Here is a 72089-nt window from a genome sequence, read left to right on the forward strand (position 1 = left end):
ATATTTATAAAAAGCTTTATATTTTACAAAGTATGCTCTCCTGTAGTATTTCATTTCACTTCCATAAGTCCACCAGAATAAAAACAGAACAGGGATCCCATCTCATGGATGAGCTTCAGAGAGGTTAAATTATTAGCTTAAGGTCCCACATCTTGTAAGTGGCAGAACTGAGACTTGAAGACAGAGGTTGTGATTCTATATATAATCCTTTCTTACTAAATCATGCCTTTTCATAGTAGTACTGTAATATTTATTTTGAGTGACTGTATAGCATACACAAATTTCATAACCAATAACACTTAGTTGTGCAAATTAGTTCACTGTTTCTACAAGTGAACTTAGTATTTTTCCTAAGTCTCAATCCTGCTGCATGACACAAAGTGTATTATTGTGTAAGTGTATTATTTCAGGTGACCTAAGTAATTTCTGATCTTGCCTCCGTGTTCTGTTTCCTGGATTACCACCTAGGTTAAAGGAGGTTTATACAACTTTATGGCCTGGAGCAAGGTAAGATTATTTCAGCATTTTCTTTGATGTACATAGACTCATTTTCTTTGATGTACATAGACTTCTGTGGTTCTTGTTACTCTCACCTCCATGGGTCATCCTCTGAGATAATTGTGTCCCCACATGGTCTCACCCACATGTGGCCCATCACACTTTATCTAGTATTTCCACTTTTTCATAACCAAATGACTCTTTGGGGCCCGCTCACTCATGACTTTTTAAAACAAATTATTTAAGGTATACAAGTTTCATGTATTTGCTATGTACAGAATCATGATCATAGTGATACTTCCCACCCTACTCTTCCTCCCACCCACACTCCCATCATTCTTCCTCCCCATTTTCCTATTCCAATTCTTAATTTTTACCAAGATCATCTATTTTCAGTTAACTTTATACTCATAAGATGAACCCTACACTAAGTAAAGAGTTCAACAAATAGTGTGAAAAAAAAAACACTGCTCCTCAACAGTTGAGACAACAGCTGTAAACAATCATCAAATTTCAAAATGTTAATTTCACTTCTATAGATTATCTTTTAAGTACTCTATTAGTTACTACAGATCTTGTTCATACTTTTGTGGGGCTGAATGCTCAGATCCAAACTGTATGCCTTTTGTGGACCCTTCTATAAGAAAATAAGTTAAAAACTTACAAAAATGAACTATATGTGAGAGGGAATATTTGCTTCATTAGTTTCCAGTTGAACCAACTCTGAGGCAATAACAGGCTCTGGCTATCCACCTCAGGGTTGGTGAGGAGCCTAGAGGTAATAGGTTTGAGAATTTTTTTGTAACCTGTACATTGTGGATGGCTAAAAAATTGGAACCTCTTTTATAATGGTCAACAAAGTTTGAACCAATTTAAGAATGGTCAATTTGACATGCTACATAAGTGTTCTTGGTCTAACTAATTGCATGTAGGAAATTTCAACATCTCTTTTCTGAGATACATTCTGCTACTCTTAGGAATGATACTTTTAATGCAAAAAGGGAATAATTTAAAGGAGAATCTTTGTGCTGAAGTCTTAAAAGAAATTGATCTACAATTAAGGTAAATCAGACTATTATGAAATCTTGATGTGAATGGAAGGGGAGAGGGAGTGGGAAAGGGGAGGGTTGTGGGTGGGAGGGACGTTATGGGAGGAAGCCATTGTAATCCATAAGCTGTACTTTGGAAATTTATATTCATTAAATAAAAGTTTGAAAGCAAGAAAAAAAAAGAAAAAAAGAAAAGAAAAGTATACTTTGGGGCTGGAGCTGTGGCCTAGTGGATTAAACAGCTGCCTAAGGCACTGGCATAACCATATGGGCACCGGTTCGAGTCCCAGGTGCTCCACTTCTGGTCCGGCTCTCTGCTGATGCTCCTGGGAAAGCAATGGAAAGTGGTCCAAGTGCTCGGGCCCCTGCCACTTACATGGGAAACCTAGATGAAGCTCCTGTCTCTTGGGTTCGGCCCGGCCCAGCCCCCGCCATTGAGGCCATTTGGAGAGTAAACCACCAAATGCAGGATCCTCTCTCTCTGTATTTCTCCCTTTCTCTGTAACTCTTTCAAATAAATAAAATAATTTTTTTAAAAAATGTATATATATATACACACACACACCCACACACAGAAAAGTATACTGCCTGTTATTATCTTATAGTCACCCTACTGTGCAACAGAATACCAGAACTTTTTTTCACCTAACTATACCTTAATACCTGCTAATCAACATTTCCTTATCCCTCTCTTCCCCCAGCCCTCCTCAGCCTCTGGTAACCCATATCCCACTCTTAATTCCCTTTTTTAAAAGATGGATTTATTTACTTGAAAGGCAGAGTTACCAAAGGGGGGGGGTGCAGCAAAGAGAGACACATCAGATCTTCCATCCCTCAGTTCACTCCTTAGATGGTCACGGTGGCGGGGGCTGGACCGGGCCAAAGATAAGAGCCAGGAGTGTCTTCCACAGGTGCAGGGGCCCAAGCGCTTGAGCCGTCTTCCATTGTTTTCCCAGGTGCATTGGCAGGGAACTGGATCGGAGGTGGATCAGCTGGGACTCGAACCAGCACCCATGTGAGATGCTGGCACCCTGGGTGGTGATTTAATCTGCTACAACATAGTGACAGTCCCTCTACTCTTAACTTCTATGAAGTCAACTCTTACATTCTACATGCCAGTGATAATGTAGGACACTTGGCTTTCTGTGCTTGACTCATTTTACTTATTATAATGATCTCCAGTTCCATTTTATGAATAGTATTCCATTGTGTGTGTGTGTGTGTGTCATATTTTCTCCATTTGTTAGTTGATGGATACTTAAGTTGCTCATTTCTTGGCCATTGTAAACAAATATTTTAAGGCTCAGAGATTTAGAAAGAAATACACTCCAAAAATAACAGGAAAATTTAAAATTTGAAAGTAAGCTCCTGAGTTAAAATTTACCTCTTTTTATTTGTTGGTCAAATGGAAGGGCCTGATCTGCTTTCTTTTCCTATAGTTGACTTACTGTACAACAGTGGTCTGCATCCTTTTGATCATGCCAAGAGTGTCAATACAGCAGAGAAGGAAAACCACCAGTATTAGAATTAAGCTCCTGCCTTAAGTTGCAACACAGCTTAGGCCTTTGGGAAATAGCACGTAGGTACAGAAAGGTGTTGATTTTAAACCAGACTGGATGCCAGATCTGCCACTTGCTGACACTTTTAAGCTGGCAGGCTATTTAACATCTATGATTTTCTTTTTCTCATCTGTAAAATGAGGGTGAAAGTGCTCAGTTTATCAGTTTGTTATTACTACAAAATGAAATAATATATAGAAATGACCTGAAATAAAGAAAATGCTCAATGAAAAAAAATACACATATCGAAAAGAAAATGAGCAGTTTGAGAAGTGGCTGTTATAGTTTGTGTATTAGTTCAAGAGTTTTCCAGACTCATGTGTTAAATATTTGGTTTCCGAAGTCTTATATCAATGACTAATAGATTAAGAGTGGAGACTTAATCCAATTATGATGTCTAAAAAGTGTGACCTTTGGGAAGTGATTCAATTGGATTGGGTTGTTGAGGTAGATACACCATAATGGAATAATGGTTATTTTATTAGGAAAAACATATAGACATGGGAAAGGGTGCTTTCTCTCTTTCTGCTTCCTGGCTCACACATGCTGCTCTTTCCACAAATGTCTTAACATCCATTTCTCTGACTGGGTGTCAAACAAATGGTGTCATTCAATCTTGGACTGTGAACCTCCAAAACTGTGAGCCTCAATAAATCTCTCTTCTTCAGTAGCTTCTTTTGGGTATTTTTGTTAAAGGGTTGAAAAGTTGACTAAAACAGTGGCAGTGCCTGTTCTATGTGTAATGAACCTGAGCATTGTCACAGAATTGGATTGTGGTGAGGTGAATCTGGAACTAGGGATAATTGAGTTCAAATATGGCTGTGCTCTAACTCATGATGTCTCATCTGATTTGGATCTCATTTTTCTTACATGTAAAATGAAATGTTCATACTTGATAGTACACAAGGTTATTTCTTGGTTATTTTTAAAGAAGAGTTATTTACTTATTTGAAAGTCAGAGTTACAGAGAGGGAGAGACACACATAGAGAGAAATGTTCCATTCACTGGTTAATTCTCCAGATGGCAGCAGCAGCTAGGGCTTGGCCAGGGAGAAGCCAGGAACGAGGAGCTTCATCAGGGTCTCATACATAGGTGGCTGGGGCTCAGACACTTGGGCTATCTTTTGCTGCTTTCCAAGGTCATTAGCAGGGAGTTGGATTGGAAGTGGAGCAGCTGGGTCTTGAACTGGTGCCCATATGGGATGCTGGCACTGCAAGCGGTGGCTTAACCTGCTATGCCACAATGCCAGCCCCAAGAAAATGACATTTCTACAGTAACAATTAAAATGAGGACAGTGGAACAATATTTTTAGTAGTCTGAGAGGTAAAAGTTGTCAATCTAGATTATACATTAAAAATATTTTTCAAAAATGACGTGATTAAATATACCTACAGATAAATGAAAATTGGATACCCATTATCAAAAACCCTCACTAATGGGAAATTGCAAGAGCTATACTTGAGAAAGATAGAAAATGACCTCAGCTAGGAAGTCTGAATGATAATAGGGAATATTGGTACAGATATTAGTTAATGTGTGTATTAAATCTAAAGAAACACTGATGATATGAAATAATAAAAACAATAATTTGTAAAATAAAGATAACTCAGAAGTAAAATATTGGACATAATTTTATATATCATTTTAAACTAGTTTTAGCCACTGACTCCTATGCTTTCTGGAGTTAATTGTCCAGAGAGAGTTATTTCTGAAATTCATATTTGACAAATATTTTTTATTTGTTAAGACCAAAGGGAAACTGGCTGATGTTTGAACACTGGACATGGCTCCAAGCTTGGCAGCTGTGATTATATTAGAACTAGTCTAGTGCTCCATCCTTGGTGTTCTGTAACTAAGGCTAAACAAAAGAGTGGATATTGATTTAGACACTTAGAAATTTGTAACACAGCTCTATGTCAATATTTATATCTTATATTTGATTTCTTTAATGAGGGCTAGTTAGATACTTTGTGATCACATGACTAGTGGCTGACAGTAAAAGAACAAGAGTTAATTTCTTTTTCTTACCCAGAAATCTATTATTTAAGTTATAAAAGCTTCATGTATTTCATAAATACAAATTTATTAGCATAATGATTCTTCCCACCCTACCCGCCCTCCCACCAGCACTCTCACTCTTCTTCCCCCTCCTTCTCCTATTCCCATTCTTATTTTTTACTAAGATAGATTTTCAATTAACTTTATACACATGACATTAACCCAATACTAGGTAAAAAGTCAACAAACAGTATGAAAAGAACTATTTATCAACAGTTGAGACAAGGACTCTTCAAAGTTATCACATCTCAAAGTGTCAATTTCACTTCTATAGATTACCTTTTAGGTGCTATATTAGTTACCATACAGTTCTCACTGTGAGCATGGATCCCATAGTAATGATCCTCACTGGTCAATCAGGGAGCTCTGAGCATGTGGATCCACCCACAGTGACTACCCAGAGACCTGTCCATACCCTGTGCCTCCCACACAGCCACAATGTTTTACAGTCCTAGCACACAGGGCTCACATCACGAGCGCCCAGTCCCCTGTCAATTCTTTCAGCCAAGAGTCTAGTTTCTCTGACTCTTAGTTCAGTGTTCTTTCTCCAGCACCATATAATCTCCTCACTCTTAAAGTGAAGTTATCTTCCCTCTGTAACTCTTTGACACAGAGTGTTTAGAGGCTAGCATTTCATCTGATGTCAGACACTTGTCTGCATATGACCATGCCAGTTGCTTCTAGTCTTAAGCCACCTCAAGGACGATTAACTCATGATCTCTGAACCAATTAGTAGTTTGAGATCCCGAGTGCATGACTTTCGATCTACTCTAAGGGTAGCTTCTAGTGAACTGGGAAATAGTTTCTTTCCTCCTAGGAATCATTGCAAGTACCAGCTTTCAGAAATCTTTTACCCTTGAATGCCTACTGCTCATTTGACCTTTGAGTAATCCAAGAATTTGGTTTTCTAATTTACAAGAAGAAATCCTTTTTAAGTTTATGGGTCTGTGGATATTGATAGTCTGGTGTAACATTAGAGCAGGGGTAAATTTCTTGGTAGTCTTGTAGTTTTTAGAAATGACATTTGATAGTGTAGTGAGAACATAGTTGGGCTCTTAGGTGGCCTAAATTGCAATGAGAATAGGCTGGTTATAGCAATAGTTTAGGCTTCCTTGAGGTGGAAACCTGATTGGAGAACTTAGAAATAGACCATATGCAGATTTATCTTAAAGTAATTCAGGAAGGATGCTCTCCAATACATCAATAATAGCTGGTGGAAAAGAAAAAAAGAGTCCCCAAGAGACCTTGACATTGTGATAAGGGTATGGCTTACACCACTCAACTCTACATTTTCATGTCATGTGTGAGTTTTTACTTTATAAGCGTTTTGATTGCATGTTATTTCTTCTTTTAGAAAATTCTCCTTGCTTGTTATCTCTATTCCTCTTTCTCATACTCTACTTAGATGACATTTTCCATAGGAAGTGTTATCAAACCTTCATGTTCTTGTGAGAGGTATCTCTTTTATGTGCTTTCAATATTGCCTGTATGGAATATTGTTGTGTAATTTCTTGCTCATTTGTCCATCTTTATCCCCGGTGCCTGTGTCTGGAATGCAGCTGACTCCACTGATTATCAGCTGAATGGAAGAACAAATGAATTATTTGCAAGTTAAATTTTGCTAGGGTTTGTAGAAGAGGTAATTTGTACCTGATTGGATGGAATACAGGATATTGCCTGGAAGGTATTTCATTAGATTAGTTTGAAAAATATAGGATTTCATTTTCAATTATCTTTGTATACAGAAGATAAACTTAGTGTATACTAAGTAAAGATTTCAATTGAAAATGAATCTTGATGAAGAATGGGATGGGAGAGGGGGTGGGAGATGGGATGGTTGCTGGTGGGAGGGAGGTTATGGGGGAAAAGCTGCTATAATCCAAAAGTTGTACTTTGGAAATTTATATTTATTAAATAAAAGTTGAAAAAAAATCTTTTTAAAAAAATTATAGGATTTCACATAGGGGAAAGGTAAGAGGAATTCAAACAACTGAAGCATTATAGACAACAGATACAGGAGAGTAAACTATAATCATATAATGGTAAGTTCAGATTGGCTAGTTGGGTGGTTCTCAGCTTTGAGCATGCATTAGAATTACCTGGAAGGCTAAAGAAAACTCAGATGACCGGTGGATCCCTAATATCATAGTTTTTGATTAAGCAATCTCTGGTGGGCCCTGATAATGTGCATTTATAACAAGTTCCCAAGTGATGCTGGCTCAGAGACTTTTAGATCTTCTAAGCTGGAGAATAGTATATTTAGAAGGAATGGTAGTAAATAAAGGTAGAAAGATAGATTGGACAATACTGTGGATGGTCTTTAAATGATAAATAGAATATTTTGTTATATTTTGTTTTATTGGTAGGTTAAGGGTAGACATTGGAAATTCCTGGATGTGGAATTAATTTGATCAGAGCTACTGCTTTAGAACAGTTAATCTTACAGTAACCAAAAGGATGGCTTAATGGAAGAAGGCAGTTGGAGGTTGGGTGGTGAGATTGGAGGAAGAAGACTGGTTAGAAAGTGACTATAATAATCCAGATTTCAATAAACCATTCTATATTGTCAAGCCTTACCTTTTAAAATGTTAATCATTCTGGATAGAAATCTTCCTAAAATATATTACACACTCCCTGCTTTCCTACAGAGAGAACCCTGAACATAATGCATTCTCTCAATGACTTCAAGTTATCACTCTGAACATCGATGATTGCACTGGGTTGTAACACTGTGTGCTCTCATGGGAATGAAAGTGTAAAGAGCCTTCGCCCAATTCAAAATGCCCTAAAACTGCTGTGAATTTTAGTTTTGTGTTTTCTATTGATAACATTTCCAACTCTCCCCTGGCAGCTCCTCTTTCCATTCTAATTGGCTGATTCTAATCTGCAATGGGCTGGAAAACCAGATATAATTGTGTGTAATGTGAGAGCAAATAGAGTGTGGAAGAAGTAGTCTTCTATGAATAAAAGTCTATAAGTGTTGGGATTCAAACTCTGCCACATTTATTTGGGCTGCTTACAGGTCTTCCAATGTTCTTCCTATTTTATGGCTCCATTCCAGGTAAGTGAAACTGCCAGAAAGATAAGTATTGTATTGTCAGTGGAAGTTGCATGTCTTTTATTTGCAAATAAGAATACTTGGATAACTATAAAAACACTAATTCTGTGTAAATTTACTTAAGCAAAAAGAAAATAATAATAATTATTTTTTGACAAGCAGAGTGGACAGTGAGAGAGAGAGACAGAGAGAAAGGTCTTCCTTTGCCGTTGGTTCACCCTCCAATGGCTGCCGCGGCCTGCGCACTGCGGCTGGCACACCGCGCTGATCCGATGGCAGGAGCCAGGTACTTCTCCTGGTCTCCCCTGTGGGTGCAGGGCCCAAAGACTTGGGCCATCCTCCACTGCACTCCCGGGCCACAGCAGAGAGCTGGCCTGGAAGAGGGGCAACTGGGACAGAATCCGGCGCCCCGACCGGGACTAGAACCCGGTGTACCGGTGCCGCAAGGCGGAGGATTAGCCTAGTGAACCGCGGTGCCAGCCTAGGAAAATAATTATTTAAAAGATAAATTCATTGTTTGTTCAAATCATCCCTTAGCCCCCTGCTCTTCCCTGGATGTCATTGAAATTACTTTCTTGAACATAAGTCATTTGTAATATTTCTCTGGAGAAGCCACCATAACAGATACAAAAAAGTTTCTAATGTTAAAGATGATAGTTTTATTAAAATTATGAGATAAATTGTTTTCTTAGCACCTGTTAAGAGGGAGCAAGGTAGGCAAGAATCCCATTTTGTGGCATATCAAGTCTCCAAACAGCCTACCTCTTTTCAAAGGAAGTAGAGTCCTGCAAAATCTTCAGGCAACTGCATCTGGGCCCTGTGAAGTTTATTAACTTGTTTTTCAGCAAAGTGTAAATGTTGCAGATCTAAATGCAGTTGGGGGAGGGGAAGAGAAGAGAAAATGCTAGATGAAAATATTTATCACTACAGTGACATTGTAAATCATTTAGAGAACATTTATTCATAATTAAGTATATATACTGTTGACAAAAAATTGCTTATGAAGTTTTCCAATTTTATCCTTAGAAGAAAAAGCTAAAACACAAGACCACAAATGACAAACATCCTAGTTAGAGCCCAGATGGCTGCATAAAATAAATAGCCATTTCCTTGATGGAAGCACAGGCAATTTGGCTGTGTGAAGCTGCAATTCCAGCAGAGATCCTTGAAACAGATGTTGATATTGCTTGTGCATCAAAACTTTCTCAAAGAGCAAGATGTTCAGGTAGCAAGAGTAACAAATAACTGGTACCTTCAAATCCTTATGTCAGTGTCATATGGAGACAGTTCTGTCCCAAAGGGAGATTGCCTCGAGACATGCAGAATGGAACACATAGGCCCAAAAACCTGGGAAGTTGGAATATTTCTATAGTTATGTTACAGGCTGAAACATCTCCCAAATCTCTTTGTTACTTGTATTCATTCTTGTTCTCCCATTCTTCCTCCCCATGTAGCTCTGCCTCCCAGAAGTCATGTCAGAAAGAATACTTCATTAGTTGTTCATTGCAGGGAGGTTGAAGGGAGTGTATCTTCAAGAGAGGATATTGCCTATGTGTGGATGACTTTGTCTCTGGCCAATGGAGATAAGAACAGAAATGCTTTCCAGGTAGAGCCAATGGCAGAAGCAAAGAACAGAGTTAGAAAACGGTGTTAGGTGTTTGTGTGCTGATGACTAGAGAAACATAGATAGCATTCAGGAATTTTAAAGGGGAAGGGAAAGTGATAAAGAAGACTGGGGAGACTGAGTAAAAAATAATTACTAAGTAAACGTGACTTTGAAAATATTTTTAAGGAATTTTATACTACTTATAATTTTCTTAGAATTTTCCGTATGATTTCATATTTGAGAAGAAAAACCATATCTCAGCAATATTAAAAAAATCACCTCTATGATTAAATCAAGTGTTAGAAAGTTGGGAGCACTGGGCACTGTGATACAACAGGTTAAAACCACAGTCTGTGGTGCCAGCATCACATATAGGCACCAGTTCAGGTCCCAGCTGCTTCACTTCAGATTCAGCTCCTTGTTAATGCACCTAGGAAAGCAGTGGAGGATGGCCCAGGTACTTGGGCCCCTGCACCCATGTGGGAGACCCAGAAGAAACTCCTGACTCCTGGCTTCAGCCTAGACCAGCCTTCATCATTGTGGCCATTTGAGGAGTGGACCAGAGGATAGTAGATCTCTCTCTTTCTGTCACTCCTTCTCTCTCTGTAACTCTGCCTTTCAAATAACTAGATACATCTTTTTTTTAACTTTTATTTGATGAATATAAATTTCCAAAGTACAGCTTATGGATTACAATGGCTTCCCCCCTATAACGTCCCTCCCACCCGCAACCCTCCCCTTTCCCACTCCCTCTCCCCTTCCATTCACATCAAGATTCATTTTCAATTCTCTTTATATACAGAAGATCAGTTTAGCATACATTGAGTAAAGATTTCAACAGTTTGCACCCACACAGAAACATAAAGTGAAAAATACTGTTTGAGTACTCGTTATAGCATTAAATCTCAATGTACAGCACACTAAGGACAGAGATCCTACATGAGGAGTAAGTGCACAGTGACTCCTGTTGTTGACTTAACAAATTGACACTCTTGTTTATGGCCTCAGTAATCACCCTAGGCTCTTGTCATGAACTGCCAATGCTATGGAAGTCCCCTGAGTTCACCGACTCTGATCATATTTAGACAAGGCCATGGTCAAAGTGGAAGTTCTCTCCTCCCTTCAGAGAAAGGTACCTCCTTCTAAAAGTATCAGAAAATTTAAAAGTAAAATATACTTAGAAAAATTTCAATTATCAGAGTAAGTTTTTATAAGCAGGGATAAATCATATCTTTATATCCTATATAATATCAATTATCAACAATGATAATGAATATGTCACTACAGATGCCTCAGATAAAGAAAATGTAAGAAATTGCAATGGGGGAGACACCAAGATGGCAGCATAGGGAGGGAGCTTACTTCCCTAGTCTAGGGGAAGATAGTTTAAAAAATGTGGAGAGAGTGCAGTCTCAGGGAAGAGTTAGGGAGAAAATAGCAGAGGAAACTCCATGCAAATCAGAGAGACACTGTAGATCTACTTGAACAGTGTGGATGCACACAACTCAGGACCCTAGCAGCCAGTAGCCTCAGCACCAGGTTTGAAGAGGGAGGTAAGATCAGACTTCAGCAGCCCAAGCCACTGGTGATAAAGCCATAGGAAGAGCCTGGCTTGAATCCTGCTTGGAGCACTATGGGGAACAGTGTACCTACCAACCTAGGGGGAAAAATGGCATGTTTCTCTCTCCCCAACCAGTGTGCACTGGTGTCCTCTAACTAGCTAAGATAGGGTGGGCACCATTTTGGACATACATAACGGCTGTGCCAGTGTGTGTCTGCATGCCCAGCAACCAGCCGAGAGGCGACACCTGAGTCTGGCTGGGAGAACTGACAGGGGGCCGAGTGCTTATCACTGTGGAAACTTTTTGTGCTGAGACTGTGAAAACACTGTGGCTGCATGTGAAGGTACAGGGTATGGCTAGGTCTTTGGGCAGTCACTGTGGGCAGCTCTATACACTTGGGGGTCCCTGATTCCCTGGTGATGGTCATTGCTACAGGATCCATGCTCACACAAATGACTGCACAGATTCTTTGTGTGGTTCCTGTGGCAGCACTGATGAATATTGTACCCACTAGGGCTAGCCTTGAGGCATTGGTCTCTTTTGAGGAGAGGAGGCAAGTGTGAGACTACACCAACAGAGCTGATCAAACCTCCCATCTGATAAAAAAAAAAAGAGGAGATTTACCATGCCAATTTGGGAGTGACCTTGGACACTCCCTTCACCCTGGAGCACTGAACAGAGCTCCAATGCCATGCCTACAATACACCTCTGGGTATTCACTGAAAGAGCAGACACTCCACCAAGCCACATAGGCATAGTCCAAAGATAAAAAAAAGATAAAAGCCAACACAGGAAAGAAAAATAAACCAACAAGTATTTGTGCAAATGCCTAAAAATAAGTTCAACAATTCAAGAAATGAAAATAAGGAAGACAACATTATGCCCCCATAGGAACACAATAACACTTTTATGCTAGAATGTGAAAATGAAGAGATTGAGAAATGCCAGAAATGGAATTAAACTTGATTGTAGGATTACTTAGAAGTAATTAGAAGCAAATCCATGAATTAAAGAACTCCAAACATGACATGAAAGAAAATTTTTCTCATGAAATTGAGATTTTTAAAGAGAAATAAAAACAAAATATTGGAAATGAAGAATTCAATAGAACAAGTAAAAAATGCAGTGGAACACCTTAACAGATTCGGTGAGGCAGAAGAAAGGATATCTGGGTTAGAAGAGAAATCTCTGGAAATTTTACAGTGAGACAAAAACTCAGAAAATTAGAAAACTAAAAAGCAGTGTTGGAGATCTATGGGATACTATCAAATGACCCACCATATGAATCTTAGGAGTTCCTGAATGTGTGGAAAGAGAGAATGGATTAGAAGGCCTTTTTAGCAAAATAATTACAGAAAACTTCCCTCATTTGGAGAAAGAAATGTACATCCAAGTATAGGAAGTATATAGAACTCCTAACAGAAATAACCAGAAAACATTTTTACCAAGACACAGTGTAGTCAAGCTCTACAGAGTAAAACATAATAAAAAGATTCTAAAATGTGCATGTGAGAAATGAGAAATTAATTTCAGAGGATCTCTAATATTAGACTCACAACTGACTTCTCATCAGAAACCTTACAGGCTAGGAGAAAATGGTGAGATATATTCCAAATCTTAAGAGAAAAAAAACCTGTCAATTCAGAATATTGTACCCCGCAAAGCTCTCATTTATGAATGAAGGGTAAATAAAGACCTTTGATAACAAATAGAAATTGAAAGAATTTGTTACCACTCACCCAGCCTTACAAAAGATGCTTAAGGATGTACTACACACAGAAACACAGAAACATGGTCATCACCATGAAAGAAGGAGAAGGAAGATATCCCAGTAAAAGTACAAAGGAAATCCAAAGTAAACAATAGGAATACTTACGGAAAAAATTGCAGGGCCAAGTCATTACTTATCAACAGACACCTTGAATGTAAATGGCCTCAACTCTCCAGTTAAAAGATACAGATTGGCTGAATGGAAAAAAAATCTATTTGCTGCCTACAAGAAATGCATCTTACCAAGAAAGATATCCAATATTCAAAGTGGAAGGATAGAAAAATATAATCCATGCTAAGAGAAACCAAAAATGTGCTGGTGTAACCAACCTAGTATCAGACAAAATAGACTTTAACACAAAAAACTGCTAAAACAGACAAAGAAAGGCACTATGTTATGATTAAGATATCAATTCTACAGGAAGATGTGACTATTAACATATATGCACCTAATTACAGAGCGTCTGGCTATTTAAAAGAAATGTTAAGGGATCTAAAGGGAGACATAGACTCCCATACAATAGTAATGGGGGGCTTAAATACCCCACTTTCAGCAATGGATAGATCAACCAGACAGAAAATCAGCATGGAAACAACAGATTTAATCAACATTATAGACCAAATGGACCAAATGGCTATCTACAGAACTTTTCATCCTACATGAAGAATACACATTCTTCTCACCAGTGCATGCAGCTTTCTCTGGGATAGAACATATGCTAGGCCATAAAGCAAGTGTCAGCAAATTAAAAAAAAATCAAATCATACCATGCATCTTCTCTGAAAACAATGAAATGAAGCTGGAAACCAGCAACTCAAGAATCTCTAGAACATATGCAAACTAATGGAGATTGAACAACATGCTCCTGAATGAACAGTGGGTCCTAGGAGAAATCAAAATAGAAATCAAAAAACTGTTTAGGAACATTTTTTCATAGTATTTGTTGAATTTTTTTACTTAGTATAAAGTTAATTGAAAATAAATCTTAGTAAAAATAGGAATGGGAATAGGAGAAGGAGGAGGAAGAAGGGTGGAAGTGGGGATGGGAGGATGGCTACAGTGGGAAGAATCACTATCACCATGTTCCTAAAGTTGTATTTATGAAATGCATGAAATTTGTATACCTTCATAAAAGGTTTCTGGGGAAAAAGAAAGAAATTACTATGAACAGTTTTATGGCAATGGATTTGAGAAATTACCTAAAATTGTTGAATTTATAAAGAAATACAACACATGAAAACCTATTTGTCAAGATTTGGAAACCTGAGTAGTTTGAACACAATAAATGAATTGATTCACTAATCAGTAGTCATCCCACAAAGAAATCTGCAGGTCCAAATGGCTTCTCTGGCTTGTCCTACCAAATATTCAAATCAAAAATATTCAGACTTTGTACAAAATACCAGAGAACAGAAAATGAGTGAACATTTCTTAACTTGTTTCATGAGGTCAGCATAATTTTGGCAATGGAAGACAAAAACTTTAAAAGAATGAAAAATTCAGGACAATCTCATTCATTGCAATAGATGCAAAATTAAAACATAATTGAGGCTGGCGCCACGGCTCACTTGGCTGATCCTCTGCCTGCAGCGCTGGCACCCCAGGTTCTAGTCGCAGTTGGGGCACCGGTTGCTCCTCTTCCAGTTCAGCTCTCTTCTGTGGCCCAGGAATGCAGTGGAGGATGGCCCAAGACCTTGGGCCCTGCACCCGCATGGGAGACCAAGGGAAGCACCTGGCTCCTGGCTTCAGATCAGCGCAGCATGCAGGCTGCAGCGCACCTACCATGACGGCCATTTTGGGAGTGAACCTACGGAAAAGTAAGACCTTTCTCTCTGTCTCTCTCTCTCGCTAACTCTGCCTGACAAAAAAAAAATAGAATTCAGCAATACATGAAAATATTAAGTCATCATGATTAAGTCCATTTTGTGCTGCTAAAATGGAAAACTTGAGAATGAGTAATTCTTCATAAGGAATAGAAATGTCTCTTTCACAGTTCCGTAGTCTGTGGAAGTCTAAGACTACAGGGTTGGCATCTGGCAGTGCCTTCTTGCTGTATAACCACAAGGGGGAAGGTTGAAAGGCTAAAGGAAGAAAATGGTGCCAGACTCACCCTTCTATAATGAAATTATTCTCATGATGATGATATTAATCCATTCATGAAGGTCCTTATCACTTTTGAAAGGTTACACCTTTTAATATATTACAATGATGATTACATTTAAACAAAAGTTTTGAAAATAACAAATATTCAAACCAGAGCAATGACAAAGCAAGGTATATTCCAAGAATAGATGATTATCCTTAAAAAAATCAAACAGTGTAATTCACTACACCAGCAGATAAAAGAAAAATCACATGATCATTGCAGTACATGCAGATAAATAATTTCATATAATTCAGCATCCTTTCATGATAAAAATTCTTAGCAAACTAAAGATATAAGAGATTAATGTGAAAATGAGTTTGTGTTAGAAACCATACCATAGAAATAGGGATGCCTGGCATGACAGGATAAGTACTACCTTATGTTTACCCTTCCACAAAAGAAATACAAATTCTTGCCCCCAAAATCAAAATAGATTTTATCAGAACTCTGAAAATTAACAAAGGCTTACAACAATATAAGGAGTGTTAATTCAAGAAAATTTGCTGAACCTCAGTTAAAAACAGCAGAGTTTTGACTTTATACTTCTTGTCTCACTTCCCCTCTTCACAGCTCCATGATAGTGTCTTCACAACCACAGAAAGTTATGAAAACCATTGTCTCAGCAACCACTCAAGAGGCACATTTGTTTTGTAGTTCCTAAATAAAATCTCATCCACAGGGAATTATCACTAGTTGACCTGTATATATGATCCCTAGGAAAGACTCACTTGCTTGTCATTGTTGGACCTAACTCAGAGTCCATTCCTTGGAAAAAGCCTTATCCATAGGATGTTTGTCAAAAACAAGCAGTGGCAATTATTTCACATCACAGCTGCATGAGACTGTGAATACTTGTTGAGGAAAACAAGTACATGGCCCAAAACAATGAGATATCTGGGAACTACATTTGAACTGGAGTCTGAAAAAGCTCTTAAATATTCCTGGAGATCTAGAAGACCAGGCACATATGGTAGGCTGTGTGAAATTCTGAATTCAAGCCAAACTAAATGATCTATCACCTTTAGTGAAAGTAAAAGCTGGTAAAAATAACTTTGGAAAACAATGTGATATTTTCTAATCAAGTGCAAAATGTATAACTAAATTGTAGACTATTATATAATAAAATGAATTAGCTGTAACCGTACATAGCATCCATCAATTTTACAACCACTGTACTGAGTGAAAGAAAACAGTGTACCAAAGAAACATAATGATTCCATTTATATAAAATTTAAAACCAGAGAACACTGAGAGTTTTGAGACTAAGCATACATGTGAGAAAACCACCAGAAAAATCAATGAAACAGTTACCATACAATTCAGGAGAGCGATGTCCTTTAGGAGATTGTGGTGATCAGTAATCATCTTTTTGCACTAGGATGGAGGTGACTTGAGTTTTTATTTTACCGTTTTTAATTTTTTGTTTATATAAGGTGAACAAATTTCATGTATTCCATCTATATAGACTTAGGAGCATAGTGATATTTCCCCCCATCCTCCTTCCCAATGATGATCCCACCCTTCCTCCTCCTTCCTTTCTTATTAAATCCTTTAATTTTTACAATAACATAATTTGTTTATTTTATAATCAAAAGCTTAACTCTCCACTAAGTAAAGAATTAAACAAATAATAAGAGAAAAACACTGTTCCTCAATAGTAGGGACAAGGGCTGTAAACAATAATCTAAAAACATCAATTTCACTTGTTAACATTATGTTTTTTTGTGTAGGTTACCACAGATCAGGGACAATATATGATATTTGTATTTTTGGAACAGGCTTATTTCACTAGGTATAATGATTTCTAGTTGTATTCATTTTATTGTGAAAGACACGGTTTCATTCTTTTGTACAGCTGAATAGTATTCCATAGTGTATGTATACCACATTTTCTACACTTGATCTTGGCCAACAGGCCGAGAAGTGATCCACATTTTCTTTTTCTAGTCATTTGTTGATGGACATCTGGCTTGATTCGATATCTTAGCTCTTTTAAACTGAGCTGCAGTAAACATGTGTGTACATATAACTCTTTCATATGCTGATTTCCTTTAATTTGCATAAATTCCCAGGAGTGTTCTCACTGGGTCATATGATAGATCTGAGATATCACCACACTGTCTTCCACAATGGCTGTATTAGTTTACATTCTCACCAACAGTGGATTAGGGCATTTTTCCTCAACATCCTCACCAGCATTTATTGTTTTTTAATTTCTGTGTGAGAATCATTCTAACTGGGATGAGGATTTTATTCTTCAATTTGTTATGTGATTTATCACATTTATTTTGTGTATGTTGAACCTTACCTGCATACTAGGGATAAATTACACTTGGTCTGGGTGAATGAACTCTCTGATATGTTGTTAGATTTGATTAGCTAGTATTTTGTTGAGTATTTTTGCATTTATGTTCATCAAAGATATTTTCCTGTAATACTCTTTCTTGTTTCTTTGTCTGGTTTTGAAATTAAGGTGATGGCAGCCTCATACAAGGAGTTTGGGAAGATTTCCTCTATTTCAATTGTAATAAATAGTTTGAGGAGAACTGAAATTAGTTCTTCTTTAAACATTTGGTAAAATTCAGCAGTGAAGCCAATCAGTCCTGCAATTTTCTTCATTGGAAGGGTCTTTATTACTGATTCAATCTCTGTTTTTGTTATTGCTCTGTTTATATTTTCTATGTCTTCATTACTAAGTTTTGATAGACTGTATGTGTCAATATAATCCGTACTATCCATTTCTTCTAGATTTTCTGATTTGTTGACATATAGCTCTTGTTGTAATTCCTGATGATCCTTTTTTATTTCTGTGGTATCTTTTGTAAATTCTCCTTTTCATCTCTGATTTAATTGATTTGAGTCTTCTCCCTCTTTTTTTGGTTAGTTGAGCCAATGGTGTATCAATTTTGTTTATGTTATTAAAAACAACTCTTCATTTCATTGATCTTTTGTATGATTTTTTGGTTTCAATTTTGATTATTCTCTAATTTTAATTATTTATTTCCTCTTACTAATTTTGGATTTCATTTGTTCTTACTTTTCTAGATGTTTGAGATACATTGATTGCTCATTTATTTGATGCCTTTCCACTTTCTTGATGTAGGCGCTAATTGCTATGAACTTCTCTCTTAACACTGCTTTTGCTGTATCCCATAAGGTTGGATATTTTGTATTGTATCTTTATTAATTACTGGGATTTTTAAATTTCACTTTTATTTGTTATATGACCCACAGTTGATTCAGGAGCATGTTGTTCAGTTTCCATGTGTTTGAATATTTTCTAGAGTTTCTTAATTTGTTAATTTGCAGCTTCATTCCATTGTTGTTATAAAAGATACAAGGTATTATTTTAATTTTTTTGACTTTTCTAAGACTTGTTATATGGCCTAATATTTGGTCTATCCTTGAGAAAGCTAAATGAATTGATAAAATTAATGTATATTCTACAGCTGTAGGATGAAATGTTCTGTAGATATCAGGTCCATTTGGTCCATAGTGTCGATTAGCTCTGTTGTTTCTTTGTTGATTTTCTGTCTAGTTCTTATGTTCATTGATGAAAGTCGGATGTTGAAGTCCTCTATTACTATTGTATTGGAGTCTATGTCTCCCTTGAGATCCATTAACATTGTTTTAAATAATCAAGCACCTTGGCATTGGGCATGTATACATTTATTATAGTCACATCTTTCTGTTGAATTGATCTCTTAATCATTACATAATGCCCTTCTTTGTCTGTTTTAACAGTTTTTGTGTTAAAGTCTCTTTTTGTCTGATATTAGGATGGATACACTTGCTCTTTTCTACTTTCCATTAACATGGAATACCTTTTTCCATCCTTTCACTTTGTCTATGTGCATCTTTCTTGGTAATGTGTGTTTCTTATAATTGAATTAATTGAACTTACACTAATATATGAGAGGGGAAGACAGCTAATGAGCATGAGTAAAAAAGTCTAGAGTCTTTAGATGAAAACTTGGTGAGAATTTACAAAAATTTCCCTTGAAAAATTTTTTTTCATAGTTCTCTAAACAATACTAGAATGCTCTAGTAGTTTTGCTCAACTCAGCAAATGCACTCTGGGCAATCATTTTGGCACAAGTTAAGCTGCTGCTTAGGAAACATTCATCCCCTATGAGAGTGTGTTTTGAATCTCGTTTTCACTTCCAATATAGCTCCTATGAAAGCAGTGCAAGGTTGATCAATTACTAAGGTCTCTGCCACTGATGTGGGAGACCCCAGTGAAGTTCTCAGCTCTTGGCTTCAGCCTGTCCCAGTCCTGGATTTTGTGGGCATTTGGGGAGTAAATAAGCAGATGGAAAGTCTGTCTGTCTCTCCGTGTGTGTGTGTTTGGCTGTCTATCTGTCTCTGTAATTTCTCTGTTATTCTGTCTTTCATATAAACCTTTTAAAATATTTATGTTAACTATTTATGTACATCAGTTGCTCACTTTCTACTTCCATTTAGTGACTTACTTTGCCAGTGGCCCATGGGAGAATGCATTTAGAATTTTTGCTGGTCACTAGAGGTTCTAGAAAGATGGAGAAAGCTTTATTGTAAAACTTTTATATTTAAGAATTAAAAGACATAGACTGTTCTCGATTCCCTAAATGGCAGTGTAGACACATCACACTCATGAATGAGGCCTTATAATAGAGAGATCATTTTTATTTTTATATCTATAGATATATACATACACACACATATACATACACACACACATTGCACTCAAAATCCCACTTATAACTCTTCTAATTTCTAGTACAGTTAAAACAGTTTATAAAATGCTTTTGAGAGATTCTAGGAAGATTGCTCTAAAAAGCATGAGCATTTTTTTGGTGCCAGTCTCAAGGGATTCTCAGAGGGAAGATATTTGGTTTAAAGGTATCATCTTTAAGACAGTGACCTGCACTAACTGTCTGATTTGTTCTTTCTAATACTGACAGTTGTGAAAGCTCCAACTGTAGTTAGTACTTATAAGTCCATTTTTAGTTTTTGATCTTCAGTTACTAAATCAGTCCAGGGTACTGAAAAACAAATGAAAACATGTTTTGCAAACTCCTCATCATGCTACATTCCCTCAGTAACAAATCTGGCCAAAGCTAGGCAACTTTGGAGCATAATTTCATCCATTGTTTCATTTTAGGCTCAGAGAGGGACTTATCTCTGGGCTGGAGGTTAGGTTGGTAAGGATCACATGGAAGTTTGCACATCCATAGGTCTTTCTCTTTCATTTTTGAAGGAACACAAATTAGGTATGTGATAACAAATAATATGGGTATGATCATGACCATGTGCATGTATAAATCATATAAGGACCAAGCAAGGGACACTTCATTGAATATCCCCTAACCTCACAGAATGTAAGTCATTTAATGGAATGTAAGTGATTAGGATGAAAAGTGGGTAGGTCCAGGGGCCAACATCATCCCTCAAGCCCCGTCATGAATGGTTATATGCTCTGTCCTTTTTTTCTCTCCTAGGGAAATGTAAATGGATTAAAATGATCTGAGCTACCTCATAGAATGTGCTAATCTATTTTCTTACATCCAGTTTTAGTGCTTTGTTTATCCTGTGCCCCACTCATTAAAATTTATCACAGGTTCATAATCTGGTGGATATGGGGAGGATCACAGGGATTGTGATGCTTCGTTTTATGTGCTGACTTGATTTTGCTAAAGGATTCCCAGATAGCTAGTAAAACATTATTTTGGGTGTGTCTGTGATAATATTTCTGGAGATTAGTACTTCTAGTAGAGAAAGAAAAAATTTTCTTCACTGATAGGAGTGTGCATTATCCAATCCACTGAGGGCCTGAATAGTACAAAATATCACAATAGGGTCAAATTGCTTTCTGTTTGAAGTGGAACATTCATCTCCTCCCTTTACACATTGGAATTCTTAGTTGTTGAGTCTTTGGGCCCAGACTGGGTCTTCAATCATTGTTCTTCTGGTTCTCAGGTCTTTGTGCTTGAACTGGAACAACACCAAACTGCCTTTCCAGGGCCTGCAGCCTGCTTATGGCAGACCATGGAACTTCTCAGATTCCATGATCACATGAGCATGCCCTTCATTCTATATTTTTTTATATATGTCCATTTATATCTTTTTGGAATTGTTTTTTAGAGAACTCTAATACAGGGATCTTATCATAGAGTGGTTTTCCAATTATTTTCTGGGTAGACCACCCAAGGTCAACAAAGAGACAACTTGATCCTCCCTTAGAGTATGTTCATAATATCACTACTACATTTGTTTATTCATTGAGGAAATATTTTCTTTTTGAAGTTTATTTATTTGAAAGGTGAGGCGAAAGAGAGAAAGAAAGAAAGAGAGGGAGGGAGGGAGAGAGAGAGAAAGGTCTTCCATCTGCTGCTTTACTCCCAGTGTTTGCTGGGGGTTGGATCAGGCCAAGGCCAAGAAACATGAACTCTGGGTTTCCCAAGTACTTGAGCCATCATCTGCTCCCTATAAGAGTGTGAATTAGCGGAGGCTGAATCAGTAGCATGGGGTAGGTGGGGCTTAAATGGGCACTCATTATGGGATGCAGGCATCACAAGCAGTGGCTTAAACCACTGTGCCACAACAAAATACCAACCCCAAGAGGAGTATTTTCTTAATGACTATTATACAACCATGCCAGCTATTTGCCCGTGTGTGTGTGTTTGAGAGAGAGAGAAAGAGAGGCAGGCCAAGTGATAAGAGAGAACATAAATCGTAAGTCTTTGCAGGCACTGATAGGGGGCTATTATGACAGTGTACATTAAGAGTTGGGGGAAGTAAGTAGGAAATTATAAGACTGGAGTAGTGAGGCCTATTTTGTGGGGTAGATCCCAGTTTATGGGACTCACCAGATGTTCTTTCCTTGAAGATATTGTTTGAAGGATGCTATTGCTTTCCTGCATCTATATCAAAAGTTTACTTTATCAAACAGAATATATCTTCAAGTTGTCAACATAATTCTTAAGAAAGAATTGTTAGGATAGGTTGTTATGCTTTTGATAAATATACTTTTGAGAATGAAATGGTGAGTAGACAGGAAGGGTACTATAAATGTGTATCCTCCAAGTCCTGGTTTCCAATTACCTGGAGTTTTCAATCATTAGTTGAAATCTAGCTGTTATTTCCAGAGATTTTTCATGGGAATAATATGCCAGAGTGGGAATATGTTGGTTTGGAACCGTATGGTGGTTATATATGAGTGCTAGACACTTCACCTGTATTATATTTCATTTAATCCTGACAGTAACTCTGTGAAGTAGGAACTATTATAATCCCATTTTACAGATTTTTTTTTGACAGGCAGAGTGGACAGTGAGAGAGAGAGACAGAGAGAAAGGTCTTCCTTTGCCGTTGGTTCACCCTCCAATGGCCACCGCGGCCGGCGTGCTGCGGCCGGCGCACCGAGCTGATCCGATGGCAGGAGCCAGGAGCCAGGTGCTTTTCCTGGTCTCCCATGGGGTGCAGGGCCCAAGCACCTGGGCCATCCTCCATTGCACTCCCGGGCCACAGCAGAGAGCTGGCCTGGAAGAGGGGCAACCGGGACAGAATCCGGCGCCCCAACCGGCACTAGAACCCGGTGTGCCGGCGCCGCTAGGTGGAGGATTAGCCTAGTGAGCCGCGGCGCCGGCCCCTTTTACAGATTTTATAAAGATTAGTTAACTTGACCAAGGGCCTATAGATAGTGTTTGGCATAGCTGAGGTTTGATTTTGTTAGTTGTGGCTCTGACAAGGAGAAAATAATATTTAAAGAAAGATGCTATTACTGTGGCATTTCCAAGATGGTGGAATAGGGAGGGAGCTTACTGCTATAGCCCAGGAGAACATACTTTAAAAAAAGCGAAGAGAGTGTAGTCTCAGGGAAGAGTTAGGGAGAAAACAGCAGAGGAAACTCTACTGAAATTAGAGGGACACAGTGGACCTACATGGAGGGCGTGGGCACTCACAGCTCAGGACTTCAGCAGCTGAGAGCCTAGGCACCAGCACTGGAAAGAGAGGTGAGACCAGACTGCAGCAGCCCAAGCCACTTGCAAAAAAGCTGCAGAAAGAGCCTAGAGGGAACCTAGCTTGGAGCCCCATGGGGGAAAGTATACCAGCAAAACTAGATGAGAAAAAAATAAAGGATGGGATGGACATGTTTCTCTCTCTCCAATCACTTTAGAATGGCATCCTGTAACAAACCTATAGAGCACGCACCATTTTGGACATATGTAACAGCTGTGCCAGCTCATGTCTGCACCCAGAAACCAGCCGAGTGGAAACTCCTGACTCTGGTGGGGCTAGGAGTCTGTGACTTAGTGATGCTTCTGTGCCAGGATTGTGAAAAAAAAAAAAAACTGAGGGTGTGTGGGAGGACTCATGGTGTTGCTGGGACTTTGAGTAGTTTCATTGGGAAACTCTGCAAGCTTCAGGGTTTCTGGTTACCTGGTGAGAGACATTGCTGGGGAAACTGATCATACACCGAGGACTGCACAGATCCTTGTTTGGTCCCTGGGACAGAGCAGATGAATATTATACCCACTGGTGCTAGCGCTCAGGCACTGGTCTCCATTGAGGAGAGGAGCTTAGCTGAGGATAAGCATCCCTTCTGATTAAAAAAGATTTACCACACCAAACCTGCTTGTGTCACCTTAGGCATACCTTTAACCCTGGAGAACTGAGCAGAGCTCTCTGGTCACACCCATTACAATCCTCTAGAGATTCACTGAAAGCAGACATCACACTTATCTACAAGGTCATAGTACAACAATGAAAGCCACCACAGCAAAAAAAAAAAAAAAAAAAAAAGAAAGAAAAGAAAGCAACGAATATCTCCACAAATGCCTAACAACAAACACACCAATCCAAGAAACAAGAATAGGCAACATGATGCCCTGAAAAGAACATGGCACTTCAATACTAGATTGTGAAGACAATGAGATAGAAGAAATGCATGAAATTGAATTCAAAAAATTGATCATAATATTACATAGAAGTAAGCAAAAGCAAATGCACAAACTACTGAAATCTGTGCAGGACATGAAAGAAAATTTCTCTCATGAAATTGAGATTTTAAAGAGAAATTGAAATGAAATCAAGAATTCAATAGAACATGAAATTGAGATCTTAAAGAGAAATCAAAATGAAATGAAGAATTCAATAGAAGAAATAAAAAATGCAGTGGAGTGCCTTAACAACAGAATCAGTGAAGCAGAAGAAAGAATATTGGACTTAGAAGACAGAGCACAGGAAATTATACAGTCAAACCCAAGATAAGAAGAGGAAATTGGAAAACTCAAAAACACTGTTGGGAATCTACAGGATACTATAAAAAAGACCCAACATACAGATTCTAGGAGTTCCTGAAGGCATGTAGAGAGAAAAAGGATTACAAGGCCCTTTTAGTGAAATAATAAAAGAAAACTTCCCTGCTTTGGAGAAAGAAAGGGACATCTAAGTACAGGAAGCACACAGAACTCCCAATAGACATGACCAGAAAGGATCCTTGCCATGACACATTGTAATCAAACTGACCATAGTAAAACATAGAGAGAAGATTCCAAAATGTGCATGATAGAAAGGCCAGATTACTTTCAGATGATCTCAAATTAGACTCACAGCGAACTTCTCATCAGAAACCCTACAGGCTAGGAGAAAATGGCGAGATATAGTCCAAGTCTTAAGAGAAAACGAATGTCATCCCAGAATATTATACCCTGCACAGCTCTCATTTGAGAATAAAGGTGAAATAAAGACCTTCTATAACAAACATAAATTGAAAGAATTTGTCGCCACCCATCCAGTCCTACAAAAGATGCTTAAGGATGGGGACCAGAGTTGTGGCATAGCGGGTAAAGCCATGGCCTGCAGGGCTGGCATCCCATATGGGCACCAGTTCGAGTTCCGGCTGCTACACTTCTGATCAAGTTCTCTGATTTAGCCTTGGAAAACAGTGGGAAGATGGCCCAAGTCCCTGGGCTCCTGTGCTCATGTGGAAGACCTGGAAGAAGCTCCTGGCTCCTGGCTTCAGATCGGCACAGCTCTGGCTTTTTGCCCACTGGGGAGTGAACCAGCGGATGGAAGATCTCTCTCTCTCTCTTTCTCTCTCTCTCTCTCTTCCTCTGCTTCTCTGTGTAACTCTAAATTTCAAATAAATGAATAAATCTTTGAAAAAAAAAAAGGATGCGTTGCACACAGAAAAAAAGAAACATGGTCATCACTACAAAAGAAGGTAAAGGAAGAAAATCTCCCAGTAAAAGATCACAGGAAGTTCAAAGCATATATTAGAAATATCTTTGGAAAAATGGCAGGGCAATGTCTTTACTTATCAGTAGTCTCCTTCAATGTATAAGGCCTCAATCCCTAGTTAAAAGAGAGAGGCTGAATGAATGGATTAAAATACAAATCCCATCTATTTTCTTCCCAAAAGAAACACATCTCACCAACAAAGATGCTCACAGACTGAAAGTGAAAGGATGGAAAAAGATATTCCATGCCAACAGAAACCAAAAAAGAGTTGGTGTAGCCATCCTCATATCAGACAAAAAGGGCTTTAACACAAAAACTGTAAAAGAGATAAAGAAGGGCACTATGTAATGATTAAGCGATCAATTCAACAGGAAGATGCAACATTATAAATGTATTTGCACCTAATTACAGGGAACCTGGCTATTTAAAATAAATGTTAATAGATCTAAAGGGAGACATACAACAAATATAATAGTTATGGGGGATTTCAGTACCTCACTTTCAGGAAAGCACAGATCAACCAGACAGAAAATGAGTGAGGAAACAATCGAAGAAGAGGGAATCCTCCCAAATTCTTTCCATGAAGCCAGCATCACCTTAATTCCTAAGCCGGAAAAAGATGCAGCACTGAAAGAGAATTACAGACCAATATCCCTGATGAACATAGATGCAAAAATCCTCAATAAAATTCTCGCCAATAGAATACAACAACACATCAGAAAGATCATCTACCCAGACCAAGTGGGATTTATCCCTGGTATGCAGGGATGGTTTAATGTGTGCAAGACAATCAATGTGATACACCACATTAGAAGACTGCAGAAGAAAAAACATATGATTATCTCAATAGATGCCGAGAGAGCATTTGATAAAATACAACACCCGTTCATGATGAAAACTCTAAGCAAACTGGGTTTGGAAGGAACATTCCTCAATACAATCAAAGCAATCTATGAAAAACCCACAGCCAACATCCTATTGAATGGGGAAAAGTTGGAAGCATTTCCACTGAGATCTGGTACCAGACAGGGATGCCCACTCTCACCACTGCTATTCAATATAGTTCTGGAGGTTCTAGCCAGAGCTATTAGGCAAGAAAAAGAAATTAAAGGGATACAAATTGGGAAGGAAGAACTCAAACTATCCCTCTTTGCAGATGACATGATTCTTTATTTAGGGGACCCAAAGAACTCTACTAAGAGACTATTGGAACTCATAGAAGAGTTTGGCAAAGTAGCAGGGTATAAAATCAATGCACAAAAATCAACAGCCTTTGTATACACAGACAATGCCATGGCTGAGGAAGAACTTCTAAGATCAATCCCATTCACAATAGCTACAAAAACAATCAAATACCTTGGAATAAACTTAACCAAGGACGTTAAAGATCTCTATGATGAGAATTACAAAACCTTAAAGAAAGAAATAGAAGAGGATACCAAGAAATGGAAAAATCTTCCATGCTCATGGATTGGAAGAATCAATATCATCAAAATGTCCATTCTCCCAAAAGCAATTTATAGATTCAATGCAATACCAATCAAGATACCGAAGACCTTTTTCTCAGATCTGGAAAAAATGGTGCTGAAATTTATATGGAGGCACAAGAGACCTCGAATAGCTAAAGCAATCTTGTACAACAAAAACAAAGCCAGAGGCATCACAATACCAGATTTCATGACATACTACAGGGCAGTTGTAATCAAAACAGCATGGTACTGGTACAGAAACAGATGGATAGACCAATGGAACAGAATTGAAACACCAGAAATCAACCCAAGCATCTACAGCCAACTTATATTTGATCAAGGATCTAAAACTAATTCGTGGAGCAAGGACAGTCTATTCAATAAATGGTGCTGGGAAAATTGGATTTCCACGTGCAGAATCATGAAGCAAGACCCCTACCTTACACCTTACACAAAAATCCACCCAACATGGATTAAAGACCTAAATCTACGACCTGACACCATCAAGTTACTAGAGAACATTGGAGAAACCCTTCAAGATATTGGCACAGGCAAAGAATTTCTGGAAAAGACCCAGGAGGCACAGGCAGTCAAAGCCAAAATCAACTATTGGGATTGCCTCAAATTGAGAAGTTTCTGTACTGCAAAAGAAACAGTCAGGAGAGTGAAGAGACAACCGACAGAATGGGAAAAAATATTTGCAAACTATGCAACAGATAAAGGGTTGATAACCAGAATCTACAAAGAGATCAAGAATCTCCACAACATCAAAACAAACAACCCACTTAAGAGATGGGCCAAGGACCTCAATAGACATTTTTCAAAAGAGGAAATCCAAATGGCCAACAGGCACATGAAAAAATGTTCAAGATCACTAGCAATCAGGGAAATGCAAATCAAAACCACAACGAGGTTTCACCTCACCCTGGTTAGAATGGCTCACATACAGAAATCTACCAACAACAGATGCTGGCGAGGATGTGGGGAAAAAGGGACACTAACCCACTGTTGGTGGGAATGCAAACTGGTCAAGCCACTATGGAAGTCAGTCTGGAGATTCCTCAGAAACCTGAAGATAACCCTACCATTCGACCTAGCCATCCCACTGCTTGGAATTTACCCAAAGGAATTTAAATTGGCAAACAAAAAAGCAGTCTGCACCCTAATGTTTATTGCAGCTCAATTCACAATAGCTAAGACCTGGAACCAACCTAAATGCCCATCAATGTTAGACTGGATTAAGAAATTATGGGATATGTACTCTTTAGAATACTATACCACAGTAAGAAACAACGAAATCCAGTCATTTGCAACAAAATGGAGGAATCTGGAACACATCATGCTGAGTGAAATAAGCCAGTCCCAAAGGGACAAATACCATATGTTCTCCCTGATCGGTGACAACTGACTGAACACCAAAAAGGAAACCTGTTGAAATGAAATGGCCACTATGAGAAATGGTGACTTGATCAGCATAGCCCTGACTGTTAATGAACAACTTAATACATTATCCCTCTTAGTAGTTTTTTTGTCTGTTCTACTTAATATGACCGGTTTTATTCTGTAATTAATACACAGTTATTCTTAAGTGTTAAAAATTAACTGAAATGTGATCCCTGTTAAACATAAGAGTGGGAATAAGAGAGGGAAGAGATGTATAATTTGGGACATGCTCAAGCTGACTTGCCTCAAATGGTAGAGTTAGAAACATACCAGGGGATTCCAATTCAATCCCATCAAGGTGGCATGTACCAATGCCATTTCACCAGTCCAAGTGATCAATTTCAGTTCACAATTGATCATAATGAAAGGACTAAGAGTCAAAGGAAGCACATAAACAAGTCTAGTACCTGCTAATACTAACTGATAGAATAAAGGGGAGAGTGATCCAACATGGGAAGCGAGGTACTCAGCAGACTCATAGAATGGCGGATGTCCTAAATAGCACTCTGGCCTCAGAATCAGCCCTAAAGGCATTCGGATCTGGCTGAAAAGCCCATGAGAGTATTTCAGGCATGGAAAGCCAAGACACTCTGGCAAAAAAAAAAAAAAAAAAAAAAAAAAAAAAAAAAAAAAAAAAAAAAAAAAAAATCAAACCCTAAATGAAAGATCTCTGTGAGTGAGATCCCAGTGGAAAGAACAGGTCTTCAAAGAAGGAGGTACCTTTCTCTGAAGGGAGGAGAGAACCTCCACTTTGACTATGACCTTGTCTAAACAAGATAAGAATCGGAGAACTCAGAGGGCTTCCATAGCCTTGGAAACTCATAACTGGTGCATAGGGAGATTACTGATGCCATAAACAGGAGTGTCAATTTGTAAAGTCAACAACAGGAGTCACTGTGCACTTACTCCTCATGTGGGATCTCTGTCCTTAATGTGCTGTACATTGAGACTTAATGCTATAATGAGTAGTCAAACAGTATATTTCGCTTTGTGTTTCTATGGGGGTGCAAACTGTTGAAATCTTTACTTAATGTATACTAAACTGATCTTCTGTAAAAAAAAAAGAAATTATCAATTCCCAACTTGACTCTCACTGGGATTAAACATGACAATAGGTCTGATCTGATTTCATCATCATTTAAAAAATCATCTATTATTTTTCACTTTATGTTTGTGTGGAAGCAAACTGTTGAAATCTTTACTTAATGTATGCTAAACTGATCTTCTGTATATAAAGAGAATCGAAAATGAATCCTCATGTGAATGGAAGGGGAGAGGGAGTGGGAAAGGGGAGGGATGCGGGTGGGAGAGACGATATGGGGGGGAAGCCATTGTAATCCATAAGCCGTACTTTGGAAATTTATATTCATTAAATAAAAGTTAAAAAATGAAGTAAATGTTAATAGATCTAAAGGGAGACATACAACAAATATAATAGTAATGGGGGATTTCAGTACCTCACTTTCAGCAAAGCACAGATCAACCAGACGGAAAATGAGTGAGGAAACAGCTAAGATATTCACACTATAGACAAAATGGACCTACAGAACTTTTCCTGCTACAGTTGAAGAATACACATTCTTCTCACCAGTGTATGCAACTTTCTCTAGGATAGATCACATGCTAAGCCACAATGCAAGTCTCAGCAAATTCAAAATTATCAAAAACATACCATGCAGCTTCTTGGACCACAATGGAATGAAGCTGGAAAAGAGCAATTCAGGAATCTCTAGAACATATGCAAAAACATGGAGACTGAACAAAATGCTCCTGAATGAACAGTGGGTCATTAAAGAAATCAAAAAGAGAAATCAAAAAAATTTCTAGAAACAAATGAAAATGACAAAACAACATATCAAAACTTTTGGGATACAGCAAAAGCAATATTAAGAGGAAAATTTATAGCAATTGGTGCCTACATCAAGAAATTGAAAAAACACCAAATAAATGAACTAACTCATATTATTTTCAAGTTATTCAAAACAACTGAAAGAGGGAATCCTCCCAAATTCTTTCTGTGAAGCCAACATCATCTTAATTCCTCAACCTGAAAAAAATGCAAAAGAGAAATAGAATTAGAGAGCAATTTCCCTGATGAATATAGACACAAATTTTTTTTCTCATTCTTTTTTAACTTTTATTTAATAAATATAAATTTCCAAAGTACAGTTTATGGATTGCAATGGCTTTTCCCCCCATAACTTCCCTCCCACCTGCAACCCTCCCATCTCCCACTCCCTCTCCCATTCCATTCACATCAAGATTCATTTTCAATTCTCTTTATATACAGAAGATCAGTTTAGCATACATTAAGTAAAGATTTCAACAGTTTGCACCCACACAGAAACACAAACTGTAAAATACTATTTGAGTACTAGTTATAGCATTAATTCACATTGTAGGACACACTACGGACAGAGATCCTACATGAGGAGTAAGTGCACAGTGACTCCTGTTGTTGACTTAACAATTTGACACTCTTGTTTATGGCATCAGTAATCATCCAAGGCTCTTGTCATGAGTTGCCAAGGCTATGGAAGCCTTTTAAGTTCGCCGACTCCAATATTATTCAGACAAGGTCATAGTCAAAGTGGAAGTTCTCTCCTCCCTTCAGAGAAAGGTACCTCCTTCTTTGATGGCCCCGTTCTTTCCTCTGGGATCACACTCACAGAGATCTTTCATTTAGGTCATTGTCTTTTGCCACAGTGTTTTTGACTTTCCATGCCTGCGAACTCTCATGGGCTTTTAAGCCAGATCCAAATGCCTTAAGGGCTAATTCTGAGGCCAGAATGCTATGTAGGACACCTGCCATTCTATGAGTCTGCTATGTATCCCACTTCCCATGTTGGATCGTTCTCTCCTGCTTAATTCTTTCAGTTAGTATCAGCAGACACTAGTCTTGTTTATGTGATCTCTTTGACTTTTAGTCCTATCATTACAATCAATTGTGAACAGAAATTGATCACTTGAACTAGTGAGATGGCCTTGGTACATGCTACCTTGATGGGATTGAATTGGAATTGCCTGGCACGTTTCTAACTCCACCATTTGGGGAAGTCCGATTGAGCATGTCCCAAATTGTACCTCTCTTCCCTCTCTTATTCCCACTCTTATATTTAACAGGGATCACTTTTCAGTTAAATTTAAACACCTAAGAATAATTGTGTGTTAATTATAGAGTTCAACCGATAGTATTAAGTAGGACAAACAACACTGTTCATCAGCAGTCAGGTCAAGGGCTGATCAAGTCAGTTTCTCATAGTGTCCATTTCACTTCAACATATTTTCTTTTTGGTGCACCGTTAGTTGTCACAGATCAGGGAAAACATATGATATTTGTCCCTTTGGGACTGCTTATTTCACTCAGCATGATGTTTTCCAGATTCCTCCATTTTGTTGCCAATGACTGGATTTCATTGTTTTTTATTGCTGTATAGTATTCTATAGAGTACATATCCCATAATTTCTTTATCCAGTCTACTGTTGATGGGCATTTAGGTTGATTCCAGGTCTTAGCTATTGTGAATTGAGCTGCAAAAACATTAAGGTGCAGACAGCTTTTTTGTTTGCCAATTTAATTTCCTTTGGGTAATTTCCAAGGAGTGAGATGGCTGGGTTGTATGGTAGGGTTAGAATATAGACACAAAAATTTTCAACAAAATTCTGGCCAATTGAATCCAACAACGCATCAGAATGATCATCCACCCAGACCACATCGGATTTATACCTGTTATGCAGGGATAGTTCAACATTCAGAAATCAATAAATGTGATACATCACGTTAACAACCTGCTGGACAAAAACCATGATTATCTCAATAGATGTAGAGCAAGCATTTGATAAAAATACAACACCCTTCAAATTGGGTATAGTAGGGACATTCCTCAACACAATTTGGGAAATTTTTGAGAAACCCACAGCCAGCATCATATTGAATGGGAAAAGTTTGGAAACATTCCCACTGTGATCTGGTACCATACAGGGATGCTCAGTCTCACAGTTGCAATTCAACGTAGTGCTGCAAATTTAAGCCAGAATCATTAAACAAGAAAATGAAATCAAAGGGATACAAATTGGCAATGAGGAAGTAAAACTATCCCTATTTGCAGATGACATGATTTTTTTATATAGAGGATCCAAAGAACTCTACTAAGAGACTATTGGAACTCAGTAGAGTTTGGTAAAGTCGCAAAATATAAAATCAATATACAAAATTCAATGGCCCTTATTTACACAGATAATACCATGGCTGAGAAAGAACTTCTAAGATCAATACTATTCACAAGAGCTATAAAAATTGCAATACCTTCGCATAAATTAACCAAAGATGTCAAAGATCCTTAGGATGAGAATTACGAAACATTAAAAAAAGAAATAGAAGAACATATGAAAAAATGGAAAAATTTTCCATGTTCATGGTTTGGAAGAATCAATATCATCAAAGTGTCAATTATTCCTGAAGCAATTTACAGATTCAAGGTGATACCAGTTAAAATATCAAAGACATTGTTCTCAGATCTAGAAAAAATGATGCTGAAATTCATATGGAGACACAGAAGACCTCAAATAGCTAAAGCAATCTTATGCAACAAAAACAAAGCCGGAGGCATCAAAATACCATATTTCAAAGCATACTACAGGGCAGTTATAATCAAAACAACCTGATACTGGTACAAAAACAGATGGATAGACCAATGGAACAGAATAGAAACACCAGAAATCAATCCAAACATCTACAACCAAGTTATTTTTGATCAAGGAGCTAAAACCAATTCTAGAGCAAGGAAGATCTTTTCAACCATTGGTGCTGGGAAAACTGGATTTCCACATGCAGATGCATGAAGCAAGACCCCTACCTTACACCTTACACAAAAATCCACTCAACATGGATTAAAGATCTAATTCTACAACCTGATACCATCAAATTATTAGAGAACATTGGATAAACCCTGCAAGATATTGAACAGGCAAAGACTTCTTGGAAAAGACCCCAGGCAGCCAAAGCCAAAAGTAACAACTCGGATTAATCAAATTGAGAGTTTTTTGTACTGCACAAGAAATAGGAAAGTGAAGAGGTAAATGACAGAATGGGAGAAATTATTTGCAAACTATGCAACTGATAAAGGATTAATAACTAGAATCTACAAAGAGATCAAGAAACTCCACAACAACAAAGCAAACAACCCAGTTAAGAGATGGGCCAAGGGCTTAAGCAGAATTTTTAAAGATTTATTTTTTCATTTGAAAGTCAGAGTTACACAGAGAGAGGAGAGGCAGAGCAAGAGGTTGGTCTTCCATCCAATGGTTCACTGCCCAATTGGTCGCAATGGCCGCAGCGGCACTAATCTGAAGTCAGGAGCCAGGAGCTTCTTCCAGGTCTTCCACATGGGTGCAAGTTCCCGAAGACTTGGCCCATCTTCTACTGCTTTCCCAGGCCATAACAGAGAGCTGGATCGGAAGTGGAACAGCTGAGACTTGAACCAGCGCTGATATTGGATGCTGGTGCTTCATGCTAGGGGGGAAACCCACTACGCCACAGTGCTGGCCCCGCAGATATTTTTCCAAAGAGGAAATCAAAATGGTCAGCAGACACCTGAAAAAATGTTCAGGATCACTAGCCATCAAGGAAATGCAAATTAAAACCCTCCGTGCAACCAGTGTTTTAAGAGTCCCTGTACACAAGGTTCCCCCAGCCTCCTGTCAATTCTCGCAGCCAGACTGAGACATCTGCTCTCTATGCTGCTTGCTGAGCATGCTGAAATGAGCTGGGGCAGCTGTGAAGTATGTCCAAAATGTTACCTGCTCTCTCTCAGCTAGTTACAGGATGCCAGTGCTGGGTGACTAGGGAGAGGGAAATGTGCCCCCGTTTTTATCCTCTAGATTGGCAGGTGCTGTGTCCCCAACAGAGCTCCAAGCTGGACTCATGCCAGGCTCTTCCTGCAGCTTTATAACCAATGGCTTGTGTGCTGTAGTCTGGTCTTACTTCACTCTCCAATGCAGGTGTTGAGTCTCTTGGCTGCTGAGGTCCTGAGTTCTGTGGGTCCACATCCTCCATGTAGATCCATTGTGTCCCTCTGATTTGTGTCGAGTTTCCTCTGCCATTTTCTCTCTAACTCTTCCCTGAGATTGCAATCTTTACACCTTTTAAAATATTTTCTTTTAGAGCAGAATGCTCCCTCTCTATTCCACCATCTTGGAATCTCTCCAGAAAAAAAGGCTTTTCATTGAGCAGTTATTGACGTTTTGCCTCCTCTACATCACCTGCCTTTTGACTTTTCATGTCCAGACTCTGGTCTAGTTTCCTGACCTTTTCTTGATGCGTGTTCAGGAGTAGTGGGGATAAGCATGGATCCTGGCATTGGCTAAACCTTTTCTGAACACTCATTTCTACCGTTCTCAGATTCTGGCTGTGGTACTCATTTTCGACATTCTTAACTCCAATGTTCTTGTCTATAAAATGAGGTTCATGGTAGTGTCTACATGATAGGGCTGCCTTTCAAACCGAGTAAGACAATATATGCAAAGTGCCTAGCATGGTCCAAGACCAATACCACCTAATGGAACTTTCAGTAATAAAGAAAAATCTCTAAGAGTTCTTTTATCCCCTATGTAGCCACCAATCACATATGGGTAAAAACACTTAAAATATGGTTAGTGCAAATAAGAAACCCATTTTTTATAGTAACTTTAATTTAAATTTAAATAGTTTCCCGTGCCTACTAGTTACCATATTCGGCAATGAAGGTCTAGATACAGGGCTACATCTGCAATAAATAGAATTTTTTATGGTGCAAGTATCTTGAATGAATTATGGTTCTTCTAGCTTAGGGTTCTATATCCTTGGACTATGGACTTCTTACCTTCATAAACTCACTTACTCTTCATTACCTAGCCTGCTTCATTTATATTTAACCTTGTACTCACTGAACTATAGCCACACTAGTTTGTCTTCTATGAACTAGCATTCTGGATGTTTTAAAGCATGCATCTTTTATTATGGAAATAATCTGAAGGTATTGAGAAATAAAATGACTGTGGCTCAATGTTCTTTGCCTTCATGTGACTTGCTTGCAGAAGTTTCTAGATAGTTGAAGTGAAAAAAAAGTGTTATCATTGTCTGTTTCCCCAGTGGACTCCCAATGATGACAAGTTGTAAATGGGCTCAGTGCAGGCTGCACTAAAAATAATACCTTTTATCTATTTGAAATAGATTTTTGGATTTTTAGATTCATGTCATGGGAAACTGGTTTTAAAACATTTCTGGCTTTTAGTAGATATAATGTGTAGTGCTTGGCAAAGGAATGAAAAAGGGAACAAGAATCATGAATCTGGCATATGTTTGTTTATGTGTTGAGGTCTTCCTTCAGTAGCCCATCTCTCCTTGTATTTAACTGCTATTTACTAAGTGAGTACTATGAGTTAATCACCTAAAAGCAAGAGGTAAGACTTTGTACCTCCCCACCTCATTTTTCTTTTAATTTTTATAATCGCATACTTTCAATTTATAATCACAAGCTTAACACTCCACTAAATAAATATTCAACAAGTACCAAGTAGAAAAACTACTGTTCCTCAGGAGTATTGACAAAGGCTATAAGGTATCATTATGCTCCTAAAATGGTATAAATGAAATACATGAATTTTTGTTATAAATAAAATATATTTAAATGCTTTATACCTGTTCTTAAGGAGCTTCCAACTAAATGTGATGGAATAACCTTATATATACATGGGAATGAATGTCCTCACATTTCTTCTCTTACAGCAGCTGGTCAAAAGAAGGCCCTTTACATGCCAACCCAATTTTCTCTGTCCTCTGAGGACAGTTTATTTCTGCTAGTTAAGACAGAGGGCAGGACTAAAGAGTAAAGGAGGGGAAAACTTAGCCTCTTAAGCTAAAGATATAAAGTCTATCTACAGTTAATGAAAGTCTTGAGAAGAAGGTAAAATGAAAAACAGGAAAATAAAAAGGTAGAAGGCAGAGTTCTCCAGTAAGGGAAAAGGTGGTTGGTGAGTGAATGATATGGAGATTGTGATGAGCAAGAAAAGTGAGGTGGAGAGAAAAAAGGGAAAGGAAACAAGAACCATGCCTTACCACTAACTTCAGAACTTTGATGACATCATCTTTCTTTTTTTAACTTGATTAATTGGCTGTGCTTTTTTTTCTCCCATTTTCAACCTTTATTGTATGAATAAAAGAACTTGAGACAATTTAGCTCGATTTTAATAAAATGTTTCCCAAGCATTTTGACCAGGTACCCAAGTTTATAAACATTGACAGTGTACATTTATATAACCACACCTGAAGTTTGAAAGACTTAAACCGTTTTCTAATATTAGCCTTTTTCTCCACTGCTTATTCACATATGCCCATTAACAAATGGAATGTTGTGTGTTACATTTATTGGTTTGTGAGTGTTTCTGGAAAACTGCATTATCTGTGGAGACCGATTTCCATGCTGGCATTGCATGCATCCAGATATTAATGCACAGAGGCACAAAATTAGAGCAAAAAGAGAGCATATTCAAACACTAGCACGCTCCATTCCCCTTTTTATTGCTTTTTTGGCTTAGTTCTTTTTTTTAACCTTTATTTAATGAATATAAATTTCCAAAGTACAGCTTATAGATTACAATGGCTTCCCTCCCCATAACGTCACTCCCACCCGCAACCCTCACCTTTCCCACTCCCTCTCCCCTTCCACTCAGCTCAAGATTCATTTTCGATTCTCTTTATATACAGAAGATCAGTTTAGCATACATTAAGTAAAGATTTCAACAGTTTGCACCCACACAGAAACATAAAGTGAAAAATACTGTTTGAGTACTAGTTATAGCATTAAATCACAATGTACAGCACACTAAGGACAGAGATCCTCCATGGGGAGTAAGTGCACAGTGACTCCTGGTGTTGACTTAACAAATTGACACTCTTGTTTATGGCATCAGTAATCACCCTAGGCTCTTGTCATGAGCTGCCAAGGCTATGGAAGTCCCCTGAGTTCACCGACTCTGATCCTATTTAGACAAGGACATATTAAAACTGGAAGTTCTCTCCTCCCTTCAGAGAAAGGTACCTCCTTCTTTGATGACCCGTTCTTTCCACTAGGATCTCACTCGCGGAGATCTTTCATTTATGTTTTTTTTTTTTTTCCCCAGAGTGTCTTAGCTTTCCATGCCTGAAATACTCTCATGGGCTTTTGAGCCAGATCCGCATGCCTTAAGGGCTGATTCTGAGGCCAGAGTGCTGTTTAGGACATCTGCCGTTCTATGGGTCTGCTGTGTATCTCGCTTCCCATGTTGGATTGTTCTCTCCCTTTTTGATTCTATCAGCTAGTATTTGCAGACACTATTCTTGTTTATGTGATCCCTTTGGTTCTTAGTCCTATCATTATGATCAATTGTGAACAGAAATTGATCACTTGAACTAGTGAGATGGCATTGGTACATGCCACCTTGATGGGATTGAATTGGAATCCCCTGGTATGTTTCTAACTCTACCATTTGAGGTAAGTCAGCTTGAGCATGTCCTGAATTGCACATCTCTTCCCTCTCTTATTCCCACTCTTATATTTAAGAGTGATCACTTTTCAGTTAAGTTTCAGCACTTAAGAATAATTGTGTGTTGATTGCAGTATTCAACCAAAAGTATTAAGTAGAACAAACAAACAATAATACTAAGAGGGATAACATATTAAGTTGCTCATTAACAGTCAGGGCAAGGGCTGATCAAGTCACCGTTTCTCATAGTGTTCATTTCACTTTAACAGGTTTCCTTTTTGGTGCTCAGTTAGTTGTCACCTATCAGGGAGAACAAGTGGTATTTGTCCCTTTCGGATTGGCTTATTTCACTCATATGTCCTCCCTGATCAGCGACAACTGAGCACCAAAGGGGAAACTTGTTGAAGTGAAATGGACACTATGAGAAACAGTGACTTGATCAGCTCTTGTCCTGATGGCTGATGTACAATGTAATACTTTATCCATTTTAACATTTTTTTTGTTCCAGTACCATTGGTTGTACTCTGTAATTAACACACAATTATTCTTAGGTGTTTAAATTTTAACTGAAAAGTGATCCCTGTTAGGAATTTGGAAAACATTATGCTTAGTACTTCTTAAAACAAAAAATAAGAATAACCTCGAATTCAACGTTCAACTTCCAAAGAAAGTTAACAGCAGGGCACATTCTTAGGGCTTGAGTGAAATTGTAAGCACTAGCTGGCGCAAAACAGTAGACATTTGTTTTTATATATATGATTGTATTATCTAAAACTCTTCTCTTCCAGTTTTCCAAACACAGAACCAACACCAACATTATTTATCAAATTTCAATTCAGGGCTCCAAGAAGAGAAGCTTGTACTAAGCAACTATGCTACATTTCTGCTGCAGTAGGTTATTTTGGACAAGTATACCTAGACTGTATTTTGCTTGGTTTCACCCAGCAAAATGTATAGGGTACAGACAGGAAAGCATGCCAGCCAGTTAAAGGTTCAATAATACATGAATTTTATTCTCTTGCTGAGAGCTTGTAACCAACAAAAAAAAAGTAAACCATGGAAAATAATCAGATTTATGGGCCTCTTGTGCTTTAAAAATAAAGGTACCCAACTAATATGCTCAGATATAGCAAGCTTAGTGGTCCTATATTTTGAAGTGTTTAAGAATGGTTTTTAAGGTAGGGGTGGGAAAACACCCACTATCCTCCCTTCCCAAAATCTGAAGAGGGCAGTAGACATTCTTTATACCCAAAAATTATGGCAGCAGTTCAAATGTGACCAAGGTAAATGTAGATTGGAGATGTTCTAAACACAGCTAGGGCTCAGCAAATCTAACACACTAAAATCATAAGATTACATTTTGAAAGAAAATGCACAAAACCAAATAGGAATTTTGAGATTTTTTCATTTGAAGGTAATCTTAGCGCTATTAAATTCACAAATATGCTAATTTAAATACGCAATCCTATTTATCTAAAACAGACATTGCAAACATACAAATATCTATTCTCTCCACATGTCAGTGCCCATACATATCATGGTTTGGAAATGGGAAGAATAGATTCCCCTTAACCCGCAAGTCAGTAGGTGTTTCTTTACAGTTAACTTTAGCAAAATTAGTAATTAAATATATATATTTAATATATTAATATATTTAATATATATAATTTAATATATATAATAATATAATATATTAATATATTTAATATATAATTAAAATAGTAATTAACAATGATCTTCTTTACTTGTTAACTCACAAGGAAACACCTTCGAAACTTCATTGTGTTAAAGTTTCTGTACTAAAATGTAGAAAAACTGAACTACACAAATATTAAAAAGTTAAAAATTCCTTAATTTTTTATTCCTGGTACCACTACCACAATTTACAGGGCAATATACCTGATGTAATGAAAAGAAAAAGAAAAGACAAAGCCACAACAGATAAAAGACCTCAGGAATGTACATCTAATTGACACTACATTGCATTAATCAATAGCTGCACTTTTTGCAAACTGTGGCTATGACAGTCCTGAACAAGAAGGGTTTCCTGTTTAAGCTGCAGTAACTTTTCTGACTATGGATCATCGTTCCTTCTGGCTGTGCTTTTTTAAAATTTTATTTGTTATGTCAGTTCATGTATTTTATATATACAGATTCAGGAACTTATTGATACTTCCCCATCCACCCTCTCTCCAACCCTGTTCCAACCCTTTTTCCTGCTCCCTCTCACATTCTGACTCTTAATTTTTACAAAGATCTATTTTCAGTTTACTTGCTGATTGTATAGGTAAACCTACACTAAATAAAAGAGTTCAACAAATAGTATGAAGAAAAATAAATGCTACTCCTTAACTGAGGAGATAAGGGCTGTAAACAATCATCAAATCTTAAAATTTCACTCCTATACATTACATTTTAGATATTATCTTAGTTACCTCGGATCAAGGAAGACATATAATATATATCTTTTTGGGACTGGCTTATTTCACTAAGTATAATGGTTTCCAGTTGCATCAATGTTGTTACAAAAAAACAGGATTTTTTTACAGTTGAGTAGTGCTCCATAGTGTATATATACCATAATTTATTTTTTGTCAACATTTATTTCATAAATATAAATTTCCAAAGTACAAATTTTGAATTATAGTGGCTTTTCCCCCCATAACCTCCCTACCACCTGCAACCATCCCATTTCCCACTCCCTCTCGCATCCCATTCTTCATCAAGATTCATTTTCAATTCTCTTTATATACAGAAGATCAACTTAGTATATACTAAGTAAAGATTTCAACAGACTGCACCCACACAGAAACACAAAGTATAGAATACTGTTTGAGTAGTAGTTCTACCATTAATTAGCATAGTATAACACATAGTACAACATTAATTCGCATAATACAACTCTGAAGGACAGAGATCCTACATGGGGAGTAAGTGCACAGTGACTCCTGGTGTTGATTTAACAATTGACACTCTTGTTTATGGCGTCAGTAATCACCTGAGGCTCTTGTCATGAGCTGCCAAGGCTATGGAAGCCTATTGAGTTTACCAACTCTGATCTTATTTAGACAAGGACATATTAAAACTGGAAGGTCTCTCCTCCCTTCAGAGAAAGGTACCTCCTTCTTTGATGGCCCGTTCATTCCTCTGGGATCTTACTCACAGAGATCTTTCATTTAGGTCCTTTTCTTTTGCCACAGTGTCTTGGCTTTCCATGCCTGCGAACTCTCATGGGCTTTTAAGCCAGATCCGAATGCCTTAAGGGCTGATTCTGAGGCCATTACCATTAGGGGTAAGTCCGAGTGGGGATATGCTGAACTGTACATCTCCTCCCTCTCTTATTCCCACTCTTACATTTAACAGGGATCACTTTTCAGTTAAATTTAAACACCTAAGAATAATTGTGTGTTAATTACAGAGTTCAACCAATAGTATTAACTAGAACAAAAAATACTAAAAGGAAGAAGATAGTAAGTTGCTCCTCGACAGTCAGGACAAAGGCTGAACAAGTCATTATTTCTTATAGTGTCCATTTCACTTCAAAAGGTTTCCTTTTTGGTACTCGGTTAGTTGTCACCAATCAGGGAGAATAGACGATATCTGACCCTTTGGGACTGGCTTATTTCACTCAGCATGATGTTTTCCAGATTCCTCCATTTTATTGCAAATGACCGGATTTCATTTTTTTAACTGCTGTATAGTATTCTATAGATACATATCCCATAATTTCATTACCCATCTTCTGTTGATGGGCATTTAGGTTGGTTCCAGGTCTTAGCTATTGTGAATTGAGCTGCAATAAACATTGAGGTGCAGACAGCTCTTTTATTTGCCAATTTCATTTCCTTTGGGTAAATTCCAAGGAGTGGGATGGCTGGGTTGAATGGTAGGGTTATATTCAGGTTTCTGAGGAATCTCCAGACTGACTTCCATAGTGGCTTTACCAGTTTGCCTTCCCGCCAATAGTGGGTTAATGTCCCTTTTTCCCCACATCCTCACCAGCATCTGTTGTTAGTTGATTTCTGTATGTGAGCCATTCTAACCAGGGTGAGGTGAACCCTCATTGTGGATTTGATTAGCATTTCACTGATTACTAGTGATCCTTAATATTTTTTCATGTGCCTATTGGCCATTTGGATTTGCTCTTTTGAAAAATGTCTGTTGAGGTCCTTGGCCCATCTCTTAAGTGGGTTGTTTGTTTTGATGTTGTGGAGTTTCTTGATTTCTTTGTAGATTCTGGTTATTAATCCTTTATCAGTTGCATAATTTGCAAATATTTTTCCCATTCCGTTGGTTGCCTCTTCACTTTCCTGACTGTTTCTTTTGCAGTAAAGAAACTTCTCAATTTGATGCAATCCCAATAGTTGATTTTGGCTTTGACTGCCTGTGCCTCCAGGGTCTTTTCCAAGAAGTTTTGCCTGTGCCTATATCTTGCAGGGTTTCTCCGATATTCTCTAATAATTTGATGTTGTCAGGTCATAGATTTAAGTCTTTAATCCAAGTTGAGTGGATTTTTGTGTAAGGTATAAGGTATGGGTCTTGCTTCATGCTTCTACATGTGGAAATACAGTTTTCCCAGCACCATTTGTTGAATAGACTGTTCTTGCTCCAGGAATTGGTTTTAGATCCTTGATCAAATATAAGTTGGCTGTAGATGTTTGGGTTGATTTCTGGTGTTTCAATTCTGTTCCATTGGTCTATCCATCTGTTTCTGTACCAGTACCATGCTGTTTTGATTACAACTGCCCTGTAGTATGTCCTGAAATCTGGTATTGTGATGCCTCTGGCTTTGTTTTTGTTGTACAAGATTGCTTTAGCTATTCAAGGTCTCCTGTGTCTCCATATGAATTTCGGCATCATTTTTTCTAGATCTGTGAAGAATGCCTTTGGTATTTTGATTGGTATTGCATTGAATGTATAAATTGCTTTTGGGAGAATGGACATTTTGATGATATTGATTTCTAATTTCCTCGTTTTTTCTTTGGTTTGACTCTGTACTTTCCTGTGCTCTGTCTTCTAAGTCTGATAGTCTCTCTTCTGCCGCACTGATTCTGTTTTTAAGGCTCTCAAATGTGTTTTTTATTTGTTCTATTGAACTCTTCATTTCATTTTGATTTCTCTTCAATATCTGAATTTCATGTTCTACTAAATTCCTCATTTCATTTTAATTCTTCCTTAAGATTTTATTTTCACAAGAGAGATTTTCTTTCATGTCCTGCATGGATTTCTGTAGTTCATGCATTTATTTTTTATTGCTTCTAAGTATTCTTATCATAAATTTTTTGAGTTCCATTTCTTGCATTTCTTCTATCTCATCATCTTCATAATCTTGTATTAGGGTGTCCTGTTCTTTTGGGAGCATCATGTTGTCTTCCTTGTTCTTGTTTCCTTGGTTTTTGTGTTTGTTGTTTGGCATTGTGGAGATATTCTTTGGTTTCTTCTTCTTCTTCTTTTTTTTTTTTTTTTCGCTGTGGCATCTTTTCTCATTATACTATGACTCTCAGTTAAGTGGATTAATTGGTTTAAGTGGACTGGCGCCTGCTCTATTGTCTCAAACACCTTTGTAAGTTGAGTGGAGAGAGAGAATCGTGTCTGTAACTTTTCCTTTTTTTTCTCTCCTCTTTTTAGGCTAGTGTACTTTCCCCCACGGGGCTTCAAGCCTCATTCCCTCTAGGCTCTTTCTGCTGCTTTTCTGCCAGTGTCTCAGGGCTACTGTGGTTTCATCTCACCTTTCTTTCCAGGACTGGTGTGGAGAACACACTTGACAGCTGGGGTCCCGAGCTGTGGGTGCCCATGTCCTCCATGTAGATCCACCGTATCCCTCTAATTCCAGAAGAGTTTGCTCTGCCGTTTTTTTTCCCTAACTCTTCCCTGAGACTACACTATATCCACTTTTATTAAACTGTCTTTTCCTATACTATCAGTGAGCTCCCTCCCTATTCTGCCATCTTGGAACCTCCCCCAACCATAATTTCTTTATCCAGTTAATTGTTGATGGAAATATGGTTTGATTCCATATCTTCGCTATTTCAAATTATGCTGCAATGAACATGGGGATACAGATAACTCTTTTATATATTGATTTCTTTTGGTTTGGATAAATTCCCAGGAGTAGGTTGGCTGGGTCATATGGTAGGTCTATATTCAGATTTCTGAGGTATCTCCATACTATCTTCCACAGTGGTTGTACCAGTTTACATTCCCCCCAACAGTGGATTAGGGTACATTTTTCCCCAAATCCTTGCCAACATTTTTTGGTTGATTTCTGTATGAGAGCCATTCCAATTGGAGTGAGGTGAAACCTCATTGTGGTTTTGATTCGCATTTCCCTTATGGCTAGTGATCCTTAGCATTTTTTCATGTGTCTGTTGGCCATTTCAATTTCTTCTCTTGAAAAATGCCTGTTCAAGTCCTTTGGATGGCATCATCTTTCAAGTTTTTCAAGAGACTAAAGTAAATAATGGAATCCCTTTTATATAATATATGTCCATTTGACTATGCTTTTCACCAGTTTGTGACTGAGACACACGCATCTCTGTTTTAATAGTATTACGTATGTAAGCTACTAAAATGCAATGAGCCAGCCACCTAGTGGAGTAAGCACAATACTTCAAAGACTTCTTAAAGAGTGGGTGACTGATGCATGTAAAAGGAGACATAGGCCCCAATACAATAATAATGGAACACTTCAACATCCCATTTTCATCAATGGACATATCAGTTAGACAAAAAATCAACAAAGAAATGACGGAGCAAATCTGCATTATAGACCAAATGGACTTAATTGAAATCTACAGAATGTTTCATCCCACAGCTGAAGAATACACATTCATTTTATCAGTGCATGGAATTTTCTCTAGAATAAACCATATGCTAGGCCATAAAGCAAGCCTTAACAAATTCAAAAAAATTAACATCATACTTTGTATCTTTTCTGACAACAGTAAATGATGCTATACATGAACAAATTAAGGAACTCTAGAAAATATTCAAACACATGGAGACTGAACAAAATGCACCTGAATGAATGGTGAGTCATAGAACAAATGAAAATGGAAATAAAAATATTCCTATAAATGAATGAGAATGACAATACAACATATCCAAAGTTATGGTATATAGCAAAAGCAGTGTTAAGAGGGAAATTTATATCAATTAGTGCCTACATCCAGAAATTAGAAAGAAAGACATCAAATAAATGAGATATCAGTGCATCTCAAGGTCAAAGAAAAACAATAAATAAAACCCAAAATAAGTATTAGGAAAGAAATAATTAAAAAGTTTGCAATAAAAAAATAGATAAATTGGATTACATCAAGCTAAGAAGCTTCTGCACTGCAAAAGAAATGTGAAGCAGCAACTGACAGAATGGGAGAAAATATTTGCAAACTATGCAACTGTTAAAGGATTAGTATCCAAAATCTATAAAAACTAAGGAAACCAAACAATAGCAAAGCACACCATCTAGTTAAGAAATTGACAAAAGACATGAACAGGCAGTTTTCAAAGGATGAAATTCAAATGGCCAATGGACATATGAAAACCACTCAGTATCACTAGCCATCAGTGAAATGCAAATGAAAACCACAATGATCTTTCACCTCACTCCAGTTAGAATGGCTATCATTAAAAAATTAAAAAACAATAAATACTTGCAAGGATGTTGTAAAAAAAGTACCCTAATGCACTGTTTATGGGAATATAAACTAGTACAACCATTATGGAAGACAATATTGAGATTTCTCAGAAATTTGAAAATAGATCTTCTATATGACCTAGACATCCCACTCCTGGGAATTTATCCAAATGAAATGATATCAGCACGTGAAAGTATTATTTGTATTCCATATTTATTGCACTTTAATTCATAATAGCTGAGATATAGACTCAACCCGAATGTTCATCAACTGATGACTGGTTAAACAAAATGTGGTATATATACAATATGGAATACTACTCAGCCATAGAAAGAATGAAATCCTGTCTTTTGCAAACAAATGGATGGAACTGGAAAGCATTATGCTTAGTGAAATAAACCAGACCCAAAGAGACAAATATCACATATTTTTTCTGATCTGTGGCAATTAATATAGAGTACAAAGTGTAGTAATGAAACAGCTTTTAGCTCTTTTTTACTCATGTGGAAGTGTTGTATTTCTACTTCTTACTTTTTGAATATTGGGGCTAGTAGTAAGGTAAGACTGTGATTATAGAGGGGATTGAAAGTATGTCTTTGCAAAAATTAATGAAATGAAAGAAGGGAGGGAAGGAAGGGAATTGAGGAAGGGAGTGGGGACTATGAAAGTGTGGTTATCTTCTTAGAACTGTACCTGTGAAATACATGAAATATGTTCTGTTTATGTTAGTAAGAATATAAAAATTAAAAATTAAAATAAAGGGAAGCAAGAATTGGATGAAAATGATGATCCATAGAGTGGAAAATAAATGTATGCCATCGTATGCAAAGATGTGGACATATGAGTATGCCCTGGACAAGGAATTATAAGGAGCTTGAGATGGTTGTCATGGTTGGTGCCTATGATGAAAGTGGAAAATGATGAGACTGGAGAGATGATAAGTACAAGATAATGAATGGTATAAAAATCATGTCTGGATTTTATCCTGTAAGCAAAAGGAAGTCCCTGAAGTATTTTAATCATTGAAGTTATACAATCAGATTTATAGTTAAGAAGGATCTTTTTGCAGGTAGGTGGAGTGTAGGATGGTTGCATATAGAAGGGAAAAAGGAGGCAGGAAGAATAATTACATGTCTGTAGCAGTGCTGAAGATAAGAGTTCTGTTTTGGAAATACTTAATTTCATGTGCCTCTGTGACATTTAAAATGGAAATATCTAGTTCACTTTTGGCCACTTTGATAGTACATTATAGACACTTTGATAGAGACTTTGATAGAGACAGATGCTCACCCACATCTTTTATCATTATGAACATATTGGAAGATTGCACTTATGGTGAGATGAGGTCATGTGATTAATTGAAACCAATGGATAGCATGTGGAAACAATGTTGGATTATCTCCTGAACCAAATAATTTATATAGCAGTGTAATTATCCGGCCTCTCTTCCCTTGCTTCAGTGAACAAGGAGACGGTGTATCCCATGTGGTGTAGGTGTGTGATGGGCATTTCTATCAGTCTGGCTGTTGCGGGGTAGTGCCTGGGAGTGTTGCCCAGGTCTGCATTTCACATATAAAAGAAGTAATAAATGAACAGTTTTGCTAAATCAATGACAGTGGAATTGCTTTGCTTTGTTTCTCTCTATGCTGGATTTTAGAGTCTCTGTGCCATTTTCAGTTCTTGTTACTCTTTAGTTAAGTTTTTCTTCAGTAAATCTCCTCAATTCTACTATTTTATATATAAACCAGCCAGGTCACTGGGTAAGGACAGTGGCCTAAATTAGCTTATTTCCCTCAAATGTTTAATCACATTATTAATAGAAATTGGCTTGATTTTCTGACTAAATGACAAGTTTCACATGGTCAAGGATTTGTCCATCCAGCTCATGACTGTGTCCTGAATGCTATGAATAATATGACTTCAAGTGAATGTTTAATAAATGCTGAATGAATTGGTAATATGGCTAAATCTGTTTTGAATGAATAAGGGAAGTTTCAGAAAGCAGTATGAAAAGAAGATGAACCAATTCATTATGAAGAGAGAGGTTAGCCAGGAGCACCTGTATCAGAGTCTTGAGAAAGATGCTACAGAAGACAGTGGAGTTTAAACAAAAAAATCTGGGAATTGTAGAATCTTCTAGAATAACTGAAGACAAGGCACAGCAACAGCAATCTAAAGCAGACCAGGGAAAACATGAAAAGAAAACAAAACAGTTAAAGCAAAAACAACTATCTAATACCCAGCCCCCTTCCTGGTAAAATTCACATATTTTAAGTACCATCATGAAACTATAGCACAACTATTTTATATTGATATACTGGAATTTCAGGATTGAAGTTGTTAAGGATGAGCACCCTCCAGTCATAAGTCCTATCCTGAGTAGGAGAGGGAACAGACTGTGTTGAAAAATGAGTAACTGTACAATACTAGCTTCCAATCAACCAAAGAGAATCATACTGATACTAGCCACAATCAATTGACTGCCTTTGATGTGTCAGGAACTTTATATACATTAGTTTTATTTTTCTCAGCAAGACTGCAAGGTGAATGTTTTTATCCCTGTTTTACACAGATGGAAAACCCGAAGTTCAGAAGGAACATATGCCATGCTTAAAGATGCTTGAAGATGCAGTTGGGATTTTCAAACACTGCGCTGTGCTCCTACCTTGCACCCAGAACATTCTTTCAGAAAGAAGGAATAGGAGTCATTAGAATCACTTCATGGATTTATCTTGTATAGGGTTTTGAGGAACAGCAATACAAATATAATGCCACAATTGTCACTCAATATATAATCTAGATGATTTTGGAAGTCTTTACCAGATTAATTCTAGGCATAAAGAGTCTTTCCTTACACATGGGGAAGCTGTGGAGACACATGATATAGAGGGAAAAACAAAAAACACTGAAAATAAAAAGTGTCATGCATTCACCTTATAACGTTGAGGATTAAGTGAGTTAATTTAGGTGAATTATTTAAAATAGTGCCCGACATATAGTAAGCATCTAATGATTGTTATTGTTGCTGTCATCTTGTCATCATCATTCTTTTCATTGTCGTCATCATCATCATTGTCATCCTCACTATAGCCAACTAAGAACAGACAGTGAGATAGTCTAGGCTGAGTGTATCTTTTTCCATTTGTCATCCCCAAGAGGACTGTTGATATTTCTTTAAAAACCTAGGGAATGGTCCAGTGCTGTGGCATAGTGGGTTAAGCTGCCATTTGTGATGCTGGCATTTCATATGGGCACCAGGTCATTTCCCAGTTACTCTAATTCTGATCAAGCTCTATGCTAATGCACCTGGAAAAACAGAAGATGGCACAAGTATCTGGGCTCCTGCCACCCACGTGCGAGACCCAGCAGAAGCTTTTGGCTTCGGCATGACCCAGCGCTGGCTGTTGCAGCCATCTGGAGAGTGAACCAGGGGATGGAAGATTTCTGTCTCTCCCTCTCTCTTTGTGACTCTGACTTTCAAAATAAATAAATAAATCTTCAAAAACTAGGAAAAAGTCTTTGATGAGAAGCAGAAGAGTGACAACACACTCAAAAAGAGCTGTGAAGTGAAGCCATGCATAACTTTTGGCTGAGACTGAGGACATCTCACTCTGGTCCTGATCCTTGTTCAGAATTAGCACTTGCTGTGTAATCTTGGGCAAACCATTTAACCTCCTTTGACCTCAGTTTCTTCATCTGTAAATTGGAAATAATTATAACTAGTGGTTAAACATTCTCTTTGCTCTTGAAATTCTATTGTACAATTTTATTTTGTACAGATCACAGCAAGGTGGATTTTTTAGCCGCATATGACACCCCTCTTGTGCTTAGAATTAATGCACTGCTAGAACTTGTCAAAATCTTTTAGATTATTTGTTAAAGAATCTGATTTTATCAAGGGACCTGTTAAGAGATAAAACTGAAAAACAAGCAATAATATTGTACTACATTTCAGAAATGTTTTCTAAATGGAATAGGTACCTTTTGGGATTGGCTTTTTTATTGATTATGATACTCTGGAATTTCATACAAGGTGTATGCATTGGCTAAGTAGTATTCTATTGTATGAATGTACCACAGTATTTGTATCTATTCATCTGTTGAATGATATGTGGGATTTTTACTTTGGGCTATTACAAATTAAACTGCTAGGAACATTTGTGTACAAATTTTGGCGTTAACTTAAATGTTCATTTCTTTGGGATAAATACCCAAGGTGTGATTGCTGGACTATATGGTAACTACATGTTAAGTTTTATAAGATGCAATCAGTCTTTTTTTTTTCCAGAGTGTCTGTTATCATATTACATTCCCACCATTAATGTTTACATGATCCAGTTTCTCTGAACCCTTGCCAGCATTCGGTGTTGTCACTATTTTAGCTATTCTGATAAATATACAGATATGTAGTAATATCTCATAGTGGTTTTACTCTTCGTTTTCTTTGTAGCTAATGCTGTTGAAAATACATTCATATGTTTGTCATTGCTATGTTCTCTTTTCTGAAATGACTCTTTGTGTTTTTTTGTGCATTTAGAAATCCCAGAGAATGTATGAGGGGGCTGCCAGAGGCTAGGAACGGGAGTAGGAAGATGGGTAGAGGAAGAAAGTGGGTGTATTTATAAACGGGCAACACAAGGGATTGTTGTGGTAATGGGACTATAGTAGGTGTCACATAAACCTACAACATGATAAAATTATGAAGAATTAAGTGTACATATACACACACAGATGAGTACAAGTAATACTGCTGTGATACAAATAAGATGCATTATAGTGATACCGATGTCCTAATTCTGATATTGTACTGTATTTTGCAAAAAAGAAAAACAGTGAAGGGAACTGGGCAAAGGTATATGTAATCTCTCTGACAATTTATTGCAGTTGCATGTGAATTTAAAATACTCTGAACAAAATTTTAGTTAACTAATTAATTATAAACAATTTTTATTAAATATCTTATTCTTTTACTCAGTAAGGTTTAATTCTCTTACCAAAGATTAAAATTTATTCAGTCAACTGGAGCATTGGACATAACCTATGTAGAGATTATAGGACTATGAAGGGTACAGATAACTAACTATCTGTGATGGGTCAGGAGATCTTAGACACCATAAATGATTTACTAACCATGCAATTTGTTTAAGCTCTGTCTCCTAATATAGTTTTTTCATGTTTTATTCTTTTTTAGAAGGTTTTTATTTGATGAATACAAATTTCATATGTACAGCTTTTAGGAACATAGTGTTTCTTCCCCCTATTCCTGCCCTCCCCCCTGACTCACATCCCACCTACTGCTTCCTCTATGTGTAATGCCAGTGTCAGAGTATTTTACTTTTCAATTGCCTGGCTATACACTAGTACATATTCTATATGCATTAACTAGACAAATGAACTAATTAATGAACAACTGAAACTTGTCAAATATAACATGAATGTCTAGGGGACAATGGATCTCAGGATTAGTATAAGCCCAAAGCTACTTGTAACAAGATGACAAACATTAATCTTTTCTGAATTATAAAATTAATGTATATTCATTGCAGACAATATAAAAAGCAAAACAGTATAAATACATGAAGAAGTGATTTAATATTTTAACCAGTAAGAGATATTTGCTAATGCTTTAGCCAATTTCCTGCTAGTCTAATATATGTATATTGCACATGTGCATACACACATATACATTGTACCTGCCATGGATTTATTTTTCTATTAGGATCATAGTGTTTTTCTTCTTAATTTATATTATCTCTTTATATATTAAAGATAATTACCTTTTTCATGTTTGCTAATAATAGTTTCCTAGTTTATTATTGGCTTTTAAAATGTTGTTTATAATTTGGGGTATGCCAGAGTGTAAGATTTGCACGTAGCCATTGTATGGGCCTTTCTCTCATAAGGTAGTGCTAGGTGGAGTGTAGCTTTGAGTTGGAAATTAGATTCTGCCTAGTGCTAGCTAGGTGATCCTGGATATCTTATCTCTCTATGACTTAGTTTCATGGCAAGTAAAATGTAGAATATGACACCTAAATTTTTGTTTGTGAGGACTACAAATAATGTCCCCATTGGTAACATGCAGGGTAATTTTGTCTCTACTTAATTGCTTTGAGATGAAGTTTAAGTGAGGTAACTGTCAGCTTTCCCTCCACCAATGACCGGCCAGGACACTGACAGAAGGTTCACAGAGGAGACTGAGAAGAATCAGGTTAAACACTCTTTATTATTACGCTGGCACTAGGAGGGAAGGCCACTCAGCTGGCTCCTGCGGGCACCAGGCTCTACAGATCAGGAGCTTCTCCCCGCGGCCACTAGGCTCTACAGACTGGGGAGGGAGGCTGAGTAGCGCTCTGAATTACAAGCGTCTGAGGGTCTTCTTATATACCCTTGGTTAGGGTTAGCCCCGCCTATGTTCCCTCCCTTCGAGCCCTGTAGTCATGGCAGCAGCGGTTATAACGGTTTTGCGGTTAGGCCATTATAACAGTTTTGCGGTTAGGCCATAACGGTTTGCGGTTAGGCCATTTCCTCTTGCAAGCTTTGCTACAGCACAGTTTCTTTCCCCGATAAATGATGAGTTTCATTTCTTCGCGAGTGGATCCCTAACAGTCCTCCCTTTTCTTTTTCTTTAAATGCTCTCATAGCCCTGCAAAGCCCATTGAGCCGTTTGGCCAAAGGGATGAACATTCTTGAGCATATTCCGGATTAACTTCCAGATTCGAGGTCTTCTTTTTCTTTTTCTTCTTCTATTTCCAGTGGGCTGGGTTCCTCTCGGAGAGCCAGGTATCCCTTCGCAAAATTTTGTCCAATTGAGAAGAGGTGCTGTAAGATAGGCAAGCATAAAAGGACTATACAAAATATTGCTGATATTTTAAACCATTTCTAGGATGGTAGCCAAGAGGAAACAGTGTCAGTCAGAGTATTTATTGTCTGTTCCACTGTTTTGACTTGCCCTACCTTAAATGCTGCTATATTTTGAAGCTGTATTATATGTAGAGCTCTCTTAGCAATGTTAGCCTCAAGATGAGCGGTCGCATTTACCCACTCTAGCCAGGTAGAATGGTTGTGTTTGAACATATCAGCTAGTTGTGTTGCCTTAGGAATGGATAGATTGTTCCACAGAATGGTGGTGATGCAAACTCTTCCAATCGCTTCACACTTGAGTTTTCTTTCCAAAGCTAGTATGGTAATTATCTGTTCTACTTGTACCGTACATGCTTCGAGCATTTGGAGTCCCATAGCGTGTGTCTTAAGCAGTGCTGACTGGTCACCTAGCTGAGCCTGCTGCTCCTGAATTATCTTCAGGAGGGACTGCAAAGCATCTCCCTGAAGTTGGGTAGTGCTTGGAGCCAGTGCTCCAGTCACAGTGCCAGCTACCACTGCTGCTGACACTGCTGTAGTTACAATGGCTGCTGTCACTCCAAAGTCTCTTTTTTTGTGCATCGGTTTTATTGGTATAGTCAAATCAGACATATTTACTGGTACATATGTGAATGGGGTTGCCTTTACCACCATATATGGAGCCAAGAATGTTATCATTCTCTCTTCCCATTCCAGGTCCCTTATATAACAACCGGTCTCCTTTTTAGAATCTAATGGGTGTGTGCATCTAGCATACAATACTTCCTGTTCGGTCCTGCATGTCCAACTTCTTGGGTCTTCCCTTACTGGAGTTTTTACAAAATGTTTGTGAAACATTTCATATCCTGTCTGCCAAAAACAATGTGCTGAGTGATTATTACTTGGAGGTCTGCATCTAATATATCTATGCTCTGAGCCATTTTTACAAATAAGAGACAGAAAACTCATCTCGAATTGTTGACCATTGTATTTTATATGTCTCGTTCATATACATGCTATATCCAAAGCCTGGAGTTGATAAATTATAGGGTATGTTTGATTCATTAAGGTAGTAACTCTCATTTTCATAATAGAAGGAGCACCCTACATAACTAATTCTCTCTAGATCCTTTTCTTGTCCCTTCCCTATTTGGACTCCCCTGTTTTGTTTGAAGGTCATCCACACTAAAGAGTCCTTTACAGCTACCTGGGAGCAATTGATATGCCCCAGAATCTTTGTTATAGTAAGACTTGGATCTATGTCATGGGCGAATGCAGTTTCCCATTCTGAGTGATGCATTCTCTCCTTCATATTATTAACATATGGTTCTAAATATGAATGTTCTAATCCTAATAGGGTTAGATCTGGCCCTAAGAAAGGTATTTCTTCTGTGCACGTTGTTGCTACCCACGAAGTACAGTTAGGCTTTCCCCAGTAAAATTCGTCATCTCTGCTCAGGCTATGTGTCTTAAATTCTAAGCATTTAATTAAGGCAAATGGGAGTCTGACACACAGTCTACTTAATCCTTCTTCAAACATTGCTTGTTTCCACTCATCACACGCTTCATAAATAGTTCCTTCCAGTGAGCATCCTCTCATTGTGCAAATTAAGGGGGTATTTTTCTTAATCTCTGTGATGTCTATACATTCCATGGATCCTGCATCAGTCAAAAAGGATATATTTTGTTTTGTTATTAGATTTAAGGGCCCTGTCAATTTTGGTACTACACCACTGCATGTCCAATTTGTATAATTGTTGTGTGCATGACAAGTATAATTACCGCATTCTGTTTTAGACCTTTTACAATTGCTAGAGAAAAATCGTTCAATTAAACCTCTCCAAGGTGCCACCAATTCCTTAGCACGGGTTAACTAAGGAATAGTATGATTTTTTACTTTCGTCTTAATGAGGGATAGAGTCCTGTGGACTCACATCCTGACCTTGATATGTTTGATTCACAGGTAAAGGGTACATTATTAATATCAGGGTGTGTATAGGCTGGGGGGTTTTCTACGAAGCCTAACACTTGTTCTTCTGTTTTTACACTTGGCAATATAATTAAGATAATTGTCATTATCAATCCATAAGCTCTGAGCATAGGTAGTTCACATCTTTCCCACAATCTCATTAAGTTACCTAATACTTTAAATTGTTTAAGCGTTTGCTTACCTTCAATTAACTTACCTTTATCTGGGTCTTTTACCTGTTGTAGATGTTCTTGTGGTCGGGCTGCTAATTCATCTTGTTGGTCCTCAGACAATCCCTCAAAAGGATTTACAAGCGGTGGATTTTCTTCCTCACTTAATTGTTTAAGTGTATACTGTTCACAGAGGTCTTTTGCTTCTCTTCCTTTAATGTACATTTCTCCGTTTGCTGCTGCTCTTGCCATCTCTGGAGTTCTTTAGTCCTAGCTCTGGAATATGAAATTCCTAATTCTTTCTGTAAAAAGCACAATTGACAGTGGTATCTACACTTCTTACAAACACATGAATTCGACAGGATAATTATAATTGATATTCCATTAGTGCCTAATTGGAAATTCCCAAGTCTTGAGGCAAGACCAACACTTATATATGTCCATGCATCAAAAGGAAAATCAATGGTTGTTGCAATGTGTGCATTAAGGCTGCCAATCTTTGCGGTTTCTTGAGATGCTAAGCAGCACACCAAAAATATTCTACATATCACACCTTCCAATTTTCCTGTTCTAATCACCTTTTTCAGCCAGTTTTTACTTTTCTTGCAATACCAGCAACTAGTTGCCCTCAAAGCAAGCCGATACATTCCAGGTACCCATCGTTGCTCTGCTAATGGTCTAACATCCCTGTCAAATTTCCCATATTCTCCATTTGCTGTTATTATAGTTCTAGGATCTTTGGTTGTTAGAATAGCACTAGTCCATGGCCAATGATCATACAATTTTTCACTAAATTTCCGTAGGGGATTTTGTATGGATCTTCTAATTTATAAACTAAATATATTTGGTTGTGGTCTATTTTTGTCCAATTTCTAACTTGTGTCTTATGGAGCTGGAACCATGCTAATATGTCTTTGGGGCAAGCTAATAATCCCCTTTTCAGGTGTGTCAATCACTACTGCTCCTTCTCATCTCCAAAGGATGGCAGTGGGCCCTTTCCAGTTTTTACTGTTTGGTAAACTGTAAAAGCAAGAATATTTTTCTGCATGTAGTTTTGTAATGCTAGCTTTTGATTAGAAGCAGTCCATTGTTGATAATAATATTTCTCCATTTGGGGTGTATCCTCCTATTCCTCCCCTTCTTTTTTGTTAAGAGCTATTAGTGCCAATTGTAATCGAGCCTCAATAATCTGTACCTCATCCGTAAATTTGTCCATTGTACTTTTCAATGTTTGATTGGCTCGCTCTATCATTCCCTAGGATTGTGGGAAATATGGAGTACCAGTTGTATGGTTGATATTTAAATATTTACATAGTCCCTCAACTTTTTCTGAAACGAAATTGGGACTATTATCAGTATGCATGCCTTGCACATCATACAGTGAGAACAGTTCCAATATTCCCCATATTGCATGTAAAGAATTTTCTTTTGGTATTAGTTTGGCCCATATAAGCCCTGAATTGGTCTCAATGGCTGTCAGTATTAATTTTCCTTCATAATGGGATACATCCATTTGCCAAATGCCAGGCCCACTTCTACTAACGTGAAATGGCTCCCCCTCTTGTCATGCAAACTGGACACTTTTTTACTATTTGATCTGCAATGATTTTAGGAATATTATATTCTCTTCTTTTTTCTATAGTTTTTTTAAGGTTTTTTTTTATTTAGTAAATATAAATTTCCAAAGTACAGTTTATGGATTATAATGGCTCCCCCCCCATAATTTCCCTCCCACTCGCACCCCTATGTTCTCTTCTTAAATATTCAGTGTTCCTGTGCTATTTTTCATGGTCTTCCTTGTCTGGCGTAATATTTTGCAAAAATTAAATTTGTCCTAATTGTTGAATGGGCTCGTGGATTATGGGAAGAAGGATGAGCTGGGCTATTAAACTTCCTTGATTTAGAGTTATATTATGTCTCGTTAAGTTAACAAGGCATATCGTGATAGGATCTGTATCTCCTGGACTAATTACTCCTCCTAGGACTCTTATACCTCTTTCTATTATTTCAGGTGTTTCCACAATCCACGCCCATTGTCCTTGTGGCACATGTATTCTTGTTTTTAAGTTGATAGTTTTTATTTGTCTAGGTACTAGCATTATGGTTTGTGGTAAAATTATCTGATATCCTACTCTATTGGGCTCTTTTTCCTTTATGGCTTGGCCTTGAACTACTAGATTTACATGAGTAGTTTGTTTCCTATTGTTATTTTGAGAAACCAAAGCATCTATTGATTCATTCCCCAGTATTCCTTTATGTCCTGGCACCCACTGAATATGTACTTCGTCTTTGTTTTCAATTTCTTCTAATATCATTCTAAATAATGGGTCTCCTTTATCTTTTGGTCTAGGTCTATGTTGTATTATGCCATAGACATATTGTGAGTCAGTTATTACATTAAGAGTGGATGGGCCATCCTGCAGTGCTAGTAGTAAGGCTAATTTTTCTAATTGTTGATTGCTGGCTTCTTTTTCTTTTACTGAGCATGTTCCGTCTGTTCTCTCATATCCATACCTTCATACACCTTGTTTTCGTCTCCCATCAACATAATACGTAGGGCCGTCTACTGGTCCTAACTGAAGAGATGTTAAGGCCCTATGCAACTTAATGGGAGTATGTATGCATTCTATATTGGGTACCCATCCAAGATAAGGCTCTTCTTGTAGCATAAGTACTAGGTCCTCCTTAGTTATCGGTAGTCTGTAAATTGGTTCTTTTCCTAGTCATATTATGCACTCATTTATTACCTTGATGAGGCATTTTAGGGCCCTGCTTAACGGTGAAGCAGCCATGACTGTAGGAAATTCCATTCTCCCTACCTAAAGAATATTTTTTTGCTGATGAACCTCATAGCCAATTGTAGTTCCTGATATCATAATAGTGCAAAACACATCCTGTGTTGGATTCCAATATGACAAGGGTTTATTTTGCCTTAATAAATCTCTAATTCTTTTTAATTCTTGTCTAGCCTCTAGTGTCCATTCTCTTACACTATTTAGATCTTGATCACCTTTCATCATATTGGTAAAAGGCTTGGTCTTTATCCCTGGTACCGCTTGAGTTAGCCTGTTGATGTTCCCCACTAATTTTTGTAAATCATTTAATGTGGGGGTTTCTGATAGTTCTGGGATGATTAAATTTTGTAATGTCCAACTGGTTGGATGTAGTTCATAACCCAACCATTTATATGGGTATTTTTCTTGTAATTTTTCTTGGGGGGTCTCAAACCCATGTTCTAGTAATAGATTTCTTAGTTCTCTTATTTTTTCTCTATGGGTTTTTAGGTCATGATCTGAACCCACGTATAAATCATCCATATATTGGTAAAGATCTATCTCTGGGTTTACTTTTCTCCAGGGCTCTAATATTCTGCTTAGAGTTCCTTGATAAATTAATGGACTTAGTACAAATCCTTGTGGAAGCAGTTCCCTACAAATCTAGAACCTGGTCCTTGATTACTTATTTTTGGCACTGTAAATGATGTATATGGTCTGAAATCGGGATCTAAAGGAATAGTGGAGTAAGCATCTCCTATGTCTAAAACTGTTATCCTTTTTCTCTGTTGCAGGCCTCCTGGGTGAGGGATTCCTAGTTGTATTTCTCTTCTTTTTTCCACTAATTTATTAAGTTCCCTGAAGTCTATTAACATTCTCCATGCGCCACTTTTCTTTCTTTCTTTCTTTTTTTTTTTTTTTGACAGGTAGAGTGGACAGTGAGAGAGACAGACAGAGAGAAAGGTCTTCCTTTTGCCGTTGGTTCACCCTCCAATGGCCGCCATGGCCAGCGCACCGCGCTGATCCGAAGCCAGGAGCCAGGTACTTCTCCTGGTCTCCCATGGGGTGCAGGGCCCAAGCACTTGGGCCATCCTCCACTGCACTCCCTGGCCACAACAGAGAGGTGGCCTGGAAGAGGGGCAACCGGAACAGAATTCGGTGCCCCGACCGGGACTAGAACCCGGTGTGCCGGCGGAGGATTAGCCTAGTGAGCCGCGGCGCCGGCCCCACTTTTCTTTTTTATTAGAAAAACTGGCGTATTCCAGGGGTTGTCAAACCTCTGCAGGAGAAATTTTTTCTTCTTTAAGTAGGTTTTCCACTATGCTGTGCATTGCCTCTGATTTTTCTTTGCTCAGTGGCCAGTGGGGAATGCTAGGCCCTTTTACATATGGTTTTAACCTTATTTTTGTGGGTAGTATCTTTATGGATAATTGTGCCATAATGAAGACCATTCCCAATTTGCATAAGATATCTCTTCCAAAGATATTTATGGGGATATCTGGAGATACTAAAATAGACATTTTTGTTATTCCTTTATCTGTCTCCATTTTTATTCCTGATATCTTCTGTAGTCTAGGTTTTCCTCCTACTCCCGCTATATGTTGCCATCCCTCTTGTGTCCCCCCTTTTATTCCCTTTGCATCTTGTTGTTTTATTATAGTTAAATCAGCCCCTGTATCTAGTAATCCTTCATCCTCCATCCCCCCAGTTTTATCCTTAAGATAGGTCTTTCCTTGAGCCCTATTCTTGTGGGAGCTTGGGATAAATCCCTGTCAGTGGAGTTACTGTTTGTGATTCCTCCAAGGACGGAGCGGATGGCAGGGAAGAGGGAACATCCTTTGCCGCTGCCATCATCGTCTGGGGGGCCGTGCCCCCAGTTCTCCCATTTTTTGGCTTCCTACAATTTTTTGCTAAGTGACCACTTAATCCAAATTATAGCATTTAAAAGAAGGTTTTTCTTTTTTTATACTTCTGCACTCTTTTGTTATAAGCCCCTTTTTTCCACAATTATGGCAGTTGCCTTGAAAACTCCTGGATCCCTGTTGATTATTTCCTGCTCTTAAAGCCTTAGCTAACATAGCCATCTTGTAACTGGTGGATCCAAATTCCCTACAAGCGTAAAGTTTTTCCTCTAAGGGATCCTCTGGCCTCAAACTTCTTAAGAGTTTTTTTGCATTCTTCATTAGCATTCTGCAAACTCATTGTGTCCTTTAAATATTGTCTTAAATCCTCCCTAGGTGTTTCAATATCTATCTGTACATATAACCTATCTATGAATTCTGAATAGGGTTCTTTGGGTCCTTGTTTAATGCTAACAGCTCTAGGGGCACCGGTCATAACCCTTTGCATTTCCTGTAGTGCCTCTATGATCCATGTCCTATAGAGGGTTCGCGCGTTAGCATACCTGGGGTCGGCTGATTCTTCGGGAGAGTGTCCAATACCCCTGATTTCATCTGATGTTAAAGGGGGTGGGCCTGCTGCCCCATTCTGTAGTGCAGGATGTGTTTCATCCCAGGCCATGGCCTTTTCCTTTATCTTATTATTAGTAGTTGTTTCTCCGTGGCAAAACCTGGTGTTACACTTAATATCATATTCATATCTACGGAGGTAAGATTTATTGAAATTACCCTGAAAAAGGTGATAGTGGCGGCAGCTGTAGGACCATTTTCTTGCACTTGTTTAAGCCAAGCAGATATTAGGGCAGGCCCTACTGATTCATACTCCAGTCTCCCTGCTCTTGTTATTATGTTCCTTATTCTTTTCCTCCCTGCTCATTTCCATAGGTGTTGTTTGTGGCTCTAACCTGTACAATCTCTAATCAGCTGATATAACGTACAGGCTTCCTCTGTATTTCTTGGATTTAACCCTTTGCCACAGCATACAAGTGCCTTGAGAGTCTCTGCTGCGCACTTGAAATCTTTTCCTTTTAAGGTTTGTTCTTCTTTTACCAAAAAAGTCATTTAGCATACCTTCTACATCTTCCAAAGACTGTACGTCTTGGAGGTTTCGTCCTGTACAAGCTGCGGCCAGCTAACATGCCCATATTACATTTCCTGGTGAGTAGCACTTCACTTTCTTCCCTTTTGGTGCCTGGCCTGCAAGCACCTTCACCTTCTCCATACTCACTAGTGCCTGTCTATACTCTTTTGATTGGGACGTCCCACCCATTGTGGTCTCTTTCAACCACCGTTACTTACCCTTCCGAAGTCTTCTCAAGGGCTCGTCTCCTCACCTTGCTGATCAGTCAAGTCCCTGTTCGGGCGCCAACTGTCAGCTTTCCCTCCACCAATGACCAGCCAGGACGCTGACAGAAGGTTCACAGAGGAGACTGAGAAGAATCAGGTTAAACACTCTTTATTATTACGCTGGCACTAGGAGGGAAGGCCACTCAGCTGGCTCCTGCGGGTACTAGGCTCTACAGATCAGGAGCTTCTCCCCGCGGCCACTAGACTCTACAGACTGGGGAGGGAGGCTGAGTAGCGCTCTGAATTACAAGCGTCTGAGGGTCTTCTTATATACCCTTGGTTAGGGTTAGCCCCGCCTATGTTCCCTCCCTTCGAGCCCCGAAGTCATGGCAGCAGCGGTTATAACGGTTTTGCGGTTAGGCCATTATAACGGTTTTGCGGTTAGGCCATAACGGTTTGCGGTTAGGCCATTTCCTCTTGCAAGCTTTGCTACAGCACAGTTTCTTTCCCCGATAAATGATGAGTTTCATTTCTTCGTGAGTGGATCCCTAACAATAACCACATAAACAGCATAATTCCTGGCACATGAATGCTCACTGTTAGTTATCATTCCTTTACTGCAGTTTCCCATAGAATTTTTTTTTCATTCAGCAGATTATATCCATCCATGTAATATCTTACCTTTGCCTCTAATCCACTTGGAATTTGTTTTGGAATGAGAGTATAGTTCTGCTACCTGAATCACTAGATGCTTTCCTGGCACAAGCAATTGAACTGAAGTCTTTGGTTAGTTGAAACAGATCATACTTTCTTTGTCAGTTTGGGGAATCTGAGAATTTTTCTTGAATTTGCTGCTCTCTGTGGGAGCAGATCTATCAAAACCTGGTATGGGCACAAGATTGCTCTGAGATGTTAATGATATAAATTTTCTCCAGCATATCATATCTCAGTAAAAGTGATTCCAAATGAAACAACATTTATTTTCCTGTCACTACTGTTTTTTTGTGTGTATACCACTAGTATTTCATTTTAACTCAAAGTATTTAAATATACTTTCATCTGGAAATACTTTGATGTGACACCAATGCATGGTTACAACTTTTTATTTTTTACAAGTTATGGTAAATTTTACATTTATTTTTTATAGTTTTCTGAATTTACATATTTATAACTGCTCAATTTACAATAGCTAATACATGCAATCAACCTAGATATCCATCAACTGATGACTGGCTAAAGAAAAAGTGGTATATATACATGATAGAATATTATTCAGCCATAAAATAGAATGAAATTCTTAAATTTTGCAATGATTTGGGATGTGGTTGAACTAAACCCCTGCTACTCAAATGTGGACATGGAACGTGGGCATAATGTGAGAGGGAGCTTGTTAGAATCGTACTCTCAGGCCCAGGTCCTCATATTCTGAATCAGGATATTCATTCTATTAAGAGCACAAGAAAGTCTGAGAAATAGTAAGAACACACGCACACACACACACACACACATTTTGTTCTTGCAAAGTAATGCATACTCATTGCATAATATTTGGAAACTTGGATAAATATAAAGAAATAAAAATTACATAAAATCCAATACATAGTAAATTGTATGGTACTGTTTCTTGAATTTTTATTTTTACTTTGACATTGTAGTATACATATAGTTGTATATCTAGATTATTACCTGGCACTTCCACATATTCTAAATATTCTTCAAAATAATGGTTTCCTTTGCAGTGCAGAAACTAGTTAGCTTGATGTAATTTTTTTTTTGACAGGCAGAGTGGACAGTGAGAGAGAGAGAAAGAGAGAAAGGTCTTCCTTTTGCCGTTGGTTCACCCTCCAATGGCCGCCACGGCCAGAGCACTGTGGCTGGCGCAGCGTGCTGATCTGAAGCCAGGAGCCAGGTGCTTCTCCTGGTCTCCCATGGGGTGCAGGGCCCAAGCACTTGGGCCATCCTCCACTGCACTCCCAGGCCACAGCAGAGAGCTGGCCTGGAAGAGGGGCAACCGGGACAGAATCCGGCACCCCGACCGGGACTAGAACCCCGGTGTGCCGGCGCCGCAAGGCGGGGGATTAGCCTAGTGAGCTGCGGCGCCGGCCTATAATTTCATTTTTCTATGTTTGCTTTTACTGCCTGTGTTTCTGGGGTCTTGTTCAAGAATCTTTGCTTATGCTAATGTCTTGCAGAGTTTCCCTGATGTTTTCCTCTAGTAATTTGATAGCATCAGGTTGTATATTTAGATACTTGATCCACTTTGAGTTGATTTTTTTAAAAGTTGTAAGTGGAAGATGTGAAGATCTGCATGTGAAGCCTGCCCTTTCCCCCAGGTCCTTATTTTGAAATTATAGACTCATACAAATTTGGACAAGTAGTGCTGGAGTCTTGTGGGTCCTTAATCTAATGTCTCCAATGGTGAGATCTTCTAGAACTACAGTACAATGTCAAAGCCAAGAAATTGCCACTGGCACAGTGCTGTTAGCTAGACTATGGATGTTATTCATATTTTGCCAGTTTTGTATGTACTATATGTGTGTACATGCACTTGCCTAGGTTTAGGCCATTGTATTCGTATATAAATTTATTTAACCACTATTATAACTTGTATCTTTAACTGTTCTATTGCCACAAAGGAAATCCCTTGTGCTACTCCTTCATACTCACACCCATTCCCCATCCTGGTCCTTGTCCCTTGGCAATCACTAATCTGTTCCCCATATTGATGATTTTCTCATTTAAAGGATTTTATACAGATACAAGTACATGGTATGCAGCTTTTTGAAAATGGCTTCTTTTTTCACTCAGAATGATGTACCTGAGGTCCATTTGATTGGATACATGTATCAATATTTCATTGCTTTTTATTGCTGAATAGTAGTCTGTTATAAGTATATGCTATAATTTGTACCAGAGACAATTTTGTCACATTCAATTGTTAAAGACTGTGAATGAAGCATCTATAAAGTCATGTGCAGGTTTTTATGTAGACCTATGTTTTCATTTTTCTGAGCTAATTTCACAAGAATAAAATTGCTGGGTCATATTGTAAGTTTTGACATAGTTTAGTGAGAAGATGAGAAGTAAGTGGATTGAAGAGAGGCAAAGGAGTACCACTGCTCACCAGCTCAACTGATTCCTCTTTGTGGTCTCTGAAGCAGATTTGAAAACATTATTTGTGACCTTAGTGGCATTGTAGTGTTCTTCTCACCTTCTATTTCCTCTAGGAGTAGGACCCAGGGTGCTTTGAGATTCCTGTCTTGGACAAGAACTATAAAAAGGGACCCAGATGAGGAAGGCTTTTGACTTCTTGTATAGCTCCAATCTTTCTACAGTTGTTTCTCAAACTATTGATACATCTGCCTTTCACCTGCCTTTCTGCCTCTAGAAGCCTGGGTTCCCTGTCCTTCCATGATTGCCTGCACTTACTCAGTGCCCATTCCTCTGCTCACCGTTCTGGTATTGCCACAAGCATTAGAAACACACCTGATCTGTGGCACCCACTAGCCTTGAACTAGAAGCTCAAAAAATGTAACAAGTATAATAGCTTAGTAATATTCCCATTTTAACACTAGAAATTTCATAGTGGATAAAACTTTAATATCAAGTTCAAATCTATTTGAAGTTAAAAGCTGAGAGTGGAATCTATGCCCCACCTGTTAGTGGCCAGGGATGACAATAGAAAGGATACATAAACAAGGCAGTACACTATATAGGCTCCCATCTTTCTCTATTTGAGGGAAGATAAAATGTGAGAAAGACAAGAGGATATAAGGTGACAAATATTCATATTTATTCTTTCTGAGTTCAGTTATCATGATCCATAACCAATGCCAGGACTTGCTGTTGTCTGATGAACATGATTAATCAATCCTACACATGTATATCTGTTAATTAATGGAAATGACATTCTTCTGTATTGTCTTACAATTCCAGATTTGAAATTGTTTTGTGAGTTTCAGAAATGTTTTGCTAGTGCTAGTGGTATGTTGAGTGAGCTGAGACATGAAGGTAATGTTTATACCACAAATTCAGAAAATACTACAAATTAGGGCTTTTTATTCTCTTGAGTAGCACTCAAAGACCACTGGGTACCATCAGAATGTGTAATGTAAAATATGGGTTGTTATACACAATCTTCCCTTTTAGAAACCAAACCTCTTCTGTAAGCTCTTCTATTGAGTAGTTCTGCCCAGGTTCACCCTTCCCTTCCCTCTTCTCAGCCCTTCCACTTTGCCTACACTTTCTCTAAATTCTTCCTCTTCTTTCCTTGATTGAAGCATGTTGGATTTCTGAGGACAGCCATTTTGGGCACCTCTCTCTAGTGGAACACATCCTGTTTCCCATTCTCCTAGCCTCTTAGGGGTGTCAAGGAGTGGCTGCCGCTCTGTTGGCTTTCCATGGCTATTTCCAGATCATTATTGTACCACTTTTATTCAGTGCTCCCCTTCTTATATGATCCTGCTAGATTCTCCCTGCTTCATTAGCCAAAAGAGGGAGTAGTAATAGAGCAGGGTTGCGAGGGAAGAATTTGACATAGAAGATACTGGTGGGAAATTCAGCTAGATATAGACCTGCAACTACAAGAAATCATTGTAACCAAGCCAAGCAACTCAGGGGGTGGTATTCCTAGGATAAGTATGGGGAATTTATTCCTTATTTCTATATTTTTCTCACAAAATTGGATAAGGAAAAGGTAGTAATCTACTATCAATAAGGCAACATTTTGTTTAATCTTAGAAGTCATCAACTTCAAGTGAATTTCTGTTCAATGTAGTTTCAGTGATATGTATTTCATTTTAATTCTTCAAAAATTGAGAATCCATTAGTATATGGCATAGAGTGCTGGTTTATAAACCATATTGCCTTCCAGAATCATCTGAAGCAAGTATAAAGAACCATGCACATCCTGCATCCTATGGCCACTGGAGCCTCTAGTGAGAGCCATGCACAGAGTCAGTGGCAAGGCGTCCAGGCACAGTGGTTCTTTCCCAGAAGGCAGGGTCAAGGACCAAGCTCTCCCTTTTCCTGCTCTCAGGTACACTGATCAGTGTTTCACTGAGGTACTCTGGAGATCCCTCTGGGCATCTTATCACCTGCTTTTGTGCTACTCATTGAATCTGGGGGACTGATTGATGGAAATTTTTGGTGAAGAAGCAGGGAAAAATCAAACAAACCAATGAAGACCTTATGGGTTAAGAGGAGAGAAGATACAATTGCAACCAGCCTGCTGGCACAGCCGGCTGCCAACTGTGAACTGCCATTTTACCACCTCAAGGCAGAAAGAAATCACCATGCACTCTGCCTCTTGCTATTTGAGCTGAGAGAGAATTTCGCACTCACTGACTTTTACTTCAGCTGGGAGAGAAGGCTTTGGTCTGAGCACTGCCAGCCTTGGAGCAGGGAAGCTGTGTTGCTTTTCTTTCCTCCCCTCCCCCACCCACCCATAGTGCCATAATAGGCAGGGAAAAGCCACACTGCATGCCTCTATTCTGTTTCTACAAGCATTGTAGTCAGAGCCAGGGCAAAGTGTGGGGCAACGGATGAATTTCCTGCAACTGTGTAACTTTTTTTGGTGAGCCAAGAGGATTAGTCTAGACTGCTGGGGGCTAACACTAGAAGCAGCCCACAAAAAAAATCTGTTCCCACCCTGGAAAATCTGGGTAATGACCCTACTATGCCCTGTAACACCAGAACTGCAGCAATTTGTTCTAAATTTCCAAGTGCCACTAGACTCTACCCGGTGGACATAGGGAAGAATCCACCTGCATTCTATCTCTCTGGTCTCATACCTTCCAAAGTAAAATCTCCTGTATACCTTGTAATCACCATGTAGGACTGGAACAAGGTTTAATTCACATCCTCTTGTCCTAAGACTAGGGCTTTGGTATTATATGCCACAACATCAGTTGGACTCTCCTAGTAGGCCATGAGGAAGGGTCCATCCATATCATATAATCCTGGAGCCACAGCAATTGGTGCCACAAGCCCTGGCATTACTCAGGCTTACCAGTAGGACAAGGGTGTAGCCACCTTTGTCTCTGTCAACAACAAGCACAAAACCCTGGCTATCACATTCACCATGGAGACTTACACAGAACTTTCTGTGGGCCAAAGATACACACCCAAGGAAACTCTTCTTCATCTCAACGCCACACGTCTATCCCTACAAACTGCAGCAGATTAGATGACTGTGTCACTTATAGACATGGCTGACATTGATTAAGACAAAAGAAATCACTCAGAAACCACACTCCTGGGTTCACTTAGAGCCAAAACCAAAGCAATAAGTGATACCCTGGCTTGCAGATAAACCATAAACTATTTTCAAATAAAACCTACTCCATAAAGAAGAAGGGAAAAGTATACCAGATGGGCAGACATCAGCATAGGGACACAGGAGACATAAAAAAGCAAGGTAGCATGATACTTCCAGAAGAACCCAATACTCCTCGAGAATTAGATCCTGAACTGAAAGAAATCTGAAATGACTGATGTAGAAGTCAATGTAATGATTGTAAGGAAACTCAATGAGATGCAAGAGAATACAGATAGATTAAAAAGTGAGGAAATCAATGAGTGACATGAGAGAGAGTATTAAGGCAATAGAACTTAAGAAGAACCAAATAAAAATTTTGGAGGTGAAATCTTCAATCAGTAAAATAAAAAATATGATTGAGAGCTTTAACAGTAGAATAGACCAAGCGGAGGAAAGAATTTCTGACCTTGGGGACAAAACTTTTGAAATAATCCAATTAGACAGAAAGGAAAAGAGAAGAATTAAAAAGAATGAATAAATCTCAGTGAAATATGGGATACAATTTAATGACAAAATATTCATATATTCATATTATAGGCATTCCGGAAGGAGAAGAAAAGGAAAAAATTTGTTGAGAACCTGCTAAATGATATAACAGTTGAAAATTTTCCAGGTCATGTAATAGACATGCACATCCAGATACAAGAAGCTCAAAGGGCTCCAAGCAGACTCAATCGAAAAAGATCTTCTCCACATATATTGTCATAAAATTGTCAAAAGTTAGACAAGGAGAGAATCCTAAAGACAGTAAAAAAAATTTGTTAAGTTACATATAAAGGAAAACTAATTAGATTTTTATCAGTCTTTTCAGTGGAAACCCTTCAGGCCGGAAGAGAATGGGATGATATCTTAAAAGAAAAAAAAAATCAAACCAAGAATATTATATCCATTGAATATATTAAAATTCTAGGAGAAATGAAGTATTTTCCAGATAAGCAAAACTTAAAAAAATTCGCCACCACCAGACCAGCCTTACAAGAAATTCTGAATGGTGTCCTGCATTAGAAGTAAACATGAAACACATGTCACCACCAAATTCACCAACAGAGCAGGTAGAATCATTATCCAATCAACAAAATGACAGGCCTGAGTTCTTATCTATAAATAGTGAACTTGAATGTAAATGGATTAAATTCACCAACTAAAAGACTTAGCTTGGTTGCATGGATAAAAAAAATTGATGCCACTATATGTTGTTATAACATATAGTGTTATCTCACTTCACAAAGATAAACACATACTTACCCTAGTATATGGTGTCTAAAAGAATCTCACTTCATAAAGATACACACAGGCTGAAAGTGAAGGTTTGGAAAAATATACACTAGGCAAATGGAAACCAAAAGCAAGTAGGTATAGCTATCCTGATATCAGATAAAACAGACTTTAAATCAAAAACTCTAAAAAGAGATAAAGAAGGACTTTATATTTTGATTAAATATTCAATTCAGCAAGAAGACATGAAAATCATAAATATATAAGCAACCAACACAACATCACCCAGAAAATACTATTAGACCTAAAGGGATAGATAGATTCCAATAAAATAATAGTGGGTGACTTCAACACCCCACTCTCATCAATAGACAGGTCATCCAGAAAGAAAATCAATAAAGATACATTGGAATTGAAGCACTGTCAAGCAAATGGACCTAACAGACAGTTACAGGACAGTTCACCCAACAGCTAGAGAATGTACATTGTTCTCATCAGCATATGAAACATTTTCCAGGATAGACCACATATTAGGCACAAATCAAGTCTCAGCAAATTTAAAAAGATTGATATACCATATCTTCTCAGACCATAAATAAATAAAACTAGAAGTCAACAACAAGAAGAACAATGGAACACTCATAAATAATTGGAACTAAAACCACATGCTACTGAAGATTCAATGAGCCATTGAAGAAATTAAAAAGGAAATCAAAACCTTTCTTGAAATAAATGAAAATGAATACACAACATTTCAAAACCTGTGGGATACTGCAAAAGCAGTTAGGAGAGGGAAGTTTATAACAGTCATTTTTATACATTAAAAAAGAGAAAAGTCTCAAATTAAACATCTAATTATGTATCTTGAAGACAGAAAAACAAGAACAAACAAAAGTCAAAACCAGCAGGAGGAGATAAATAATGATTAGAGAAGAAATAAATGAAATTGAACCTAAAAAATTAAAAGTATTAACAAAACAAAAGTGGGTTTTTTTGAGAAGATAAACAAAATAAATCTTTAGCCAGACTTACAAAGAAAAAAAAGGAGAAAAAACTCAAATAAATAAAATTAGAAATGGAAAAGGAGACATTACAACCAATACCACTGAAATACAAAGGATTATAAGAAACTACTATGAAAAACTGTATGCTAATAAATTGGAAAACCTCAAATAATGGATAAATTCCTGGATTTATACAACCTATTAAGATGAACTCAAGAAGATATTGAAAATCTAAGCAGACTAATGTCATGCAATGAGATTGAACCAGTGATCAAAAGTCTTCCATCAAGAAAAGTCTGAGACCCGATAGTTTACTACTGAATTCTACAAAACAGCCAAAAAGTAACTCCAATATTCTTCAAACTATTCCAAAATATTGAATAGAGTGAAACTTTGCAAAATCCTTTTTATGAGGCCAGCATTACTTTTGATATCAAAACCAAAGACACAACATGAAAATAAAACTACAGATCTAGATCCTTAATGAACACAGATGCAAAGATTCTCAACAAATTACTAGCAATTAAAAACCACATAACAAAGATCATACATCATGATGAAGTGTGATTAATCCCAGTAATGCAAGGGTGGTTCAACATTCGCAAATCAATGAATGTCATAAAGCACATCAATAGGATGAGCAAAAACCATATGGTCATCTCAATAGATGCAGAGAAAGCATTTCATAAGATTCAACACCTCTTCATGATAAAAACCCTCCACAAATTAGTTATAGAAGGAATATTTCTCAAACCAACAGCCAAAATCATACTGAATGTGCAAAAGATGAATGCAGTTCCCCTCAGATCTGGAAAAAGACAAGGATATCCACTTTCACCACTCTTATTGAATATAATACTGGAAGTTTTAGTAAGAGCAATTAGGGAAGAGAAGGAAATAAAGGACATCAGAATTGGAAAAGAGAAATTCAAATTATTCATGTTTGCAGATGACATTATATAGTACATGGAAAAACCTAATACCACTAAAAAGCTGTTAGAATTGACAAGCTAATTCAGTAAAGTTCCAGGTTACAAAATAAACAAATATAAAACAGTAGGATTTTTGTACGTTAATGATGAACTCACAGAAAGAGAAACCAAGAAAGATACCCATTCACAACAGACACCAAAAAAATCAAATACTTAGAATAAATTTAATGAAAAAGTAAAAATCTCAATAATGAAAATTATCGAAAATTGCTGAAAGAAATAATCAAGAACACAATAAAATGGAAAGATATTCCTTGGTCATGGATTAGAATAATCAATATCATTAAAATCTATACTAACTAAAGCAGTCTACAGATCAAATTACTAATGACATTATCCACAGAGCTAGAAAAAGTAATCCTAAAATTTACATGAAATCACAAAAGACCCAGAATAGCCAAAGCAATCCTGAAGAAAAAAAATCAAGCTGGGCCAGTGCCATGGCTCACTTGGCTAATACTTCGCCTGTGGTGCCGGAACCCGGGGTTCTAGACCCGGTTGGGGCACCGGATTCTGTCCCAGTTGCTCCTCTTCCATTCAAGCTCTCTGCTGGGGCCCGGGAGGGCAGTGGAGGATGGCCCAAGGACTTGGGCCCTGCGCCTGGCTACTGGCTTCGGATCGGAGCAGTACGCCAGCCATAGCGGCCATTAGGGGAGTGAATCAATGGAAGGAAGACCTTTCTCTCTGTCTCTCTCTCAATGTCTGTAATTCTCTCTCTGTCTCTCTCTTTCACTGTCTAACTCTGCCTGGCAAAAAAGAAAAAGGAAAAACAAAAACAAAAAAAATCAACCAGTCCAGATAATGTTCTTTATTTTTTTTTTAACTTTTATTTAATGAATATAAATTTCCAAAGTACAGCTTATGGATTACAATGGCTTCCCCCCCATATCGTCTCTCCCACCCGCATCCCTCCCCTTTCCCACTCCCTCTCCCCTTCCATTCACATGAGGATTCATTTTCGATTCTCTTTATATACAGAAGATCAGTTTAGCATACATTAAGTAAAGATTTCAACAGTTTGCTCCCACACAAATATAAAGTGAAAAATAATAGATGATTTTTTAAATGATGATGAAATCAGATCAGACCTATTGTCATGTTTAATCCCAGTGAGAGTCAAGTTGGGAATTGATAATTTCTTCTTCTTCTTTTTTTTTTTTACAGAAGATCAGTTTAGTATACATTAAGTAAAGATTTCAACAGTTTGCACCCCCATAGAAACACAAAGCGAAATATACTGTTTGAGTACTAATTACAGCACATTAGGGACAGAGATCCTACATGAGGAGTAAGTGCACAGTGACTCCTGTTGTTGACTTTACAAATTGACACTCCTGTTTATGGCATCAGTAATCTCCCTACGCACCAGTCATGAGCTTCCAAGGCTATGGAAGCCTTTTGAGTTCACCGACTCTTATCTTGTTTAGAAAAGGTCATATTCAAAGTGGAGGTTCTCTCCTCCCTTCAGAGAAAGGTACCTCTTTCTTTGAAGAGCTGTTCTTTCCACTGGGATCTCACTCTCAGAGATCTTTCATTTAGGTCATTTTTTTTCCCCCCAGAGTGTCTTGGCTTTCCATGCCTGAAATACTCTCATGGGCTTTTCAGCCACATCCGCATGACTTTAGGGCTGATTCTGAGGCCAGAGTGCTGTTTAGGACATTCACCATTCTATGCGTCTGCTGAGTATCTCGCTTCACATGTTGGATCACTCTCCCCCTTATTTATTCTATCAGTTAGTATTAGTAGGTACTAGACTTGTTTATGTGCTTCCTTTGACTCTTAGTCCTTTGATTATGATCAATTGTGAACAGAAATTGATCACTTGGACTGGTGAGATGGCATTGGTACATGCCACCTTGATGGGATTAAATTGGAGTCCCCTGGTATGTTTCTAACTCTACCATTTGAGGCAAGTCAGCTTGAGCATGTCCCAAATTGTACATCTCTTCCCACTCTTATTCCTACTTTTATGTTTAACAGGGATCACATTTCAGTTAAATTTCAACACTTAAGAATAACTGTGTATTAATTACAGAATTAAA

Source organism: Oryctolagus cuniculus, chromosome X (assembly GCF_964237555.1).
Source record: "Oryctolagus cuniculus chromosome X, mOryCun1.1, whole genome shotgun sequence".
Classification (NCBI taxonomy): Eukaryota; Metazoa; Chordata; class Mammalia; order Lagomorpha; family Leporidae; genus Oryctolagus; species Oryctolagus cuniculus.